This window comes from Salmo salar, chromosome 07 (genome assembly GCF_965601325.2).
Source record: "Salmo salar chromosome 07, fSalSal1, whole genome shotgun sequence".
NCBI classification, from domain to species: domain Eukaryota; kingdom Metazoa; phylum Chordata; class Actinopteri; order Salmoniformes; family Salmonidae; genus Salmo; species Salmo salar.
Window position 1 is genome coordinate 22981091 of NC_138297.1, and position 72089 is coordinate 23053179.

The 72089-nt window shown below is 43.4% G+C and overlaps 2 protein-coding genes across 4 annotated transcripts; one reads left to right on the top strand and one right to left on the bottom strand.

Annotated features, from left to right (window-relative positions):
• The first annotated feature begins 12448 nt into the window (after window positions 1-12448).
• Window positions 12449-29556, top strand: si:dkey-33c9.6 (active breakpoint cluster region-related protein). The gene is made up of 22 exons (XM_045721708.2): window positions 12449-12738; window positions 12833-12942; window positions 13078-13182; window positions 14211-14459; window positions 14553-14660; window positions 16237-16291; window positions 16383-16435; window positions 16594-16731; window positions 16979-17100; window positions 17295-17451; window positions 17637-17768; window positions 18139-18214; window positions 19194-19289; window positions 21519-21593; window positions 23359-23456; window positions 25052-25162; window positions 25531-25697; window positions 26715-26854; window positions 27142-27276; window positions 27372-27477; window positions 27736-27877; window positions 28684-29556. Exons 1-22 carry the CDS (start codon window positions 12477-12479, stop codon window positions 28774-28776), a joined length of 2730 nt encoding a protein of 909 aa, XP_045577664.2. The 5' UTR covers window positions 12449-12476; the 3' UTR covers window positions 28777-29556.
• A 4825-nt stretch (window positions 29557-34381) lies between these two features.
• LOC106608769 (netrin-1-like) lies at window positions 34382-52714 on the bottom strand. Of its 3 annotated transcripts, none has more exons than XM_014206893.3 (8): window positions 52502-52714; window positions 52311-52409; window positions 42125-43593; window positions 41657-41845; window positions 39013-39162; window positions 36662-36718; window positions 35987-36067; window positions 34382-35896 (listed from the first exon to the last, which is right to left on the bottom strand). In XM_014206893.3, exons 2-8 carry the CDS (start codon window positions 52316-52318, stop codon window positions 35238-35240), a joined length of 2613 nt encoding a protein of 870 aa, XP_014062368.3. In that variant the 5' UTR covers window positions 52319-52409; window positions 52502-52714; the 3' UTR covers window positions 34382-35237. The 3 variants fall into 3 exon arrangements, with proteins under 3 accessions (XP_014062368.3, XP_014062369.3, XP_014062370.3); XM_014206894.3 differs by having other exon boundaries at window positions 52315-52409; window positions 52502-52712; XM_014206895.3 differs by lacking the exon at window positions 52311-52409.
• Window positions 52715-72089: the final 19375 nt, after the last annotated feature.

A 72089-nucleotide genomic window follows, 5' to 3' on the forward strand; every position in this document is an offset into this window, starting at 1 on the left:
ACCGTCATAGGATGCCACCATTCCAACAAGTCAGTTTGTAAAATTTCTGCCCTCATAGAGGTCAACTGTAAGTGCTGTTATTGTGAAGTGGAAACGTCTAACTGCGAAGTGATAGGCCACACAGAAGGGGACTGCTGAGTGCTCAAGCTCGTAGAGCATAAAAATAACTATTCATCAGGAGCTTAATGAAAAGGGTTTCCGTAGCCAAGCAGCCACACACAAGCCTAAGATCACCATGTGCAATGCCAAGCGTCAGCTAGAGTGGTGTAAAGCTCACCTCCATTGGAGTATGGAACAATGGAAACGCGTTCTCTGGAGTGATGAATCATCATCTGTCAGTCCGACGGACAAATGTAGGTTTGGCGGATGCCAGGAGAACGCTACTGTACCTGCCCCAATAAAGTTAGGTGGAGGAAGAATAATCATGGTTCGGGCTAGGCCCCTTAGTTCCAGTGAAGGGAAATCTTAAAGCTACAACATACAATGATATTCTAGACAATTCTGTGCTTCAAACTTTGTGGCAACAGTTTGGGGACGGCCCTTTCCGGTTTCAGCATGACAATGCTCCTGTGCACAAAGCGAGGTCCATACAGAAATGGTTTGTTGAGAGATTGGTGTGGAAGAACTTGACTGGCCTGCACAGAGCCCTGACATCAACCCCATCAAACACCTTTGGGATGGATTGGAACACCAACTGTGAGCCAGGCCTAATCGGCCAACATCAGTGCCCGGCTTCACTAATGCTCTTGTGGCTGAATGGAAGCAAGTCCCGCAGCAATGTTCCAACATCTAGTGGAAAGCCTTCGCAGAAGAGTGGAGGCTGTTATCGGTGGGACCAACTCCATATTAATGCCCATGATTTTGGCATGAGATATTTTACAAGCTGCTGTCCACCTACTTTTGGCCATGTAATGTACATAGTCATTGAGCACTGGTCACATTAATAATGTTTACATACTGTTTAACCCACTTCATATATACAGTTGAAGTCGAAAGTTTACATACACTTATGTTGGAGTCTTAAAACTCGTTTTTCAACCACTCCACAAATTTCTTGTTAACAAACTATAGTTTTGGCAAGTCGGTTAGGACATCTACTTTGTGCATGACACAAGTCATTTTTCCAACAATTGTTTACAGACAGATTATTTCACTTATACACTATCACAATCCCAGTGGGTCAGAAGTTTACATACACTAAGTTGACTGTGCCTTTAAACAGCTTGGAAAATTCCAGAAAATTCTGTCATGCTTTAGAAGCTTCCGTTAGGCTAATTGACATAATTTGAGTCAATTGGAGGTGTACCTGTGGATGTATTTCAAGGCCTACCTTCAAACTCAGCACCTCTTTGCTTGACATCATGGGAAAATCAAAAGAAATCAGTCAAGACCTTTGAAAAAATTGTAGACCTCCACAAGTCTGGTTCATCCTTGGGAGCGCCTGAAGGTACCACGTTCATCTGTACAAACAATAGTACGCAAGTATAAACACCATGGGACCACGCAGCCGTAATACCGCTCAGGAAGGAGACGCATTCTGTCTCCTAGAGATGAACGTACTTTGGTGTGAAAAGTGCAAATCAATCCCAGAACAACAGCAAAGGACCTTGTGAAGATGCTGGTGAAAACAGGTACAAAAGTATCTATATCCACAGTAAAATGAGTCCTATATCGACCTATACATAACCTGAAAGGCCGCTCAGCAAGGAAGAAGCCACTGCTCCAAAAGCCATACTACGATTTACAACTGCATATGGGGACAAAGATCATACTTTTTGGAGAAATGTCCTCTGGTCTGATGAAACAATAATTAAACTGTTTGGCCATAATGACCATCGTTATGTTTGGAGGAAAAAGGGGGAGGCTTGCAAGCCGAAAGAACACCATCCCAACCGTGAAGCACGAGGTGGCCGCGTCATGTTGTGAGGGTGCTTTGCTGCAGGAGGGACTGGTGCACTTCACAAAATAGATGGCATCATGAGGCTGGAAAATTATGTGGATATATTGAAGCAACAGCTTAAGACATCAGTCAGGAAGTTAAAGTTTGGTCTCAAATGGGTCTTCCAAATGGACAATGACCACAAGCATACTTCCAAAGTTGTGGCAAAATGGCATAAGGACAACAGTCAAGGTATTTGTGGCCATCACAAAGCCCTGAACTCAACCCTATAGAAAATATTTGGGCAGAACTGAAAAAGCGTGTACGAGAAAGGAGGCCTACAAACCTGACTCAGTTACACCAGCTCTGTCAGGAGGAATGGGCAAAAATTCACCCAATTTATTGTGGGAAGCTTGTGGAAGGCTACCCAAAACGTTTGACCCAAGTCAAACAATTTAAAGGCAGTGCTACCAAATACTAATTGAGTATATGTAAACTTCTGACCCACTGGGAATGTGATGAAAGAAATAAAAGCTGAATTTCTTTTTCTCTTTACTATTATTCGGACATTTCACATTCTTAAAATAAAGTGGTGATCCTAACTGACCTAAGACAGGGAATTTTTACTAGGATTAAATGTCAGGAATTGTGAAAAACTGAGTTTAAATGTATTTGGCTAAAGAGTATGTAAACTTCTGACTTCAACTGTATATAGTGTATTATAGTCGAGGTTCATCCTATATAACTACTGCTGAACACACCTTTTCTATTTATATACTGTCTATCTATACACACCATCATATACAGTGCCTTTGGAAAGTATTCAGACCCCTTGATTTTGTTAGGTTACAGCCCTATTCTAAAACTGATTAAATTGTTTATTTTCCTTCATCAATCTACACGCAATAACCCATCATGAAAAAGCAAAACAGGTTTTTAGAAACATTACATTTACATAAGTATTCAGACCCTTTACTCAGTGCATTGTTGAAACACATTTGGCAGCAATTACAGCCTTGAGTCTTCTTGGGTATGACGCTACACGCTTGGCACATCTGTATTTGGGGAATTTCTCCCATTCTTCTCTGCAGATCCTCTCAAGCTCTGTCAGGTTGGATGGGTAGCATTGCTGCACAGCTATTTTCAGCTCTCTCCAGAGATGTTCAATCATGTTCAAATCTGGGCTCTGGCTGGGCCACTCAAGGAAATTCAGAGGCTTGTCCCGAAGCCACTTATGCATTGTCTTGGCTGTGTGCTTAGGGTTGTTGTCCTGTTGGAAGTTGAACCTTGCCCCAGTCTGATGTCCTGAGCGCTCTGGAGTAGGTTTTCATCAAGGATCTCTCTGTACTTTGCTCCGTTCATCTTTGCCTCGACCCTGACTAGTCTCCCAGTCCCTGTCGCTGAAAAACACACCCACAGTATGATGCTGCCACCACCTTCAATGCTGCCGTAACTTTTTGGTACCCTTCCCCAGATCTGTGCCTCGACACAATCCTGTCTCTGAGCTCTATGGACAATTCTTTCGACCTCAAGGCTTGGTTTTGCTATGACATGCACTGTCAACAATGGGACCTTATATAGACAGGTGTGTGCCTTTCCAAATCATGTCCAATCAATTGAATTTACCACAGGTGGACTCCAATCAAGTTGTGGAAACATCTCAAGGATGATCAATGGAAACAGGATGCACCTGAGCTAAAATTTGAGTCTCATAGCATAGAGTCTTAATACTTATTAAAAATAAAAAAATAAAAAACTTTATTTACATATACTAGCAAACATTTCAGAAACACTATTTTCGCTTTCTCGTTAGGGGGTATTGTGTGTAGATTGCTGATTTTTTATTTATTTAATCCATTTTAGAATAAGGCTTTAACGTAACAAAATGTAGAAAAAGGGGTCTGAATGCTTTCCGAAGGCACTGTACATGTATATTTATGGCTCTGACATTCCTCGTTGTAAATTTCTATTATTCTTAAATCCTTTCGTTTTATTTTTTGGATTTTCGTGTATTGTTTTGTATTGTTAAGTATTACAGTTGGAGCTAGGAACATAAGCATTCCGCAACACTCTCGATAACATCTGCAAAATATGTGTACGCGACAAATAACATTTGATTTTGATTTGATATCTACCTCAATTACCTTGTACCCATGCACATCGACTCGGTACTGGTGCCCCGTGTATATTGCTAAGTTATCATATCATTCTAGTCCTCATTATACTATTATTACTTTTATTATTACGTGTTTTACTTTTCCATTATTTCTCCATTTTCTTTCTCTCTGCATTGTTGGGAAGGGCCAGTAAGCATTTCACTGTTAGCCTACACGTGTTGTTTACAAAGCATGTGACAAATACAATTTGATTTGATTTGAACTTTTCATGTGAGCAGATATGGGAGATTTTATTTAACAGCCATCTCCTGTTTACTTCATTAGTGCTCTGTACACACCCTAACATCATTATGGGGACATTAGACTATTTGTCACACACACACACATATGCACACAAGCACTTAGGCAGACACACACACACACACACACACACACACACACACACACACACACACACACACACACACACACACACACACACACACACACACACACACACACACACACACACACACACACACACACACACACACACACACGCACACACGCACACACACATGCACACACACACAAAGTCTCAAGGGGTTTGAATTTGAGAGCACTTGTAAAAGTACTTAACCCCTTCCTCTCCCATTTCCTGTGTAGTTTGTGTAAAATGGGTGTGTTGTATCGTTGACTTTCCTTTCTCTTGAAATTAGTATGTGCTTAGAGAAAGTGGGGGAAGGGAAAGCCGGAAAGAGGGGGAGGGAGAGAGCGAGAGAGAGAGAGAGAAATGACTCTGAGGAGACAGGAAGGGAGTGTCCCATAACATTATGCAGGGTTAAGGTGAAAGGATTGGTGAGTGTAAGAAACTGGTCATCCCTCCACAGAAAGCAGTAAAGAAGATGATGAAAGCCACTCAAGGACATTCACATGAGAGAGAGAGACCCCAGGATGAGTAGCTGCTGCATTAGCAACAGCTAATGGGGACCCTAATAAAATACACCCCAGAAATAATGAGAGTGGGAGAGAGAGAGAGACAGAGGGAGAGACAGAGACAGAGAGAATAGAAATCCATGGCTAGGTGCTTGGTGAGTGTAGCAATAGCACCCCCTCCAGGCTGTCTAGGGAAAGTGCACCGTGTGCGGACTGCGGCTGAGAATTGCTGAGAAGGTCCGTGGAGGCGAAGGAGCGGCAGATTCCCAAACTCCAATGGTGAGAGTGTATTTGACCAATTCTGAAATATACACACAGCAGACAGCCCAAAGAGAAAGGAGAGAGATTGAAGGAATCATCAAATTAATAATCTTGGTAAATGTTTAGCTATCAGTCATCTTCCTATCAATAGGCTAGGTTACAAGTAGGACTAATAAGGCCTGGATGCCAAGGTATGCACTTGATGGAGATTAAATATTATCACAGATTATCAGAATATTATTGGACCTATAAAATACAAATTCGTAGCAAAGAGATGATAGTGATTTATGGTCTTGAAAGCGTGTATCTTGAGCACCTGTCGAGCCTTCCCAGCTAGCAATGAGGAATCGGCCCAGAAGCGGCCCCCTCTTCCGGGGTGCCAGAACTGATTGAATCGGCCCAGAATTGGGTGTCGGACTCGGCCCGGAATCAAAATGAATGACTGCCCAGAATTTGCCCAAGTACGTTGGGCCATTTCCATCTACCAGATTACCAGAATCCCCCCAGAAGCGGCCCGATGAAAATGTAAATAAATGTATACAAAATTACCCAACTTAGTAATTTTAAATATTAATATTATACATTTTATACATACAAATTAATACCCATCCACAAAAAAACATTTTGTGTCGGAGGAAACGACCGTGTCGGCGTGCATGCGCCAGGCCCGCCACTACTGCACGATGGGACAAGGACATCCCAGCCGGCCAAACCCTCCCCTAACTCAAGAACGCTGGGCCAATTGTGCGTCGCCATGGGTCTCGAACCAGCATCTGTAGCAACACGATGCAGTGGCTTAGACTTCCACCCTGCTACCATACAGCGGGTAAACGCAAGTATTTCCATGACTGGTCACAACTCCTGCAGCTCTGTTGCTCGGGAGCCTCCTATCACAAAGTTGTAATGCTTATCAATTGCCTGTGTTGTATCAAAATACAACACAGGAAAGGAATTTCATTTAAATGTGAATTGTATTTTTTTGATCACAGAAACAATGAGAAAATATGGAAAAATAAATAATGCAATGTTAATTATATAAAGCAGCCCGTGTAATCACCTGCCAGAGAGTAGCCCCAAAGGCCCGAGGGCTAAGTAATAACTCACACCGGAATCGGCCCGAGCTCAATCCCCGCATCCTAGCCATAAGTAATACTGCTGAAGGCGTCCCAGGGCCACACGACGTCGGCCGAGTCTGACTCTCAGCCGAGTGCCCCGACTCTCAGCCAGCCCAGATCCACTGTGCTAGCTGGGTTGTCCCTGGCCTGTCGCAACTCCCGAGATAGAGGAGGGTACTGAGAGAGAGAGGAGAGGTCATGAGCAGATGAGCTCCTGCATTTTTGAGCATGTTCTTAAAAAAAGATAGATTTAGAGTTAGATAAACGTAGATTTTTTTTGGCATGGACATATACAGGATGCTACCATCTACAACATAACCACTCCAAATCAAAACCTACAACCTGATTTTGAATGGAATTACGGAATCACCTGGAAGGCTTACAACTACCAAAGATTATTACTCGAAAGCTATACAGCAAATGCTCTGGAAAACAACAGAAACCTGAAAACACAATCCAACCTGGAACTGAGTGACTCATGATTAGTCTGAAGCTATATTTTATTTCCAAAAGCCAAGAACAAAAATACATTACATTACTTTATAAGGACTGAATGCTAAATTAAGGCTGCCAAGCTTGATACAACTTCAATTAGCACTGACGTTTCAAGTGAGAGGTGTCACAGCCCTTTAGCCCAACAATGGCAGGAGAGTCGCACAGTCTACCCCAACCAAATAGAGAGGCCTTAAAAGCTGCCTCTGGCTGTTCAAAAGTAATTTAAATACAGTACCTTGTGTATGTAAAGAATGATATGACACGAAAAGATCACAAAATGAAGCTCCTTATGGAAAACCAAGAGACACTTTTTGCTGACTATTATAAAAATGGGATGGGGGGGGGGGGGGCGTTACCGAGGGGTGGAAATTCAGGATACTAGACAACAAGGACTCTGAGTCAGCTAATATGAATTGCTATATGTCTGGAACAGTATTGGTACAGGGCAACCCCAAACAGTTTCAGCTGGACGTTCACCTAATCAAAGAATTAGCCCAGCAGGAGAAGCTCTCCCTTGAGAAAGATACCCCCACCCCGAGTGGGTCAGACCAGACCTCTTCATTATATAACCCCACAGACGAGCAACCCCAAGAGGAAAGTCAACCTCCCAGCACAGAGTACTACTCCCTCATTGAAAGAAGGGATACGTTCACCCAGCTGGAGGTAAGACAGGTGGAGCTGGAACAGCAGGAGATTACACTCCAGTCAGCACAGACCCAGACAACAGTCCAGTACAACAACACCCCCTTAACCAGACCTGGAGAGCTGGAGGTAGAGAGAGACATATCTGCACTCTGGACTGTGGTGAGACAACTTCAACAGGAGAAAGAGCAGGAGCAGGAGAAGAACAGAGCGCTAGAGGAGAGGATCAGACTGCTGGAGGAGAGGGTGAGAGGGATGGCATGTGACAGAACAACCCACTAGAGAGGTGGCCACCCCCGTATAGAAGCCAGCAGAACAGCCCGCCTCAGCTCCTGACAAAAGTCTCGACACCACAGCAGAACAGTCCACCCCAGACCACGTCGACAGACAAATCATGAACCCCAAGCCCAGGGGATCTCACCCCTCTGAGCACCCCCCCTGTCAGCCACCCTGATAGCCCTCCTGACAACCCCCCCCACACCCACTGAGGACATACACAAGACACAGACCATACTCCTTATGGACTCAAACGGGAGTCCACTTTTTCCCAAACACAGTGTGTCTAAACCCAGCGCGCCCTAGACCTTCTGTCTGAGGACCAACTAGGTTCACCTAGCCACATAATAATACACACAGGCACAAACGATCTGAGAGCACAGCAGGAAAGGGTGGCCACAGCACTCAAGGTAGTGATTGAAAAAGCTTCTTCTACTTTCCCCAATGCACAAGTGGTTATATCCACCCTGCTACCACGAAAAGATTTCTACCCTGCTACCATACAGTGGGTAAACGCAAGTATTTCCCGTGACTGGTCATAACTCCTGCAGCTCTGTCACACGCTGGGTATATACATAGTATGCTTCGAGGGGACTCCTACGGTAGGTACACCTATAGTTCATCTCTTGGCAGTAGTACTGTAGAACCCAGAGTGTTCACAGTCAGCCCACTGACACCCCTATCAGGGACTGACACCCCTATTGAACAGAGCAATACTCAATCATGAGGCGTCAAAGCCAAAGGAACTGAGTAATATTAAGAAATGCTATAGATGGAAGGAATGTAGTGTGGAAACCTACCAAAAAACAATTAGGCAACAACAAATTCAATCCCGTTTAGACATCTTCCCGGACAAAACGTTCCACTGTAATAGTGAAGGTGTAAACTTGGCAGTAGAACATCTTAACAGTATATTTGACCTCTCGGCTTCCATATCAAATCTAAAAATTTCAAACAGAAAACTGAAGAAAATGAACAACAATGACAAATGGTTTGATGTAGAATGCAAAAACCTAAGAAATAAATTGAGAAACCTGTCCAACCAAAAACATAGAGACCCAGAAAACCTGAGTCTACACCTTCATTATGGTGAATCACTAAAACAATTCAGAAATACATTACGGAAAAAGAAGGAACAGCACGTCAGAAATCAGCTCAATGTAATTGAAGAATCCATAGACTCTAACCACTTCTGGGAAAATTGGAAAACACTAAAACAAAGAATTATCTATCCAAAATTGAGATGTATGGATAACCACTTCTCCAATCTTGTTGGCTCTATAACAAAGACCAAACAGCAAAAACATATACATGATCAAATGCAAATCTTAGAATCAACAATTGAAGACTACCAGAACTCACTGGATTCTCCAATCACCTTGAATGAACTACAGGACAAAATAAAAACCCTCCAACCCAAAAAGGCCTGTGGTGTTGATGGTATCCTCAATGAAATGATAAACATTGTCACGAGCGTCATAAGGAGTGGACCAAAATGCAGCGGGTATATTGATCATCTTCTTTATTTTATTAAAGAAAACCCACTTAAGCAAAACAACCGACGAAAACAGTCCAGTAAGGTGCACATACTATACTGGAAACAACCACCCACAAAACACAAGTGAAACAAACCCCAACTAAATATGGCCTCCAATTAGAGACAACGACAACCAGCCTCCTCAAATTGGAGGTCCTACCAAAACCCCAACATAGAAATAGAAAAACTAGATAAACACATAGAAATAGAAAATGTAGAACATAAACCAAAAAACCCGAACCACACAAAACAAACACCCCCTGCCACACCCTGACCAAACTACAATAACAAATAACCCATTTTACTGGTTAGAACGTGACAAACATACAGACAACAAATTCCAATTGGCTATACTAAAACACTTTAACATCATCCTTAGATCTGGGTTCTACCTCAATATTTGGAACCAAGGACTGATCACCCCAATCCACAAAAGTGGAGACAAATTTGATCGCATTAACTACCGTGGGATATGCGTCAACAGCAACCTTGGAAAAATCCTCTGCATTATCATTAACATCAGACTCATACATTTCCTCAGTGAAAACAATGTACCGAGCAAATGTCAAATTGCTTTTTACCAAATTATCATATGACAGGCAAAGTATTCACCCTGCACACCCTAATTGACAAACAAACAAACCAAAACAAAGGCAAAGTCTTCTCATGCTTTGTTGATTTCAAAAAAGCCTTCGACTCAATTTGGCACGAGGGTCTGCTATACAAATTGATGGAAAGTGGTGTTGGGGAAAAACATATGACATTATAAAGTCCATGTACACAAACAACAAGTGTGCGGTTAAAATAGGTAAGAAACATACACATTTCTTCCCACAAGGCCATGGGGTGAGACAGGGATGCAGCTTAAGCCCCACCCTCTTCAACATATATATCAACGAATTGGCGAGGGCACTAGAAAAGTCTGCAGCACCCGGCCTCACCCTACTAGAATCTGAAGTCAAATGTCTACTGTTTGCTGATGATCTAGTCTTCTGTCACCAACCAAGGAGGGCCTACAGCAGCACCAAGATCTTCTGCACAGATTCTGCCGGACCTGGGCCCTGACAGTAAATCTCAGTAAGACCAAAATAATGGTGTTCCATAAAAGGTCCAGTCGCCAGGACCACAAATACAAATTCCGTCTAGGCACCGTTGCCCTAGTCCACACAAAAAACTATACATACCTTGGCCTAAACATTAGCGCCAAAGGTAACTTCCACAAAGCTCTGAACGATCTGAGAGACAAGGCAAGAAGGGTATTCTATGCCATCAAAAGGAACATAAATTTCGACATACAAATTAGGATCTGGCTAAAAATACTTGAATCAGTTATAGAACCCATTGCCCTTTATGGTTGTGAGGTCTGGGGTCCGCTCACCAACCAAGAATTCACAAAATAGGACAAACACCAAATTGAGACTGCATGCAGAATTCTGCAAAAATATCCTCAGTGTACAACTTAAAACACCAAAGAATGCATGCAGAGCAGAATTAGGCCGATACCCGCTAATGATCAAAATCCAGAAAAGAGCTGTTAAATTCTACAACCACCTAAAAGGAAGCGATTCCCTAACCTTCCATAACAAAGCCATCACCTACAGAGAGATGAACCTGGAGAAAAGTCCCCTAAGCAAGCTGGTCCTGGGGCTCTGTTCACAAACACAAACACACCCCACAGAGCCCCAGGACAGGAACACAATTAGACCCAACCAAATCATGAGAAAACAAAAAGATAATTACTTGACACATTGGAAAGAATTTTTAAAAAACTGAGCAAACCAGAACGCTATTTGGCTCTAAACAGTGAGTACACAGTGGCACCTGACCACTGTGACTGACCCAAACTTAAGGAAAGCTTTGACTATGTATAGACTCAGTGAGCATAGCCTTGCAATTGAGAAAGGCCGCCATAGGCAGACCTGGCTCTCAAGAGAAGACAGGCTATGTGCACACTGCCCACAAAATGAGGTGGAAACTGAGCTGCACTTCCTAACCTCTTGCCAAATGTATGACCATATTAGAGACACATATTTCCCTCAGATTACACAGATCCACAAAGAATTCGAAAACAAAGGCGATTTTGATAAACTCCCATATCTACTGGGTGAAATACCAGTGTGCCATCACAGCAGCTAAATTTGTGACCTGTTGCCACAGAAAAGGGCAACCGGTGAAGAACAAACACCACTGTAAATACAACCCATATTTATGTTTATTTATTTTCCCTTTTGTAGTTTAACCATTTGCACATCGTTACAACACTGTATGACATAATGACATTTGTATGGTCTTTATTCCTTTGGAACTTCTGTGAGTGTGATGTTTACTGTTCATTTTTATTGTTTATTTCACTTTTGTTTACTATCTATTTCACTTGCTTTGGCAATGTTAACATATGTTTCCCATGACAATAAAGCCCCTTGAATTGAATTGAATTATATAGATGGTAGTGCATTTTGAATGATCCGATATTCTCTTCCCCTTATCTCTCAGAAGATACTCTGAGGATAGAGAAGAAAAGGAAACCGGAACTAAAAATCTATAAAATAGACTTCTGAATGTATCTGTTCGCATGACAGTAACCAGCCATTCTAGAACTGTTATCAAAAGACAGAGAACTTAACTTCACGATGCTATGTGATGTCATAATGTAACTTCGAGGCAACGGTGAATAGAATCACAAAACAAGGCATGACGTAGCCTAGATCAACTTTTATCAGATAAAATTAACAATTTATCACAGGGTTGACCACAAGATGGCCCTGTTGCATAAGTAAAGAACCCCTTTACCGTCCCTATAACAAGCAATTGGTTCACAGTGACGTTCATCTTTTATATCTAAACCATAGGTTATCATTGTGTATAAAAAAACATTCTACAACAGCATGTCAGTAGTTTTACCGTAATTTTACAATTGCAGCGAGTTACTGCTGAAATTATTAATTTGCTTGTCATCAGTATCACAAGTGTTTCTGGGTCACAGTCTTGCTGCTGCATGTGTACGTGTCATCCGTTTCCTGCCTGCGCTGTCCAAGGTGCTGCATTCGAGATTATGGTTAAAATCAACATTATGGTTAACCAACATGGTGAGCCGAGATGTCAAACTGAGCTGTGCTCACTGCTCTCATCCTGTGTAAAGTTTTAGTAGGTTATTTGTGAATAGGCTACAGAACCCATAGTCTTTTCTTCTTTTTTTTACTAGGCAAATTAGGCTACTGGATATTGGGCCAGACAGTTCAATGTCGGACAATACTGCTTCACAAATGTTTCACTCCTGTCCTGATAGGCTATCACCACCCCCCACCCCCCACTCTTTTTTTTGGTCCACTGAAACAGGAAGTTTAACGGCTGCTGCTTACCCGTGTTCTCTTTATTTCACCTCTATAGATACACACTCTCAGTCGCCTCACCCAGACACCCACGGATATTGTTACAGATATATCAGCGCAATGGAGGTATTCAAGGAGGCAGTGGATTACCTGGAGACACAGCATATCCCAGGCAAGTACATTAGTGTGTGTCTTGCCATAAGTGTGTGTTTGTATGCATGTTTTCTTTCTGTGTAAATGATGTGTGTGTTTCTACTCTACCTCAGTGGAGGCTGTCGGTGGTACAGGGCCTGATCCACTGGAGGATGATGTGTTCCCAGAGGAGGATGTGTTCTCCCCCCTCCAGACAGGCAGCATGGACCTGCCCGACACCCCCGTGAGTTATTGCACTATGGCGCCTTCCATGGCGCCTACCTCTCCTATTGGTCACACGAAACACACACACGCTCACACACACACACACATACATACACACACACATTTACAGCAGAGTGTTTTCTCTGTCTTTAAGGTCCTGCGTACCCCGGAAGATATGCTGGTCAGGAGGCTCATGGTCCTGAGAACGGTGCTGGACAGTGAGAAGATCTACCTCAATGAACTAGAGACACTGTTAATGGTCCCCCCCCACACACACACACACACACACACACACACACACACACACACACCACACACACACACACACACACACACACACACGAACACACTGCTCAGGGGCTTTGGTGTGTTTATTTGTTTCTAAGGGTCCTTAAGCACGCGGTTATGTATTGTGGCATACAGCATCACTTGCAATAACAATTACAACACACGTTTTATATCGGCTCTGTTGTCGGGTGGCACATTGCTTCCTCCTGTAGCCACAACACTTCTGTAATTCTTTGTTGAGAGAATGACTTCTGTCTTTTGTCCAGGGCTTGATTTCATTATGAAAACCATGCTCCCTTCCCTCTCTACCTGCTGACTTCACCTCACAGTCGTGAAAGGGATAAGGTGTAATATTTATGGTAGCTCATGGTGTAATATGGTAATATCTCCACCTAAGCTTCTGGAAAGGATTGTTTTCTCCATATTGCTTACACCTAGTGAACTAGGGCTGAGGGAAGTGGGTGAGGTTTTGTATTGGAATTCAACCAGAGTATATTACAAGTAGGCAGCATTAGGAGTGAGTGAGTGTGATAGGAAGTGGTTTTGCAATAACGAGTGACCAAGTCCTTTTTTTATCTCTTAATTTCTCTTCTCCTTTATCTCCATGTCATTATAATAGTCATGCTTCTGCTTTTGTGTCAACAAGCAACACAAATAGAGAAACAACCCCCATTTGGGTTGGTATCGTAAGGTTGGTCAGACCCACCCATGTTGAAAAGTTTGGGCTGTTCTTCCAGACGCTTGTGTTTAGTGTGAGTGCTGTATGACAGTGTGTAAAGCTTAGTGTGTAAGAGAGAATTTGTAGTGTGCGTTTGTGTGCGCTGTGAGAGTAGGTGTCAAAAAGGCTTTTGACAGATACATGTGTACTGTGTGTCTATATTTACCAACGTGTGAACATTTAAGCTGTGTTCGTCACTGTCTTCTCACCTCCCTCTTTCTCAACTTTTTTTCTCACACCCACTTTTTGTCTCTCTCTCTCTCACCTCCTTCCTTCCCCAGCCTATGAAGGCCTTGAAGGCCACAGCAGGGACGTCTCAGCCAGTTCTATCCAGCCAGCAGGTCCGATCTGTGTTCTATCAGGTGCCAGAGCTCAGAGACCTGCACAGAGACTTCTACACTTGCCTGAGGGACCGCCTGGGGCCGCTGGGGCCACAAATACACCCAGAGACAGACTCGGGGCAGGGGCCGGGGAAAGAGCAGGGGCAAATGGGCTTCCACCTAACTGTTGGAGACCTCTTCCTTAAGATTGTGAGCTACTCCTTCTGCTCCATCCATCCATCCTTTTATTGACCCACTATCAGCTACAGGTGTCTTATTTCACACCTATTCTCACACACACAGGTGAGCCAGCTAGGTGTGTATCGTGGTTTCATAGATAACTATGAGAGTGCTGTGGAGATCGTGAGGAGGTGTACTCAGACTGACCAGCGCTTCAGAATACTGGCTGAGGTAAGATTCAGAATACTGTCTGGGGTAAGCTTCAGAATACTGGCTGATGTAAGCTTTCAGAATACTGGCTGATGTAAGCTTCAGAATACTGGCTGATGTAAGCTTTCAGAATACTGGCTGATGTAAGCTTCAGAATACTGGCTGATGTAAGCTTCAGAATACTGGCCGAGGTAAACTTCAGAATACTGGCCGATGTAAACTTCAGCATACTGGCCGGGGTAAGCTTCAGAATACTGGCCGGGGTAAGCTTCAGAATACTGGCCGGGTGTCACGTCTGTGTGTAGATTCGGACCAAGGCGCAGCGTGAGTATCGTTCCATATCTTTATTATTATGTGAAACTTAGCCAAACAAACAAACAATAAACTATAAACAAACAACAAACCGTGACGACAGAGGTGCAACATGCACTAACTCAAAATAATCTCCCACAAACACAGGTGGGAAAAACAACTACTTAAATATGATCCCCAATTAGAGACAACGATGACCAGCTGCCTCTAATTGGGAATCATACAAAAACCCCAACATAGAAAAAAGAAACTAGAACACAACATAGAAATAAACAAACTAGATAAATCCCCCAGTCACGCCCTGACCTACTCTACCATAGAAAATAAGAGCTCTCTATGGTCAGGACGTGACACCAGGGTAAGTTTCAGAATACTGACCGGGGTAGTTTCAGAATACTAGCTGGGGTAAGTTTCAGAATACTTGCCGGGGTAAGCTTCAGAATACTGGCCGGCGTAGTTTCAGAATACTAGCCGGGGTAAGTTTCAGAATACTTGCCGGGGTAAGCTTCAGAATACTGGCCGGGGTAGTTTTAAAATACTAGCCGGGGTAAGCTTCAGAATACTAGCCAGGGTAAGTTTCAGAATACTAGCCGGGGTAAGTTTCAGAATACTAGCCGGGGTAAGCTTCAGAATACTGTCCGGGGTAGTTTCAAAATACTAGCCGGGGTAAGTTTCAGAATACTAGCCGGGGTAAGCTTCAGAATACTAGCCGGGGTAGTTTCAGAATACTAGCCGGGGTAAGCTTCAAAATACTAGCCGGGGTAAGTTTTAGAATACTAGCCGGGGTAAGCTTCAGAATACTACCCGGGGTAGTTTCAGAATACTAGCCAGGGTAAGCTTCAGAATACTAGCTGGGGTAAGCTTCAGAATACTGGCCGGGGTAAGCTTCAAAATACTAGCCGGGGTAAGCTTCAGAATACTGGCTGGGGTAAGCTTCAGAATACTGGCTGGGGTAAGCTTCAAAATACTGGCTGGGGTAAGTTTCAGAATACTAGCCGGGGTAAGCTTCAGAATACTGGCTGGGGTAAGCTTCAGAATACTGGCCGGGGTAAGAGAGACAGACATTACTGATTTGGAAATGTGTGCATTGCAACATCTCTCTCTCTCTCTCTCTCTCTCTCTCTCTCTCTCTCTCTCTCTCTCTCTCTCTCTCTCTCTCTCTCTCTCTCTCTCTCTGTCTCTATGCACTTGATATCTCGAACGAAACACATTAATTATTCGAAAATTCATTGTTGAAGTTGTGCGATATTACAACCTTCTCACACTCCCTCTCTCCTGTTTTCAGAGTATGATGTTTTATAATGGATCAGACAAATCTAAGACTGAATACACCTTTGAGGGTAAGATGAAGGTTTTACCTCTTGTTAAAGAGTCACTGCATGTCCCTCCACCCGCCACTGCATGAATCACATGTTGTTTGAATCCCTCCAGCTCTCCTGTACAAGCCTCTGGACAGAATCACCAAGACAACCTTAGTGCTGCATGTAAGAGTGTCCCCCCCCATTCCGTCCATCCATTCATTTTTCTGTAACCACCGACACTCATCTCTACACTTACCACTCTATCTCCTGTCTTCCTCCCCTTCCCATTTTCTTTCATCCTTCCTCTTTTCTCCCTCCTCTCTCTCCCGTCTCCTGTATAGGACCTGTTGAAGCACACTCCACAGACGCATGGTGACCACCCCGTGCTGCTGGAGGCTCTGAGACTGTCCCAGAGCTTCCTGTCTGGGGTCAACGAGGGGTCACAGTGCAAACAAGAGGTCACCCTCAGCAGGGGCATGGTGAGATGGACAGAGAAGGGACACACACACAGACACACACACACAGACAGACAGACAGACAGACAGACAGACAGACAGACAGACAGACGTAGATCCACGCACTTGCACACACACTGACGATGCACAGTGCAAACACACCCTTATGATGCACACACATGGACACACACACCTACTTTAACGACACACCCTCAAATAGTTTCACACACCATATCATAACCATCGCTGTATGTGTGTGTGTGTGTTGCAGCGGCGTCAGCTGATGCGTGATGGCTTCGTGGTGGATATGTGTGAGGGGGGGCGTAACCTTTGCCATCTCTTCCTGTACACTGACCTGCTGCTGTGCACCAAACTCAAGGGCGGGGCCCAAGGGTGAGTGACAGGTCCAGAATGTGTGTGTTGAAGTTTATTAAGAGACTTTCTTTTTTTTAAATCACACAGAATGTGTGTGCATGCATTTGTCCATTTGTTTGTTCATTTGTGTGTGTGCGTGTGTGTGCGTGCGTGCGTATGCGTGCGTGCATGCGTGTGTGTGTGTGCGTGTGCGTGTGTGTCCTATCTCCCAGTAAGCAGGCCCACTACAGGTTCTGTTGGTACCTGCCTCTAGCTGGACTGAAACTCCACTGGGGACCAGAGATGGAGCGCACCACAGACACACACCAGCGCATACACACCATGAGAGCTAAGATGTACGTCCTCAGACACGAACTGCGACAGATCATGGTGAGTCTTTATGTGTGTGTGTGGAGTGTGTGGAGTGTGTGGAGTGTGTGTGTGTGTGTGTGTGTGTGTGTGGTGAGTGAGGTGAGTGAGTGAGTGTATTACCCAATAGAACCATTACTCTGTAAAGTAGTCAGATTTAAAATATTAACTTTGTGTGTGCGTGTGTGTGTGTGTGTGTCCTACAGAAGAATGTCCCACTGAAGTCCTTGGCCAGTCGAACTACAGAGCGAGGCAGGAAGAAGATGGAGCAGCTTGAACTGATGTTTCTCACACACTCTCCCTTCCTCCCCCTGGAACTACACAGCCCCAGCGGCAAGGTGCACGCACGCACGCACACACACACACACACTCATTTGTTTTACGATCCTTGTGGGACCAAACAATTGATTCCCATTCAAAATACTATTTTCTCTAACCCTTAACCCTAACCATAACCCTACATTTAACCCCTAACCCTAATTCTAACCCTAATTCTAACCCTAACCCCTAAGCCTAAAATAGCCTTTTTGGTTGTGGGGGACCAGCGAAATGTCTCCACTTGTTTGAATTTTCCATGTTTTACTATCCTTGTGAGGACTTCTGGTCCCCACAAGGATAGTAAAACCAAAAAGACACACACACACACACACACACCCACACCTAAACCCTCATACACATACATCCCCCTCTGTGTGCGTTATTTTTCAGAGCCACACTCTGGTGATGTCATCTCTGTATGAACTAGAGGAGTGGAGAGAGGCCATCCACAAACTCACCGGAGATAGTGAGTGAGAGGGTAGTGGGAGTGAGTGAGTGAGTGAGTGAGTGAGTGAGTGAGTGAGTGAGTGAGTGAGTGAGTGAGTGAGTGAATTAGTTAATGAGTGAGTGAGTGAGTGAGTGAGTGAGTGAGTGAGTGAGTGAGTGAGTGAGTGAGTGAGTGAGTGAGTGAGTGAATGGTGTATGAGTGATTAAGTGGGTACTGTATGTGAGTGAGTGAGTGAATTAGTTAATGAGGGAGTGAGTGAGTGAATGGTGTATGAGTGATTAAGTCGGTACTGTAGTGGTGAGTGAGTGAGTGAGTGAGTGAGTGAGTGAGTGAGTGAGTGAGCGAGCAGTTGTGTGAGTGAATTAGTTAATTAAGTGGGTACTGTATGTGAGTGAGTGAGTGAGAAATTGTGTAAGTATGTGAGTGTGTGTGTGTGTGAGTGATTGAGTGTGAGAGAGTGAGTGATTGAGTGTCTGAGTGAGTTTGTGAGTGTGTGAGTGAGTGATTGAGTGAGTGAATGAATGAGCAGGTGTGTGAGTGAATTAGTTAATGAGTGAGTGAGGGAGTGAGTGAGTGAATGGTGTATGAGTGATTAAGTGGGTACTGTATGTGAGTGAGTTAATGAGTGAATGAGTGAGTGACTGAGTGAGTGACTGAGGGAGTGAGTGAATGGTGTGTGAGTGATTAAGTGTGTACTGTATGTGAGTGAGTTAATGAGTGAATGAGTGAGTGACTGAGTGAGTGACTGAGGGAGTGAGTGAATGGTGTGTGAGTGATTAAGTGTGTACTGTATGTGAATAAGTGAGTTAATGAGGGAATGAGTAAGTGAGTGAGTGAGACATGACATCAATGGTTGTAGTTTGTTGCACAGTATGTCATTCAAGTGGTCTATGATGTGTGTGTGTGTGTGTGTGTGTGTGTGTGTGTGTGTGTGTGTGTGTGTGTGTGTGTGTGTGTGTGTGAGTGTGTGTGTGTGTGTGTGTGTGTTATTTCTCAGACATAGAAACGATTCCTCCAGATCTGCTCACCTTGACCAGCTCCTGTGTCAAACTGAGAATGACCCAACAGCCTCCCCTACACAGCATACTGCCTCGTGAGACATAATTCAGACACACCTTTCTCATGATCACTTCCGTTCACTTTCTCTCTCTTTATCTACCATACTCTACATTTCACCGTCTCACTCGCTCTCTGCCGCTCTCTCTCATGAAGTGCAATTGGTTTGATGACACATTCAATTCGTTTTAGCCCAATTTTTATAAGTATTTCAATTTGAATTTGTTTTTTAATGGCGTAGAATGCCCTGCGTGCTTTCTCTTTCAGTTAATTCACTGCCTCATTTAGGTGTCCAGTTGAGCTTATTTTTAAACCTAATTAAATGTGCTGTGTGCAGTACTCTATATATTTTGTACCAATTGAGATCTTTGGTCTAATTCCCTGAGATTTGTATCTTCTCTGGAAAATCGTTATTTTTGAATTTTTGGGGTTTACTGCCAGGGCCCAGGTCTGGCCGTACTGTTCTAGCAGGTCCAGGCTCTGCTGTAAGCCATGTGCTGTGGGTGACAGCAGGCACAGGTCATCTGCGAAGAGCTGGCATTTAACCTATGAATAGTGGAAACTAAAACCAGGGGCTGAGGATTTTTCTAGAATAGTGAATATGTAAATATTGAAGTGCAGGGCTCAGATGGCAACCCTGGCGAAGGCCCTGCCCATGGTTAAAGAATTCTGTTATTTTCTTGACAATTTTGATGCTGCAAAGGTCATATGTTTTACCCCCTACACCACTTTCAATAACTTTGTATAACAGTCCTGTATGCCAAATAGAATCAAATGCTTTTTGGAAGTTGATAAAGCAAGCAAATGTTTTGGTATTATTTTGGTGGACATGTTTATCTATCAGGGTGTGTAGGGTGTAAATATGATCGGTCGTGCGATGTTTTGGTATAAATCCAATTAGGCTTTTACTCAAGACATTGTGCTTATTATGGAAGTTTAGAACTCTTACATTTATAATACTACAGAAAACCTTCCCCAGGTTACTGTAAAAAAAAAATCCCTCTGTAATTGTTAGGGTCAGTTTTGTCTCCGTTCTTAAAGATTGGAGTTATGAGTCCCTGATTCCAGATGTCAGGGATATAACCTACACTCAGGATCAAATTAAACCGTTTTAATATAGCCAATTGAAATTTTGCACTAGTGAATTTGAGCATCTCATTTAGGACGCCGTCAGGTCCCCATGCTTTTTTAAATCTGAGGGCCTGAAGTTTCTTATAGAGCTCCTGGTCAGTAATTGGAGAGTCCAATGGATTTTGATTGGCCTTTATAGCTTTTTGTAATCCATTCAACTTCTCATGAATTTGGCATTGTTCTGCGTTTGCAACAATTTGAACGGTGTTGCAGAGTGTTTTAAATGGGTTTTCCATATGTGACCATTTTGTATCGCTAATTCTTCTAGTTTCGATTTATTTCGTTTTTTCCAATTTTGCCAGAAGTTGTTTGTGTTTATGGATTCCTCAATTAGTGTCAGCTGCATGCTGTTGTCCGGTGCTTTTTTGGTTCTGAGTGTACGTTTATAGAGTTTTAAAGTCTCACAGTATTGAAGGCGTAATTCACCATTATTTGGGTCTCTGTGCTTTTGATTGGATAGTAAACAAAAAAAAATTCTTAGCATTTTACAATCTGCATCAAAACAGTTTTTTGGGTTTGTTTTTTATCCATTTCAGTTGTGCTTATTTTGCCGTTTGCCTGAATATATTGTTGATGTTTTTTTAGTGCTAGATTGATGCCTTCTTTACAGTGAGTGGATGTGGTATCCAGAAAGTTATCGAAGAGTGTTTAGATATTTCGGTTACTTGTTGCTTTCTGGTATTCTTATGTGCTCTTTTGAGCCCATCTGCATGAACTTCTGATTTTGTACAGCTTACTGGGCTGTGAATGTGTGGCTGGTTGATCTGGTCCTGTAGAAGCTTTGTGTTTAAAAAAAAAAAGAAGGTGGGGGGGTCTCTCAGTCTCTGCTGCTGCTGGTTCTACTAGCACTGCCTCAGTGGCCATGTTGCTATGGTTACCGCCAGTAAACAGTTGGAGCTAGCCAGTAAAATTTGAATTGAGCCATTCTGCACGATTAACATTGCTTTTTCAACTCACACTATGTCAATCTTTTCCTCCTGTGTTGATCTTCAGTTGTACAATTTCATTACCAAGATATATTTAGCTAATTTAATTTTGTTAATCTCACTCTTAACAACCAGAAAATTATAACCAGTCAGGAGCTGTTCTTCTGCATGACTGCCTCTCTCTCTGTCTCTCTCTCTCTCCCTCTCAGAAAGTGAGGAGGAGTCTCTATGTGGGACTCTCAGTGTAGCCATTCACTCTGCCTGTGGATTACAACAGCCAGCCAGTGAGTATCCGCACACTGTATCTACTATATATCTAACACTATCCAAATGCATACCACAGTGTCTATATCTTACCCAGACACAGTACATACAGTGGGGGAAAAAAGTATTTAGTCAGCCACCAATTGTGCAAGTTCTCCCACTTAAAAAGATGAGAGAGGCCTGTAATTTTCATCATAGGTACACTTCAACGAGAAAAAAAATCCAGAAAATCACATTGTAGGATTTTTAATGAATTTATTTGCAAATTATGGTGGAAAATAAGTATTTGGTCACCTACAAACAAGCAAGATTTCTGGCTCTCACAGACCTGTAACTTCTTCTTTAAGAGGCTCCTCTGTCCTCCACTCGTTACCTGTATTAACGACACCTGTTTGAACTTGTTATCAGTATAAAAGACACCTGTCCACAACCTCAAACAGTCACACTCCAAACTCCACTATGGCCAAGACCAAAGAGCTGTCAAAGCACACCAGAAACAAAATTGTAGCCCTGCACCAGGCTGGGAAGACTGAATCTGCAATAGGTAAGCAGCTTGGTTTGAAGAAATCAACTGTGGGAGCAATTATTAGGAAATGGAAGACATACAAGACCACTGATAATCTCCCTCGATCTGGGGCTCCACGCAAGATCTCACCCCGTGGGGTCAAAATGATCACAAGAACGTTGAGCAAAAATCCCAGAACCACACGGGGGGACCTAGTGAATGACCTCCAGAGAGCTGGGACCAAAGTAACAAAGCCTACCATCAGTAACACACTACGCCGCCAGGGACTCAAATCCTGCAGTGCCAGACGTGTCCCCCTGCTTAAGCCAGTACATGTCAAGGCCCGTCTGAAGTTTGCTAGAGAGCATTTGGATGATCCAGAAGAGGATCGGGAGATTGTCATATGGTCAGATGAAACCAAAATAGAACTTTTTGGTAAAAACTCAACTCGTCGTGTTTGGAGGACAAAGAATGCTGAGTTGCATCCAAAGAACACCATACCTACTGTGAAGCATGGGGGTGGAAACATCATGCTTTGGGGCTGTTTTTCTGCAAAGGGACCAGGACAACTGATCCGTGTAAAGGAAAGAATGAATGGGGCCATGTATCGTGAGATTTTGAGTGAAAACCTCCTTCCATCAGCAAGGGCATTGAAGATGAAACGTGGCTGGGTCTTTCAGCATGACAATGATCCCAAACACACCGCCCGGGCAACGAAGGAGTGGCTTCGTAAGAAGCATTTCAAGGTCCTGGAGTGGCCTAGCCAGTCTCCAGATCTCAACCCCATAGAAAATCTTTGGAGGGAGTTGAAAGTCTGTGTTGCCCAGCGACAGCCCCAAAACATCACTGCTCTAGAGGAGATCTGCATGGAGGAATGGGCCAAAATACCAGCAACAGTGTGTGAAAACCTTGTGAAGACTTACAGAAAACGTTTGACCTGTGTCATTGCCAACAAAGGGTATATAACAAAGTATTGAGATAAACTTTTGTTATTGACCAAATACCTATTTTCCACCATAATTTGCAAATAAATTCATTAAAAATCCTACAATGTGATTTTCTGGATTTTTTTTTCTCATTTTGTCTGTCATTGTTGACGTGTACCTATGATGAAAATTACAGGCCTCTCTCATCTTTTTTAAGTGGGAGAACTTGCACAATTGGTGGCTGACTAAATACTTTTCTCCCCCACTGTACATACAGTATATTCTACCCTCATACTCCACTGTAACACAAACCAGTAAGCTCTTTAAACAGACTGTCTCACTACTCCCTCCTAGGTGTGTATGTGTGTGTGGAGTTGGATGGCTTTGAGTTCTATGAGAGCCAAGCCCAGACCCATTCCTCTGTCAGCAGCCTCAGCCCTCACTGGGACCAGGTAAGATGCTGTACCCAGGCTAGATGTTTTCACGGATCCACCTGTACCTGAATACCCGAGACCCGGTCCGGGACCCAGAATTCGAAAATAATGTCACGGATCTAGGTCGGATCTGATGTGAGAGGCTGCTACTTTATATTGTTGTTTGTAACTGTGTAGGACATGAAATAGCCTCTATCTCAAGGCCATCAGACTGTTTAACAGCCATCACTAACATAGAGAGGCTGCTGCCAACATGCTGACTCAAATCTCTGGTCACTTTAATAAACGGACTTAATAAAGGTATCACTAGTCACTTTAAATAACGGCACTTTAATAATGTTTACATAGAGGTATCACTAGTCACTTTAAATAACGGCACTTTAATAGTGTTTACATATCCTACATTACTCATCTCATATGTATATATACTGTATTCTACACCATCTACTGCATCTTGCCTATGCCGCACGCCACCGCTCATCCATATATTTATATGTACATATTCTTATTCATCCCTTTACATTTGTGTGTATAAGGTAGTTGTTGTGAATTTGTTAGATTACTTGTTCGATTTTACTGCATAGTCGGAACTAGAAGCACAAGCATTTCGCTACACTCACATTAACATCCGCTAACCATGTGTATGTGAACAATAACACTTGATTTGATTTGATTTGAAAGCGCATATGTCAATTAGCCTAGCTAGCTTAACTAGCTTCTCCAGGTTTGATGCAGTCAAGACAGGTACTACGTAATCATATTGGATTATAAATAACCTAGCTATGGCAGTCATTAATCTACTATAGCGTGAGTTGGCTTGGTTGGTTGCTGTCTCTCTCTCATCTCTCCCTCGCGCCTCCCTGTTATCCATGTCACTTGCTACAAATAGCAGGCCCCTCACCTCTCTCTGCCTCCTCTCCCTCGTGCTTTATCAGCTCCGGGAAATAAAGTAGCTTAAAAATGGACTTTTCTGCTGCTTCCATCACTTGGATCGGACCGGGTCTGGATCAGACCAGGTCTATACGAAACAGGTCTAGTTGTCCTTGAGTCTGTTCAGAACGGGTCTCTATATGTAAAAAACATTATTTATGCAGATATTGAGTCCGGGTGGGAAAGCCCCAGGTCCAACTTTTTTGACCCATGAAGGCCTCTAACCCATGCTAGCTCTACCAGCAGCCATTTTGAAAGGTGGAATCATTATCTTACCTATATTTTTGTTACAAATGTAGGATCTTAATTTGGGCCAGTTTGCTACAGCAGGAAAATAATCCTGTAGCAGCAGGAAATGTGAATTATTATGTTGATTATAATTAACAGGAAATGTGAATTATTAAGCTGATTATAATTAATGGACATTGTCTTAGGGGATGATACCATTTTCATACGGGAAAATGTTAAACCTCAAATACACTACAATTTTTAAATATCCTGCATTGCATCAAAGTTCTCCTGCAACAGAGTGATCAAATTAAGATGCTACATCAGTAAATAATGATGATGCTTTTCAGTGATATTTCAGTGATGATGCTTTTTATTCAAATTTTTCTTTTAAAATACCATTTGAACTTAGTCATCAATACTCCTCTTTGACAGTGGTTTGTGTTTGTCCTCAGGAGTTCTCATTCCAGGTGGATGGGGCTCAGAACCTCAGGGTGCTGGTTGTGTTACAGCCAGAGGTAGGAGAGAGCTGTGAGGACCGAGTCCTTGGCAAGACCTCCATACAGGTGTGTGTCTGCATCTGTGCCTAGATGTGTGTATCGTGATCTGTTCTCCCATGTTTAGAAGGGGTGTGTGTGTGTGTACATACATGTGTGTTTCCATCTGTTTAAAGGTGTATACTGCGTGTCACAGGCAGCTGGTGGCACCTTAATTAGGGAGGACAGGCTCATAGTAAAGGCTGGATTGGAATCGAACACATTAAACACATGGTTTCCTTGTGTTTGATACCATTCCATTCACTTCATTCCACATTCCACATTCATTTCACTTCATTCCACATTACTTTGAGCCGTCCTCCCCTCATCAGTGTCCTGTGCTGTGTGTGCATGTGTGCGTGCGCCTGTGTTCACCTGTTCATGTGTATGTGTTCTAGCTGGACCCAGCCCTCCTACAGAAGCGATGGAGGAGACAGACCGTATCTCTAGGCCAGGTGGTTGTGACTCTGTCTCTAAAGTACTACCCTCACCCTCTAGACCGGCCCAGTTTGGCCCCCGCCCAGCAACAGCGTATCTTCTGCATGCCTATTGGAACTGTGGCACAGTGAGTCCTGTCAATCATTACAAATAGTCCAATGAGCTTTAAAGACCTGAGATTTTGGCACACTGGGTGCATCTCAATTCTCTATGGCGGTGTCAGGTAGCCTAGCAGTTAAGAGCGTTAGGCCAGTAACCAAAAGGTGGCTGGTTGTAATCCCTGCGCAGACGGGGTCAAAAATGCCCTTGAGCAAGGCACTTAACCCTAAATGCTCCTGTAAGTTGTTAAAATGTGTCAAACAAATTTTCCACGGTCTTCAATGAGGTCCGGGGGGGCCAAACTGAAAATTGGTTATATTTCCCCCCATTAAAATTTGCTAAATATAGTCCTCTATCCATAGTTTTTTGAGTTTTCGATTACTCCCTGACTGTCTATCTTTCATTTGGGTGATTATTAGCGAGCTGGACAGAGTCAAGAAACTGTTTGAATGTAGGTCCATTATCATTTCTACACAGTTTCCATTTGCCTTTAGTCATTTTAAAGTATATTGAGTTCGTTCCTCCCCCCTCAAAAAAATGTTCTATCTTTTTTTTTTATCATACCACCCGCGGGCCGGATTGGACCCCCCGCTCTAAAGTGACTTCCTCTCCTTATCTCATCTCTTAACTCATTTATTTGTAAGATCATTTTCAATGACAGAGGACTTTTCAACATAGACCTCAACATGCAACACACAACACGTCTCCCTCTCCTTGTCTGTTTAATAGTGGTAGGAAGTGAAATGAAACCACAATGACGGTCGTAACTTCTTGTAATATAAGAATAGCAGATGTGGCAAGACAAGAATGGCATGAAAAGAGAAACCACACTGTGTGCTTTCCATTTCTCTGAATTGAAAGGAGTCATTGCTCTTTGTGTGCATTGCATGTTTCATGTCTCTAGGATAAATTCAAATAATTCAAAACACCATATGAACATCCAAGACAAGTTTTTCTACGATGCCGATAGCATATAATGTGTGTATGTGCTGTATGTAGAAACACAACCCGGAGTGTGTGTCTGTGTGTGTGTGTCCTCTTCCAGACAGGAGGGAGTCCTGGTGCCACATGTGGTGCGTTGCTGTGTAGAGGAGGTGGAGAGGAGAGGGATGGAGGAGGTGGGCATCTACAGGCTATCAGCAGCTACCAGTGACATCAACAACCTCAAGACTGCCTTCAACACCAGTGAGTCTGTGTGTGTTTTTGGTGGGGCTGGAGGTCTGTGGTTCAAGTATGTTGTGGTCTAATGTCAACTTATACTCTATCATCTATCTATCTATCTATCTATCTATCTATCTATCTATCTATCTATCTATCTATCTATCTATCTATCTATCTATCTATCTATCTATCTATCTATCTATCTATCTATCTATCTATCTATCTATCTATCTATCTATCTATCTATCTATCTATCTATCTATCTATCTATCTATCTATCTATCTATCTATCTATCTGTCTATCCTTCTAGATCTGCGTGAGGCAGTGTCCAGGTTGAGGTGTGTAGATGTGAATGCTGTCTCAGGTATACTGAAGCTCTACTTCAGGGAGCTACCGGAACCCCTTATACCTACAGAGCTGTTTCAGAGCTTCACCAAGGCGTTGGGTATGTCACACACACACACACACACACACGGACACACGCGCACACACACGCACACACAATTCTCCACTCATACCTGTGTTGTTTCTCTCTGTTAGACATCCCAGACCTGAGCTCCAGGAGTGTGTCCATGTTGTCTCTGCTCCAGTCCTGTCCCTCCGTCAACCAAAACACGTTCCTGTTCCTACTCCACCACCTCAAACGGTCTCTCTCACCTCTTCTCAATACTTGTTTTGCAGAAAGTATGTTACTAAAAACATGATACTTTTAACATATTACATGTTACTATTTACATTCGGTCATTTAGCAGACACATTTATCACAATCTTAACAAGCATCATATCCATGTAATGCCGACCTGACATTGCGTACCATTGTATTTTCCACATGTATTTTTGCCAAAGACATCATATCCTCACATGTGTCTTTGTAAATGACATCATACTCTCACACGTTCTCCAGAGTGTCAGATAGACAGGAATTGAACAAGATGCCTCTGATGAACCTGGCCACTGTGTTTGGTCCCAGTCTACTGCGCCCCCCTGCGGCTGTTCAGGGGCAGAGCAGCCCGCCAGTGGACATCTCTCAGGAGGTGGTGGTGCAGGTTGGTCATAGCATTTCAACTGGGCCTCTGTGGAGAAATAATAATGATTACCTTTATAATACAATATGGTGAAGATACAGCATTTGTTCTAATACACAGATAGAACACCTGCTCTTTCCATGACATACACTGACCAGGTGAATCCAGGCAAAAGCTATGATCCCTTATTAATGTCACCTGTTAAATCCACTTCAAATCAGTGTAGATGAAGGAGAGGAGATGGACTAAAGAAGCATTTTTAAGCTCTGAGACAATGGAGACATGAATTGTGTATGTGTGCCATTCAGAGGGTGAATGGGGAAGACAAAAGATGTAAGTGCCTTTGAAAGGTGTATGGTAGTAGGAGCCAGGCGCACTGGTTTGTGTCAAGAACTGCAACTCTACTGGGTTTTTCACGCTCAACAGTTTCCCGTGTGTATCAAGAATGGTCCACCACCCAAAGGACATCCAGCCAACTTGACACAACTGTGTGAAGCATTGGAGTCAACATGGGCCAGTATCCCTGTGGAACACTTTGACACCTTGTAGAGTCCATGCCCCGATGAATTGAGGCTGTTCTGAGGGCAAAAGGGGGTGCAACTCAATATTAGGAAGGTGTCCTTAATGTCTTGTACACTCATTGTACTTTGGCAATGCATCCTATCTCCCTTCTTATCTCTATGGCTTTAACTAACCAAGTAATGTCAAAACAGTGATTACCTGATATTAAGGAAACGAGGATGCATCATTTTTTTGGGGTTGAAAGAGTACATTGATTTCAAACAGTCGTCGAACAATTATGTTTCTCTGTCCCTCTATGTGTACAGGTCCAGGTTGTGTATTCCTACCTGCAGTGTGACAACCTGCCAGCAGCCCAGACCTGCATACCACATGACACAGCGACCACTGAGGAGGATTAGACAACAAGTGAACCAACTCCTGGAAACATCACGGTTGGCCAACAGAAATTCAGGAGAGAAAGAAAGAAGACTTGTAAACTACAGACACTGTAAAGATTAAATATATTTATTTGGGTTGACAGACCTGTCCTTTACTTTATATGACGTACTAGGTCCTAGGAGGTAGAGAAATGGACAGCGGATGCACATGGGAGGGTGTAAGGAGGTTGTTGAGATTGGGGTGAGTCTGTGTGTCACACAGTGTAGATGTTGTAAAAAGGTTGGGGGTCACCTCCCTAGCTTGAAATCCCATCAGTTATGGTTCAAATCCAACTAGACGGAGTTCACACACACACACACACACACACACACACACACACACACACACACACACACACACACACACACACACATACGCACACACACTCCCAAGCCACTAGACTGCTAATAATTCATAAAAATTGCCACAAGACAATTTTTATTGACACTCCCTCTCTCTTGTACACTGCTGCTACTCGCTATTTGTTTGTTACCTATGCATAGTCACTTCACCCCCACCTACAGGTACACAACTAGCCTGTACCCCTGCACATTGACTCGGTACCGGTGCCCCCTGAAAATAACCTCGTTATTCTTATTGTGTTTCTTTTTATTATTACTTTTTATTTTAGCTTACTTGGTAAATATTTTCTTCTTCTTGAACTGCACTGTTGGTTAAGGGCTTGTAAGTAAGCATTTCACGGTAAAGTCTTCACTTGTTGTATTCACCGCATGTGGCAAATAAAGTTTGATTTGATTTGACATCATCACTACCACATCCACCCCAATTGGGGAGGGGGAGTCCTTTTCAGGCCCCACTCCCACACCACCTGGACAGGGTAGGCTAATGTTACCTCTCCCCCTCAGCCTTTTGATCCCTAATCCCACCTATCCTTACCCCGGGCCCCCCAACCCTTTCTCCTTCTTCTCCCTCTCTCTCCCACCACACATTCCCACAGACTCTGAGCGTTTCGGGAAGCCCATTGCGTGGTGTCAGATGTGTGTGTGTGCCCGCCTGCCATAACAACGTCCAGACCGCGCCTGGAAACAAAGAAACGTGGAACCCTCGCTATGGCCCCTGGTGTCATAAATCACCTGTCCCCACTAACCCTGCGACTGCCAAAATAAGGTTCCCATTGCAAACTACAAACACATCATAGCACAATGGAGCTGGAGCCTGGAGAAGCTGTTTCTGAATAGTAGAGGGGAACAGACATCCATGACCAAAGGCTTCAGAGGACAGACAGGACTATATAGTATATTTAGGGTGGAAGGGTGGGAGGTCAAATGTACCATAAGCAAGGCTAAGGATAGGTAGAGGTGGTTAGACAGAGCAAAGGCGAAAGTATGTCATGCATTAACCCAGAATGAATGAACAACACCCGTGTGTGTCACTTTGTTATAGTCAAAGGATATAACTGGGTTGTAACAGTAACAGTATAAAAATATATTGGCACTGAAAGTGAGCTGTGCTGTATTTGTAACCTCCTGTAGCTAGCTGTAGAGAGAGAGAGGGCCTGGTGGACAGAGGGGTGGGTTGGGGGGCAGAGAGAGGGGAGGTCTGGTGGACAGAGGGGTGGGTTGGGGGGCAGAGAGAGGGGAGGTCTGGTGGACAGAGGGGTGGGTTGGGGGGCAGAGAGAGAGAGAGGAAGCCTGGTGGACAGAGGGGTGGGTTGGGGGGCAGAGAAAGGGGGCCTGGTGGACAGAAGGGAAGGGTTGGGGGGCAGAGAGAGGGTAGTGAGGAGGGGTGGGAGAGGGAGGCGGAGGGGTGCGAGGGGCAGGAGTTGGCCAAAGTCGAGGCACGCTTGATTAGTCCTAATCTGGGGGGACTCGGGTTGCCGTGGCCGCAGCATGTCCGTATGGAAAGCATGCGGGCAGCGGATCAGAAGGATTGACCTCTCCCTTTCAGGTTAACAGAAGCTGTGTGTGTGTGTGTGTGTGTGTGTGTGTGTGTGTGTGTGTGTGTGTGTGTGTGTGTGTGTGTGTGTGTGTGTGTGTGTGTGTGTGTGTGTGTGTGTGTGTGTGTGTGTGTGTGTGTGAGGGGAAGCGCAAGAGCCACACAGCTCGTTGAACTTCGACTTGGGTGTTTGATTCTGGGAATGTGTGTGTTTGTGTGTGAGAGAGACTGAGGGACGAAAGAGGGAGAGAAAGGACATTTGAAGAGAGAAAGAAATAGAGGAGAGAGGGGGATAGAGAGAGAGGAAATAAGAAGGGAAGATAGGAGAGAGTTTGCAGGAGGTCTAATTGAACTTTGGCTCTGGCTGCGGTGCAGACCTCATGCCTCGTAAAAGCCTCTATCACAGGCAGTAAACATGGCACCTCTCGACAACACACAGAGGCAGTTACAAACACCATGTAGCATCTAATCCCTCACACACACACAGCCTCCTAGTGTGTGTGTGTGTGTGTGTGTATGTGCATGTGTGCATTTGTGTGTGTGCATGTGTGCATTTGTGTGTGTGTATATATACGTGTCCATATAGTACCAGTCAAAAGTTTGGATACACATATTCATTCAAGGGTTTTTTCTTTATTTTTACTGTTTTCTATATTGTAGAATAATAGTGAAGAGATCAAAACTATGAAGTAACACATATGGAATCATGTAGTAACCAAAGAAGTGTTAAACAAATATTTTTTTGGGGGGGGGAGATTCTTCAAAGTAGCCACCCTTTGCCTTGATGACAGCTTTGCACACGCTTGGTAATCTCTCAACCAGCTTCACCTGGAATGCTTTTCCAACGGTCTTGAAGGAGTTCCCACATATGCTGAGCACTTGTTGGCTGCTTTTCCTTCACTCTGCGGTCCAACTCATCCCAAACCATCTCAATTAGGTTGAGGTCGGGTGATGGTGGAGGCCAGGTCATCTGATGCAGCACTCCATCACTCTCCTTCTTGGTCAAATAGCCCTTACACAGCCTGAAGGTGTGCTGGGTCATTGTCTTGTTGAAAAACAGATGATAGTCCCACTAAGCGCAAAATAGATGGGATGGCGGATCGCTGCAGAATGCTGTGGTAGCCATGCTGGTTAAGTGTGTCTTGAATTCAAAATAAATCACAGACAGTGTCACCAGTAATGCACCCCCACACCATCACCCCTCCTCCTCCATGCTTCACGGTGGGAACCAAAAATCTAAATTTTAGAGTCATAAGACCAAAGAACAGATTTCCACCAGTCTAATGTCCATTGCTTGTGTTTCTTGGCCCAAGTCTCTTCCTCTTATTGGTGTCCTTTAGTAGTGGTTTCTTTGCAGCAATTTGACCATGAAGGCCTGATTCAAGCAGTATCCTCTGAACAGTTAATGTTAAGATGTGACATTTTCAGGATTGGCTGAACTTCATTGACTGACCTTTGCTTATTTGAGCTGTTCTTGCCCTAATACGGACTTGGTCTTTTACCAAATAGTGCTGCCTTCTGTATACCACCCCTACCTTGTTAAAACACAACTGATTGGCTAAAACACATTAAGAAGGAAAGAAATTCCACAAATGTACTTTTAACAAGGCACACCTGCTAATTGTAATGCATTCCAGGTGACTACCTCATGAAACTGGTTGAGAGAATGCCAAGAGTGTCCAAAGCTGTCATCAAGGCAAAGGGTGGCTACTTTGAAGAAACTGAAATATAAAACATATTTTGATTTGTTGAAAACTTTTTTGGTTACTACATATGTATTATTTCATATTTGTATTGTCTTCACTATTATTCTACAATGTAGAAAATAGTTTTAAAAAAATGGTAGGTGTGTCCAAACTTTTGACTGGTATTGTATGTGTGGAGGCAAAACTTACACTTGCTACCGTCCCTCATGCATGTGTGCTTTTTATTTTTTGTCAGTATTTGCATTACATATGTAAATAGCAAATTGCATAAGGTTTACAAACTGTACTGCAAAGCTTGTCTGAATAAACCATAAGACAACTTGTATGCTGTAGGCTTACAGTAGTTGTATTCTCAGTGCTTGCAGGTCACTAGCGTGTGTGTGTGTGTGTGTGTGTGTGTGTGTGTGTGTGTGTGTGTGTGTGTGTGTGTGTGTGTGTAAGCATTCAAGTGTGTGTGTGTGTGTGTGTGTGTGTGTGTGTGTGTGTGTGTGTGTGTGTGTGTGTGTGTGTGTGTGTGTGTGTGTGTGTGTGTGTGTGTGTAAGCGTTCAAGTCTGTGTGTGTGTGTGCTGGGGGAGTTTTCTGATCAAACTCACTGTCGTCAGGGGGTCAACTGTGAAGACGGCTGCTGACAGGTGTTCCTGGAAAAACAGAGCAGGTGCATCTCTCTTTCTCTCTCGCTCTCTCTCCCAACCCTCTCTCTCGCTCTCTCTCTCTCGCTCTCTCTCCCAACCCTCTCTCTCTCCCAACCCTCTCTCTCGCTCTCTCTCTGTCTCGCTCTCTCTCCCAACCCTCTCTCTCTCCCAACCCTCTCTCTCTCCCAACCCTCTCTCTCTCTCTTTTTCTTTCTCTCTGTCTTGCATTCACACACTCATCTTCTCCACGCACGCACACACAGCCACACACACGCAGACACTCTCCCTCCCTCTGTGTGTGGGGTACCCTAGAGAGGTCATCAGTCAGCGAGGCTATTTTTCTTCTCATTTTATTTTCAATCACAGGAAACATCACAACATGGGCCAACCAATCACAGGCTACATCACAACATGGGCCAACCAATCACAGCTACATCACAACATGGGCCAACCAATCACAGGCTACATCACAACATGGGCCAACCAATTACAGGCTAACTCCCAACATGTGTCAACCAATCACAGGCTACAACGCAACATAGGCCAACCAATCACAGGCTGGCTACATCATAATATGGGCCAACCAATCACAGGCTACATCACAACATGGGCCAACCAATCACAGGCTACATCACAACATGGGCCAACCAATCACAGGCTACATCACAACATAGGCCAACCAATCACAGGCTACATCACAACATAGATCAACCAATCAACCATACAAAGCTATAAGAACAACATGACACCTGACAATTTGGAGCTCCCTCATCAGTCTCCCTCCTCACACCCCTCACTCTTACTCCCTCCCCTCCGCACTCATACCCCTCACCCCTTCCCCTCCTCACCCCTTCAACCACTTTCCCCTCCTCCCTTCCCCTCCTCACCCTCCTCACTTCCCCTCCTCACCCTCCTCACCCTCCTCACTTCCCCTCCTCACCCCTCCTCACCCTCCTCACTTCCCGTCCTCACCCCTCCTCACCCTTTCCCCAGGGCTGGGGTGCTATACGTATTTTCCAGACCAAAACAGAATGCATGACATCACATTTGACCAATGCTTTTTAGATGTATATCTCTAGTTGTAAATGTCTGTGGTAGGATTCATGCTCTATCTGAGAGTCATATTCTATCTTAGAGTGACTCAACCTTCCTCTAAATGGCAGTTCGTTGGTGTCAGTTTCTTAGACTATGGTTGCATCGCTCAACCCATGGGAAATGTGCCTCAGTGAACATAAGTTTGTGTCACTTGACCCGATGTTGTGTATCTGCCACTGAAAGGAACTCTCAACTGAAGTGGTGTTACAAGCACAAAGTAGGGTAGTCAGTTGTAGACAGTAATTGTACAGTACTCTTTTACATGAAAAACACCTTTATTTTCATCTGTAAGGTCATTTTGTGAGGTAGAGTGTTATAGAGTCCACGGCTATGGAGGAGTCATAGTCCGACAGGTGGGGTGGCGAGGCGTTGGTGAGACGCCTTCAGACCTACTCAATCATATGTCCCTATTATTTAATTCTTGTTTGTTTTGCTTTTTCAAGCGCTTTGAGATTATTTTAGTAATGAAAAGTTGAATCAATTATTATTAGTAGTAGTGTATACTTCGGGACACATATTGCCCATACTGTATTGACATAAATAAATATATGTATGTCACTTTACTATACATTTATTGTAATCGTGATCCATCCCAAAGCACCCTTGATCTATTCTTGCCTAAAATTTACCTAAACGTTTCTAAGCATAAATACGATTCAGATACTTTTTCAAGAAAACATTTGACTTTATGTAATTCAATAAAAACACCTATTGCCACTTTTACAGTGTTCATTCACTCTCAACAGTACTAAGCCGATTCAGTAGAAAAACATTGTAATGGCAACGTTTGAGTCCTTTTCTCCATGATTCCATTTTTAGCTCAAGCACCTGGAGGTTTGATTTCTGAACCGATGACCAACCTGCTCCCTCTCTCATCTCCTCACTGGAAGTTGAAGGGAAAGATGGCGGGAACAACTGATCATCCCTCCATTTCTCTGGACATTGAACACTCAGTCTGACAGAGACCACTTGCTCCCTCTCTCCCTTCTCCATTCATCACTCACCCCCCTCTCCTTATGAGAAGAACTGCAAAGGGGTATAGCCCATCTATTTGACAATATTTCTTCATTTCTTCATCCCTTGTTCTTTCTCTCTCTTCTTCCTCCTACATTTCAGACAGGGGTCTGGGTTGAACATACGAGACTGGGTGTGGAGGTGGATGGAGGCTGTTCCTGTTGCTGTTCCTGGGATTGTGATGGTCCAGGTCTGTGGTGTGAGGAGGACTGTGTATGAGTGTTTGTGTCCAACACCACAGAGTTCTCTGCCTCCTCTTTCATGTCTTTCACAGAGTCTGAGGGTGTGTGTGAATGTGAATGTTTGTGTGGGTGCACCTTGACCTCTGTCTCTTTCTCTGTCACAAGGTGAGGTGGGGTGTACTCTGAGTGATGGTGCTTCGAGTGGCCCCCATGGGGGTCCCCACCACCGGGCAATTTTGGGGGGCAGCGGCCCCTCTTGTCCTGCCCCCTGAACCCTCTCAGTTTGGGATTCCAGTGCTCCCTCCACTGGAGAGCCAGTGTGGATCTATCGGCGACCAGCCGTCGCTCCTCGGGGCCCCAGTTCCGCCTCCCCCCCTCGGCCCCGATTAGCAGGAAGGTGCGGCCCACCTGGAGGGCGGGGCAGCCGCAGCCCAGGTCGCGGACGGGAACCCACAGTGCCTGAGGGCCCTTGCGAACGCGGGAGGAAGAACCCGTACGGAACACGGTCTGGATCCAGACGGAGAACTGCCACCAGGGGCCTGAACGCTCCATCCCTCTGACCTGTAGCTTCAGGACTAGGGGAGAGAGAGAGAATTGCTTGAATTTTGTATTTTTGCATTGTATTCTGCAGCCATGCCAAAGTCATTGTACCTTACAGTTCTTACCAAAGTCCTTTAGACAGTACGTCTCCAGGTTCATCCTCACTTTAACCAGCGATGGCTGGCAATACGATACACACTCCTCATCTGAGAGAGAGAGAGAGAGAACGAGAGAGAGAGAGAGAAAGAGAGAGAGGGGGAGGGGGAGGTTGAGGAGGAACAAGAGAACGAGGAGGAGAGACAGTGAGCGGGAGAGAGAGGGAATGTATTGAATGAGAGAGAGCATCTCACTGCGACACATGTCTGTACCACTAATTACAATATGCCCTGCTTCTATTTGTCATCACAGTATCTTATGTCTAACAGATGCCTCTCTGGAGTCCAGCAACAGGTGAAACATCTCCCTACCACCACTAGAGGGAGCTAGACAGCTACCAATCCAGTAGATCGTTACAGCTGAGACTCACACAAGGTACAGTATGTATCTAATTGGAAAGCTATCAGTCACCAACTCTAGTCCAGAAGAGTTACAGTTATTTTGTTCTAAAACTCTTGAATCAGTTAATGCGTCGCTGATCAGGATTTTTGATCAGGTGTGAAAGTGCTGGGCTGAAACAAAAGCCTGTAACTCCCCAGGTCCAGCGTTGGGGGACCACTGAAATTGTGGGCCAATATTACAGTTCAAAATAGTAGATTGTGTTGAGACTTGCAATAGGGTTTTCATTCTCAACCCAAACTCACCTACACTGTACTGGGGTTGGTACACAGGTGTGGTGGGGGTTGCTACCTCCTGGATTCCTACGGATAAAAACAAACACATAGACAGGTTGTATGTCATATAGAGGTGAAAGTTGAGAATAGACAGGGACATGGTGTGAATACAATGCCTTTTAGCTTGACCCTACTTATACAGACATGTCTTGTGTACTATAAGTGACAGGTTGTGTGTGTGCGTGCGTGTGTGTGTCGAATGTGAGAGAATGTGAATATGTGTGCTATGCGTGAGTGCCTGTCGGTGTGTGTGGAATTCCCATGTGGAAGATGAGTGTGTTTCTGGATGAGTTGGTGTGTGTGTGTGTGTGTGTGGTCCTCAAAGAGTCAGAAATCCACCCCTGTGACTAGCCACACACACACACACACACACACACACACAGACACACTCACTCTGGTGCAAAATGTTTTTTTCAGAGTGTCTGTCTCCTGCTAACATTACCCATAAAGACACATCAGAGTATAGTCATACCCCAGTTCTGTCTCTCTGGTTGTCTGTCTATCTAATGTCACCTTCAGGACCCTAGAAGTGTCAGCCTACCTCATGTACACCTGGGCTATCCATATATTATCCTGGCTTTAAGTACGTGTGTGTGGCTTTGGGGCCCACCATATACTACCCTCGCCCTCACTGTGTCATGTGTCCCTGTCCTCTCTGACACAACTGGGACAGTCAATGACACCCTACACCCCATCCCAGCTGACTGGGGTAGGAGGGCCCAGAGTTAGAGTTAGTTCTGAACTGGAGTTGGGATTAATCCTATTGGGGGTTGGAGCATGCACATGCACATGCGTGCGTATGCTCACATACTCAAGACATGCAATGGTCCGAGTTGCGTGACCTAGGGATGAATCTTCCTCCAGTGTGTGTGCATGCCTGCATGTGTGAGAGTGCATTTGTGTGTGTGTGTGTGTGTGTGGTGTGTGTGTGTGTGTGTGTGTGTGTGTGTGTGTGTGTGTGTGTGTGTGTGTGTGTGTGTGTGTGTGTGTTGTGTGTGTGTGTGTGTGTGTGTGTGTGTGACCTCAATACATGTCCTAGCCTATCTGTTCAGACAACTGGTGTGGCCACCACAAAACCCAGATCAGCAACCTACTAATTATACAGCCCTGGCTCCTTTTCCGACGATGACTTTGGCTTTAAGGGCGAGTTAGCTTCCTGTGGCTGAGGTCTCAACTCATCGCCGCTAACTTTGTTTTTAGCCAGCGAGCTAAAAGGCTTTTGGTGGACGAGGGGAGAGAGGAGGAGAGTGAAAGAAAGAGAGAGAGAGAGAGAGAGAGAGAGAGAGAGAGAGAGAGAGAGAGAGAGAGAGAGAGAGAGAGAGAGAGAGAGAGAGAGAGAGAGAGAGAGAGAGAGAGAGAGAGAGAAAGAGGAAGAGAGAGAGAGGGGGAAGAGAGAAGAGAGAAGAGAGAGAGGCTATAGATAGCTATAAGATGGGTTCAGTAGTAAAAACAAACAAGGTTTTCTTTCACTCACTCCTTTCACCGGAAGAGTTATGAGTCTGGAGGGGGGAGCGTTTTGAGGGATGCGCGACAGGTGCGAAACCCAGACCCATGTCACCTGATTAGGGCTTAGAAAGTGTCGCCGCCCGGGCCAATCCATGTGTGGTTGTCGGCACTCCCGCGATTAGACGCAGAAACACACATGGATTAACGCTAGCGGTTTCGAAAAAGCAAAGCCACGACTGCAGGAGTGTAGAGGATAAAGTGTTTAAAATCTCAGTCGAGCTGATCTAGGATCAGTGAGAGACAAGGTCTGCTCATTGAGGCCTTAAGGGCTCCCTACATTAGCACTGTTGTGGAAACAGTAAAACAAGCATTGTTGGAAATCAGAGGAGGGAAGATCCAGGGAGATTTGGACAAATTAATATAGATATTTGTTAGCCGAGGGTGGCTCCTTTTATACAGGTTTGATAAAGGCTTAAATTAGGTAAAAAACTAATTAGGGAGAGAGAGAGAGAGAGAGAGAGAGAGAGAGAGAGAGAGAGAGAGAGAGAGAGAGAGAGAGAGAGAGAGAGAGAGAGAGAGAGAGAGAGAGAGAGATAAAGGGTCATTGAGTTTCACATCACGAGTTACAATGAGATTAATTTCCTATTGGAAACCAAAACCCCAAGGGACTAAGACTCAAGTGACTATGAAAGTCTGTAGTTGGGCTTAGTTGGCCAGTCCACATAAACCAAAAACTATGCCGTAAAATGTGTGCCATTTTGGTTCCAAAGCTCCAGGATAATCACATTCTTTCATGAATCCCCATTAGAATCGTATTGTCTGGCCTTACATGGAGGCCAGTTTCCAGACAGAGTAGGTAGGTACAGTTGACTTACGGATGCAGGGCCGGAGGGGGGAGCGCCCCTGTTTGTAGCCAAGGGCGCAGCGGTTGCACTTCAAACCCGTTACCCCATCCCGACACAAACACTGTCCTGATGTCTGGTTACACCAGCGACCCACAGCACCCATAGGGTGACACTGACACGCTGAGAGAGACAGAGAGGATTGAAGGATGGGAGGAGAGAAAGAAATAGATGAATGCTAATGCATCAAAAAAAATTGACAGCATTGCATAATTGGTAACATTGGCTCCTTTCATGCTAATCAAGCTTTGAATTTGAGAGAGAGAGAGAGAGAGAGAGAGAGAGAGAGAGAGAGAGAGAGAGAGAGAGAGAGAGAGAAAGAGAGAGAGAGAGATGGGGTTATCCAAAGGGCACAGACAAAGAGGAAGCCGTTCTTTAGCAGGTCTGTTTTTCCTCCAGTAAAGTAGTTTAAACAAACCCTTACAGCTACTCCAAACACCTTTAAATAATTAGCTTTACAGGCAAGTCACTAAGGTTTAAATCACTAGATTTGGAAAAAGGCTGACTTGACCTGAACATTGATCAAATAAACACGGTTGATTTATCTATCATTGATTATTAAATCAAATAATATTATGACACATAAATACCACTAAGGTAACTGACATAAGTTACCTAGCTATACTGTAGCCTATAAATGTCTATAGCTTGGGTGCCAGTCTGTTTCTACTCCCTTCTCAACTCCTTGTAACGCCAGACTTGGCATGACAATACCATAGAGCGATTCCTTGCTGTTTGGGGTTTTAGGCTGGGTTTCTGTACAGCACTTTGAGATATCAGCTGATGTACGAAGGGCTATATAAATACATTTGATTTGATTTGATTTAACGAATGGACAATGAAGTTGTATTGTATTGTATATTTATGGCATTTTGGCCTCACCCAGGCCTCCTTTAAGACTCCATAATGTTTTATCTGTAGGTGCTACAAAGCAAAACATTGGGTTCATACGAAGCTTTACCACTTGTTCTGTAATATGAGTAGTATTTTGATTTCAAGGAAAAAAGTCTTAATTTCAATATTGAAAAAAATAAACATGAATATTGAAAAAAACAAATGTTTTGACTTGACACATTTTTCAATCTACAGTGGTTCTTCCTTTAAAAGTTGCGTCGTACTGTAGCACAGTTTGCAGGCTTCCGCAGAATTCTATGGCATGTCATTTAAGTGTCAGCCATTGTTGCATTAATGCTAGTTAGTGCTAGTTTGACCATCAGATGGGATCTTATTTGACTGTTTTTAATATTGGCCTTTTTTTTAAGAACATAGTATATGGGATTGATTTTAAGAAATGTAGCTTAGTTAATTTGATTCATATTATGGTGTATTGTTGAACATAATATACTCTACGGGCTTATCAAAGTTCCAGACTGAGATCTCTGCTAGTGTTAAAGTTATGGCCCATTTTATTCAGAGAAATTGGCATAGTAGGCAATGTAACCAATCACAGCCCTCTTTTTACTTGTATCATTGCACATCCCCACCATTTTGAATCCATTTTCACATTCACTCTGTTGGTAATGCTTGCAAATTGGATCGTACCTCTAAAAGTAGCAGAGATCCCACCCACTCTGGAACTTTGATATGCCTGTATATAATATTATGTTCAATCATATATTGAGCAATTTGTCAAATCTAAAATGATACATTTTCAATATTCATGTTTATATTTTTCAATATTCCTAAATTAATGTATTTTTTTTTTTATTGAAATCAAAATACTACTTATATTACAGAGCAAGCTGTAAAGCCTATTTGACATTTTGTTGTTGTTGCTTTGTAGCATCTAAGAATGAAACATTCTGTAGTCTTAAAGCAGGCCTGGGTATGGCCAGAATGTCATAAATATGCCAATTTTGAATAATTCTTTCTCAATCGTGCTTTTAGATACAAATGTCAAATACACGTCAACAAGCCTTTCCCCAAAGGACCATTCTATGGATAACATTTTGAGAAATCTTTCGTGTCCTGGTTTCGTGAGGAATCACTCCATAAGGAGTTGGCAAGACCTGAAACAGACTAGCATCCAGGCTAAAATATCCAGTTCACGTTTGCTTCAACACGCACACTCAATCACACACACAGACACACACCTGCATGTGTCGTGTGCATGACCTAACCACACACCATTAACAGTGGTTATATTAGGACTTAGGTCAACCGCCCAATGAGCATGCCAGAGTGTCACAGTCACTTGGGACATGTGACCAGTCAAAGGTCAAATGGCAGAGTGGATTCCAGCCAGTGGTAACAACATGGACACTAGATCCAGTCAAGCACAAAGGGAATGTTTGTAACCCTAACAGGAATAACTGTCCTCTGTCACAATGTAACCACCTCATAAACACTGTGTAGGCAGGAACACAGACACATGCAGACAAACCCCGTAGACTGGCAGATACACAAAGAGAAACAGGTATGTTAACAGACGCATATGCACACGCACTTGGACACACACATACATCTCTGCGTGGATAAGATACACAGCTGGTCAGTACGACCTAATACAGATACAACTTTAATGCTCGCGCACACACACACACACACACACAGACGCACACACACACACACACACACACACACACACTCTCTCTCTCGCTCCCTCTCTCTGACTGACATTGGCAAGCCTTGTGGTGGCTGGGTAGCTTGCTGTGGTCACGGGTGTGTCCGTTCTGGCAGTACTGGCAGTGGCGTCCCGCTGTGTGATGCCGACACTTCAGACATACCCCCCCGCTGCGCCGGCCCGACTGTTGGAACACCTCCATGCTGAACCGACACTTAGAGGAGTGGCCGTTACACTCACAAGCTGGGGGTAGGAGAGAGGAGGGGAAGGGGAGGTGGGAGGGAGGGAGGGAGGGAGGGAGGGAGGGAGGGAGGGAGGGAGGGAGGGAGGGAGGGAGGGAGGGAGGGAGGGAGGGAGGGAGGGAGGGAGGGCATGAATTTCAGTGAAAGGTAGTAAAGTTTACATTCATGATCCAATATGCACTCACTCACACACACAGACATGCACGCACACACACAGACATGCACGCACACACACAGACGCACAAACACACACACAGTAATGGGGGGGAGTGTGACTCACGGACACACGGGTGTGGCTGACTGGGCGTGGCTCGTTGCCAGGGCCTGTCGTAGTAGAAGTCCTCACATACGTCGCAGTCTGCCCCCGCTGTGTGGTGCTCACACACACACACCGCCCGGTCCGCGTCGTCATGACGACACCGTGAGGCATGCCCGTTACACTTACACCTGCCCCCCACCTGCAGGTCCGAGAGGGCCAGGGGGGGCCGGACAGGAGGGGCGGAGATCAATGGGGAGGGAGGAACTAGCTGGAGATTCCGATTGTTGTTTCTCCTCCTCCTCAATTCCCGCCCCTTGTTGTCCTTCCCCTGCCCCTCGATTGTCCAATCACAGATGCCGCCTTCCAGGCACGGACTCCAATGGTGGCTCCCCTCCCTTTTGCGGCCACGCCCTTTTCCTTTACCGTTCCCTCTCTTGGAGGTGTCCATTGCCTGAGTGTCTCGTTCTAAATCCTTCCGGGTCACATTGTGTCCGTCCTCTCCCTGACCCCCCGACCCTTTGTTGTGACCCCTCCGCCAGGATTTGTCCATTTTCTCTCCTCTGCTCCTGCCTCGTTTTTCTGTCTTTTTCATCTCCTTCTCCACAAACCCCCAAGCATTGTTGTCCCCATTCACCTGACCCACCCCAGCTTTATTCTTCGACCCCACCCTCCACCTCAGAACCCCAGCACCTGCTCCCAATCCCACACCCACCCCCCTATCCTCCGAACTTCCCAACTTGGTCTGCTGGGACTGGGTCACCTGGTGGAAGACCACCCGTATGTCAGTGGCCGTCACCCAGTCCTGCAGGGTGGGGCTGTAGTCAAAGTCTGGAGAGGAGGGCCTTCCATCCAGGGTGGAGAAGGCCAGCACCATGCCTCCCCGGTGCCTCTGCAGGGGCCGGGGATCCGAGCACAGAGGCTCTGTCTCCTGGTGCCTGGTCTGGGCCACCGTCTGGGCCTGGAGCCCAAACTTCCCAGGGCAGTCGCTGGAGTAATGCTGCATGGGCCTCCAGGTGCGCCCGTGGTCCATGGACTTGAGCAAAGAGACGGAGACCGGATCCGACGGCTCCCCCTGCTGGCAGAACTGCAGGCTGATGTAAGTGACCTCAAAGCGCCGGCCCAGGGGGAGGGTGAGTACCCAGTCCCCGCCGTCGGAGTCTCCCACCTGGGCTGTCCAGCAGGTCAGGTTGTAGGGGTTGTGGAGGTCCGTGACGGAGCTGACATTAACAGCATTTTGGTCAGGAGGTCCTCGGAGGGAGTTGGCGGCACTGACTGGGACACCGTAGGCGGCATTGATGAATTCCGACAGGCAGTGTCGCGGACGCCCATCCAGGTGGTAGCAGGGGTCATGGGGAGAAGTCCAGCTCAGAGGGGAGTGAGAGAGAGAACGGGAAGGGAGGGAAGGAGGGAGAAAAGGGAGGACTAGTAGGAGAAAAGAGAGGGAGAAGGAGGGGGGAGGGGAGACGGGCAGGAACATCATGTCATCGAGCCTGCGGGAGAAAATGATCAAGTAAAAGATTTTAGGGGATAAAGCGACAGTGAAATCATAAAAGGAAAAGCTACTGATGGATTTATATGACTTGTGGTTGGAGCCAAAGGGAGAGGCCTTCTGAGGTAGAGAGACCACCTGTGCCTTTATAGAAAAAACACCAGTTCGCACTACCACCGTGAACATTTAATGTTTAACCCTCATATAATCCAGCCAAATCTATCTTCTCCCTTAACCAGGCCTCTTTCTGTGATTTGTACCAGTGAGTTTTAGATGACTGTGTGGATGAAAGCTTATAAAGAGTGGATGAATGTATGGATGAGAGCGTATAGAAAACTAGCGGGTCTGTCCAGGATGACAAAAAACAGCTGGGTCTGAAAGCACAAGCTGGGCAGCATCCATCATCTTTATGGTCCTCCTTTCAAATTCTTCTACCGCTGCTCTGCTCCACTCCGCTCTACTCAACGCACATGGGCAACAACCCGAGTTTTGGAGAACCCAATGTGTGGAGAGAAATGGAAGGAGAGAGAGAGGATGTGAGAAAGAAAGACAGGAGTGGAAGATGGAGGGAAAGATTTATAGAAGAGAACGCGAGAAATGTGTGTTCGGCTTAAAGCCCCTGTACAGCCACTTCCTGGGAGAAGACAAACACACTTATGTACGTCCACGGTGTGAACAGATTTTTTACCCCTCGTAAGACGGCTGGTGATGTGCTAAATGTATTCGTCTGTCAAGAATTGATAGTGATAGCAGAGAAGGTTACTTAATTTACGCCTGCAGACATTTGCGAACAATGCGTCTACTTTTCCTGACAACATGATCTACGACAACAAACTTTGCAGTTTTATATGAGCTCACACGGATGAGTTGAGGGAAAGCGAGCAAGGATCCCACCCAACACTTCGCTTCACACCAAGCAACTTACAAAGACGCACATTGTTAGGATCCATCTCTTCTCCAGGCCCTCTTTCTTTCTTTCTTTCTTTCTTTCTTCCTCCTCTTTTCTTTCTCTGTCTACTGTGCAGTGCTCTCTCTCCTATCCTCCCCTTTCTCTCATTCTCTCTCTTTCTTTAGAGTATCTTTCTCCTCTCTCTTATTCCCTCTCCCCTTCCCTCCTTCTCTACCCTTTCTGTCCTCTCTCCTTCTCTCTCTCTCTCTATCACCTGCCCCCTTCGTTCTGTTCTGGGAATATCTCTAACTGTGTCTAGATTGATGATGTCCTAACAAGCGTTTGACACTGACAGCACAGCCAGCAGGCGTGTATAAACCAACCCCATAGGAGAGGAGGGAGGAGAGGAGAAGAGTTGGGAGCCTCCCAGGGCTAGTCATCCCACTCAATTAGACCACAGCCGGAAACTTGAGGCTTCCCTTAGGACCACAGCACTATAAGTGGGTCTAGGGGGGTTACAATGAGAGTCGGCAACTAAAACAACCTATATTACTCAACTGATCCCCCAAAATGAGTTATGATTCCTCCGTGCTCAAAAAGTGGTCCGTCCCAACCTAGCTCTGTGAAATCGGGCAGATGAGGCGTATCAGGCGTATGTTTCGGGTGTCGTTATTGGAAACGCCACGGCCCGGCGGCTGAGGTGATGAGCGGTCCGACTGCGGCCCCTGTCCCGCTGCACCGCATTCCGGGGGTCCGGTGTGCGCCCCCTGAGCATTCCACACGTGTTGCGACATATCCAGCTGGGAACCCAGACGTCCCTCTAAAAACTGAGCCTCATTAATTGATCGACTGATTAATTGAGTCTCAGGTTTCATAACGGCGTCAGAGTTTCACTGGAGGGGGAGGGGGTGTCTGGTAGGTGATGTATAGTCAGGGCTGGGGGGGGGGGGGGGTGATGGTATATAACAGGGGTTCCCAAACGTTTTTGGTTCGTGACCCACCAATTGAGGTGCCTTTTGAGTCGCGACCCACCATAAGGGTTGAGTGTTGAAGAAGCATACACAGACCAAAGAATTATTAAAAAATATCATCTTGGCAGTGGAAAGAAAATGCTGTAGTTTTAAAGCTAATTTACTGCAATTCTAGGTATTTTGACATGGCTAGTACTGTGTTATTATGCTCAAACATTATAACAAAATCAATGGGTACCTGACTGTATAGCTTTTATTTTGCTGATTGTAAATTCTCAAAGATTATAGGAGTTTATTTTTATATAGGTCCATTATTGCTTCTACATACTTTCTATTTGGTTTTAGTTGTTTAAGTTTACACTGAATAAGTATTTCCCAAAAAATAAATGCACAAAAAATGTAATCCCACCGCGGGTTCCGACCCACAGTTTGGGAACCACATGTATATAATGAGAGTAAAGTGAGGGTTAGGGGAATTTGTGGAAGGGGGGTTGTGTGGTGATGAGGGATGTCTGAAATTCAGACTAGATGTGGTTGGTGGGTAAGGGGGGAAAGAGGGATAAAAGGGGTAAGAGGGGTAAGGATACAGGCCATAGCGGCGAGGGGGTTGTTTGCCATTCCCCATGGCGTGATTTGCACTTGTCTCGGTCACATTACCTCGTCGCTAATGAAACATACTGTAGCCCTCATTACAAACTACATGATAAATGGAAGCTCTTCAGAGAAGATCACAGTGCTCTTTAAAGTGCTACTCACCCCCAACCGTCCCCCCAGGCCAAATGCAGACCCCCTCACCCCCCTCTGCTCCGAAACCAGATCGCCAGTCTCGCACCAGGGATGTAACCCAACCACCGGATACCGTTTCAACGGTTTTCCTCCGTCGCTTTCCATAAATTCACACGCCTGGCATGCCAGAAGAACATGGTGGATGAGTGGCATTTCTATTTAATTGACCCCCTTCAGTTTTTAAGACAAATAGAAGAGAGGAAGAACACTCATATCCCACATGCTGGACAACATACATATCCATCCACTACAATAACCTTTAACGGAGAATCACAGGAATAACGGTGTTCCAGAGTGAATATGAACCAATCATGGACAGAATTCAAAACCTGAATTCAAAACGGATCAAATATATATTTTTTCTGTCATGGATCTACAAACAATACCCATAATGACAAAGTGAAAACATGTATTTAGAAATGTAAGCAAATGTATTGACAATTAAATACAGAAATATCTTATTACAGCTGGGAGTCTTTCTTGGTAAGTCTCTAAGAGCTTTGCAGACCTGGATTGTACAATATTTGCACATTATTCTTTTAAACATTCTTCAAGCTCTGTCAAGTTGGTTGTTGATCATTGCTAGACAGCCATTTTCAAGTCTTGCCATAGAGTGTCATGCTGATTTAAGTCCAAACTGTTATTAGGCCACTCAGGAACATTCAATGTCGTCTTGGTAAGCAACTATATTTGGCCTTGTGTTTTAGGTTATTGTCTTGCTGAAAGGTGAATTTGTCTCCCCTGTCTGTTGGAAAGCAGACTTAATCATGCTTTCCTCTAGGATTGTTCCTGTACTTTGCTCTATAAAAAAAACTCCCTAGTCCTTTCCGATAACAAGCATAGCCATAACATGATGCAGCCACCACCATGCTTGAAACTATGAAGATTGGTAGTCAGTGATGTGTTGCGTTGGATTTGCCCCAAACATAACGCTTTGTATTCAGGACATAAAGTATATTTCTTTCCCACATTTTTTTGCAGTTTTACTTTAGTGCCTTATTGCAAACATGCATGATTTGGAATATTTGTATTTTGTTCGGGCTTCTGTCTATTCACTCTGTCATTTAGGTTAGTATTGTGTAGAACTACACCGTCGTCGATCCATCCTCAGTTATCTCCTATCACAGCCATTAAACTCTTTAACTGTTTTAAAGTCACCATTGGCCCCATAGTGAAATTCCTGTTTCCTCCCTCTCTGGTAACTGAGTTAGGAAGGACGCCTGTTTCTTTGTAGTGATACACCATCCATTGTGTAACTATTAACTTCACCATGCTTAAAGGGATTACTCAATGTCTACTATTTTTTACCCATCTACCAATAGGTGCCCTTCTTTGCGAGGCGTTGGAAAACCTTCCTGGTCTTTGTGGTTGAATCTGGGTTTGAAATTCCCTGCTCGACTGAAGGACCTTGCAGATAATTGTATGCTTGGGGTACAGAGATGACCTAGTCATTCACAAATCATGTTAAACACTATTATCGCACACAGAGTTCATGCAACTTATTATGTGACTTGTTAAGCACATTTTTACTCCTGAACTTATCTAGGCTTGCCATAACAAAGGGGTTAAATACTTATTGATTCAAGACATTTCAGCTTTTCACTTTGTTTTTGATTTGTAGAAATGTCTAAAAACATAATTCCACTTTGACATTATGGGGTATTGTGTGCAGGCCAGTGACACAAAATTGAAATGTAGTCGATTTTAAGTTCAGGCTGTAACACAACAAAATGTGGAAAAGGTCAAGGGGTGTACTTTGTAAAGGCACTTTTCATACTTAAGTATCAAAACCATTTGTCAAAAAGGTTTTGATACCTATGATCTAACTTTTCAAAAAGCTTACATAAGCAAATAGCGTTTAAGTGAGGTCAATGATATCTCTAGAGGGAAGCAGTAGGCTATGCATGGTCTTTAAAAGCAGCAGCAGTCAGTGGGCCCAGCTATGTTTGGCTTGAGAAGGTCTGGAAAAATACTTGATGACAACCTGGGCCATGTTTACAGCATAGTCTAACACGGTGGGAGCTAGCTAACAGGAGAGTCTTCTGCTCATGTTCTCACAATAAGCCTCCCGTAGCAATCTACTCTAAGACGCTTTGTATAATCGTTCATTCCTTCGGATTTAGGTGTGAGGAGTTTAAAAAGTAGCGCTTTGGGGTCGAACAGTCTGCTCTGTAAAATCCCACTGCTGCCGCCAATAGTTCAAATGCTTTCCTACTGTGTATTCTCTCAACATGTAGGAAGGGGGTGTTTTGGGGTTCGGAAGATAAGAAGATGCTAGGGGTGTTAAGAGAGAGATAAGACTGGATACCCGGGTGTTGTAAGAGGGGCCTATGAGGATGGCAATGGGGGTAAAAGAAGTGGAGTAAGACACAGCGTGTATGCGGGCGCTCAGACGGAGATAACATTCATTTTATAGGGTGGTAAGAGGGGAGTAAGACACAGCGTGTATGCGGGCGCTCAGACGGAGATAACATTCATTTTATAGGGTGGTAAGAGGGGAGTAAGACACAGCGTGTATGCGGGCGCTCAGACGGAGATAACATTAATTTTATAGGGTGGTAAGAGGATAGTAAAACACAGCGTGTATGCGGGCGCTCAGACGGAGATAACATTCATTTTATAGGGTGGTAAGAGGGGAGTAAGACACAGCGTGTATGCGGGCGCTCAGACGGAGATAACATTAATTTTATAGGGTGGTAAGAGGATAGTAAAACACAGCGTGTATGCGGGCGCTCAGACGGAGATAACATTCATTTTATAGGGTGGTAAGTGGGGAGAAAGAAACGGGTAAGAAGGCGATGAAAGTAGGGGAAAATAGGACGATACAAGTGTAAGATTGTGACATGTATTTTATTTGTTTATTTTATTTAACCTTTATTTAACTAGCAAGTCAGTTAAGAACAAATTCTTATTTACAATGACGGACTACACCGGCCAAACCCGGACGACGCTGGGCCAACTGTGCGCTGCCCTATGGAACTCCCAATCACGGCCGGTAGTGATACAGCCTGGATATATTCATGAGAATAAGATAAGAGACAGGAGGTGGATAGGATGGCGCGTTGGAGAGGGTCAAAGTAGTACTAGAAAGGGTGAAGGGAGAATGGCTAATAACGGGAGAATATGACGTTATTAAGAGGGGTCATGGGTTGAAGTGTGAAAAGAGGATGATGCCTTCTGTTACCTGTCAGCTCCCCTTGCCACCGTTCCACTCTGCGGTCTAAATCTGTGTCTTTTGGGGCTGTGTATCGGGAGCAGATGAGCTGGATTTGGCCTTTCTCACACGTTTTAAAATTCCTCGTCATGGTTAGCAGTGTAGAGCACTGTTCAGCCACAGCCGAACAGCACAGATCTCAACAATACCACGGAATTCAACATGCAATACGAAGGCAGAGGAGATGGCGTGCTTTGTAAACAGTATGTTATGAAATACTGTAGTTATTGTGCAGTATTTGATATTGTTGTCTGATACACGTACATTAGACTGGCTAAGTAGCTATAGTAAAGGAGGAAAGAAAGTGACGTAGTAAAATAGCACGAGGACGTGCAAAGAACAGAGTTGGCCTAGGCTAAGAAGTATAGGCCTGCTATGTTCAGCTCAAACAACACTGGTCCACAGTGGATTACTTCTTTCAAGAGCCCATAACAATATGCATCCTGTGTTTTAAGCCTCCGCCATGCATTAATGACCTCTAAATGCAGTCTATCTGATGAATTACACGTCCTACCACTCTCCCACTGTGAAACTGAACCGGACACCTGTTTGGGCATGTTATCACAGCTGACAAGTAACGCATTTGTTAATTTCCAATTGTCCTTAGCCCGTCCGAAACATAACACTGGGCATAGAGACCGGGGAAGAGGAGAAGAGAGCGAAACGCTATGTACACCGCCCTGTATTCCCCAACGGCATTCCTGCCTGCTCCCGCTGCAACCCAGCGTGATATTCCACACGGAGCGGATTCCAAGAGCTCTGTTTTAGGTGTAATAATCTAATTTTAGTGGGACGGTGAGGGAGGTGCAACTGACAGACTGCACAGAATGGATTATCCCCGCTGCCGCTCGTATCATTAGCTAAAGGCCCCTGTCCTGTACCTCTGGTCCGCACCTCCAACGCGCAGCTAAGGCCTGCTATGTGACCCCCTCTGTCTAAAGTCAGGAAGAGAAATGGAGCGACACACAGAGATGACTTACATCGAAAAGCCTTTTCATACAGGCCAGACACCTCAGCTTGGACATATGTAGGGGTTGAATAAGAAAACACATGCCCTAAAGGAAGCAAGGCTATTTCTCCAAATGTCTCTGTTTTCTTTTCCCACGCTATTTCATAAGCTTTCACACAAGTTGGCAATGGAGGCTAACCCATGGAGGTTTCGCTTCAATGTCGATATTCAAAAACAGATGGACATGACATTCTTGTCCGTGGTTTCGTCTTCAAGTAACGCCAAAAACAACCCTGGGTGAAATGAAAGTGAAGCCCATTTTACTAAGTGGAAGACATCATTTTGGAATTCATGGTAATTAATTGCAAGTCACAGAGAAACGAGAAACAGAATCCTAGAAAAGTAGATTTTGACCACCCATTGACTTAGAATCAGAACATACCTAAATAAATCAAGTCAAAGCACGCAGAAGAAGAATTGGACGTACGCAATTTAGTTTGATTTAAATTCACCTGACCGAATATTATGACAAGATAATATGAACATGTTAATTAAATCCCACTCGAAGCATTTGTTCATGGAGTCAGGAACTGAGATCAAATCTCTTCAGATATGGGCAGCCTGTGTTGGCCTTGAACTCGCTGAACGAAAATTATTGGAGACAATTCGAGAGCGTTTGGAATGACCGTTTTTCTCATTAGAAAACAATAACATAGAAACCTAATGGAGTATTTTCTTGTTGCAAAAATGTATTATTATTATTATTATTAATAATTACTATGAATAAACGATTTGTTATGAATATTCTGATTTTTATATTAATACATTGCATGCTCATTTAATTGCCAACCTAGGCAATTGAGATAAGTTTAGGAAAATAGTATTTTGGCTATATCCTTAAATGTTCCCCTATCTTAATTCAATAATTTGAAACAAGAGTTTTATCCTGGGGTGCACACTGGCTTAGACAAAATGGTGTATAAATGACACGCCCTTCAAAGAACATTTGTTGGATTGGTTCATTTAAAAAAAAATGTTTTGGCAAGAGTCCCTTTATGTGCGGGGCCAAATTGTCTATAATTGCCCCCTCCATAAATTTACTCAATTAGCCGCATCTTGCAGAGACGAACCCTGCAACACCCGGATGTATTCTATACTCTAAACATTCTGGGTTGTTTGGATGATCATATACGCATTTAAGTGTTATCATGTTTCTGGTCATTTTCGTTTCATTTTCTAGAAATAAGTATATTTATCATTGCTGTTGTCTCTCATCCTGAAATTGGCTGTAAGAAATACACAGGCCCATAGGCCTATGCGATATTCCCTATACCTACAGGCATATTAATAATAATAATAACAATAATAAAAATAATTGGATTGAATTATGTTCAATGTAATAGTAACATAAATAAATGAGAGCCCAATTGCATGTACCAATGATGGCTTGTGTTTGTCTTAAAAAGTGGCGCTGGACGGCTTAATACAATTCCAATCATCCACTTGATTACATAGATATCAGATAGTCCTAAAGATATTATTGTCAAATCTCTTTAAATGATTCTCTATCTAATACTTCCAAAATATTTGTTTTCATAAATAAACTCTCTCTACTAACTGAACAGTGTTTTTAAAGAATTGTAACATTTACTAAACGCAAAATATGTATTACCTTAGGTTAGGATATTCCGATTTTAAATAAACAAAATAGACTTCAATCATAAAATAATATTCTAAGAAAAATGGTCACAGGCTAATTTAATTCACAATTTTGAGCAATACCACTATCCTATTCAGATATAAACCTAGGCTATATTCCCATGAAGAGAACAGGTGTATATCAAATCAATCTTCAATAACAAATGTGTAAATAATCAGTTTGATACAAAACGCTGACTGTAAAGCTTACCTACCCATGGAGAGTGAATATTGAGCACTTGAAGCGCGAACTTTGGCACGCTCACCGGGTCCAACTAATCAACTTGTCAATGCCTGTAGTCCTTCCATTCTAAATTTAAAACAGGTCCACCAACATCGTGAGAAAGAAGCCACAGCAAGAAAGAAATATACACATAAAAATATAAATATGACAACACTCACTATGTGCGTCTCAATTCTTGATCTCCCTTCGCTCGCCGTGGCTCATGCGGTATTTAGTAATATAGGGGATGCGGTCTTTATTAATATAGGGGCGCAACAAGTTGACAGTTATCCGGCGGTGCTGTGCTGTGCCCATGGTGTGGAGATCAAACTCGCTGCAGTCCGCCTCGGTAGGGGGCGTCCCGTCCAGTCCTGACGTCAAGACGCTGCCGCCTCTCAGCTTCAACTCACATCTGCACAGCGCTACAGTGCAGGGGGAGTCCGTTTGGCGTTTCAAGTTCATTACTGGCAGGCAATTTGAAGACACAGACAATTGAGACAAAGTGGCCTCAATTACCGAGAAGTTCATCTTGCTTTCGAAGACTTCAATCCACTGTAACAATGTTTGTTCTCGTTTTCCAAACGTGCAATGGAAAAACATTTGAACCACATAGGCTAGAAGGGGAAAGCTCTTACATGCGGTAGTTAGTAGTAACTTAGCAGATGAACTAAAGCAGATACAGATGGGAAGCATGAAATACAAGAAAATGGATGGATGGTGTCGGGATGGAGGGAGAGTGCCTGAGGGAGGAGAGGAACTTTCCCAGAGAAGCCCATAAAACAGATTGATGACTTCCCTCAAGGAATGTTTCCCCAGGTCTGTGTATGTGTGTTCAAGTAGTTACTCGGAGTAGTTTAGAAATGCTATCCTTGGAAGGGTGACAAGATCAATAAAATAAATTGAGGGGAGAAATCACTATTACATTTTGGCAGACTTTATGTAGCCTAATACACTGCCAAGCTCTCGGTTAGCTGGAGGAACATTGTTTTCCTTTGAAAGCTTAGTCGATTAAGCAAAGCAAGTCTATGAGACCAGAAGCTGTTAAGACAGTTAAAGGCGACAAGTACTAGGGCCATAAAACACAACAGTGTGTGTGTGTGTCCGACATACTGTGAGAGGGTAGTAGCAGGTGCATGTGTCCTGCCAAAAATCTGTACCCTGCAGCAAGATGTAACTAATAAAGTGGGCCTAAACAAGGCATTGATATTTGTCAGACTTCCCCCTTTGTCATAACAGTAAGCATGAGGTTTGTTCTTCACAGAATCAGAACAGACTTCACAAGTTCTTGACTTCCATTATGAGGGGTTTGGCTGCACTGTGAAATCTTGACATCCAAAGTGTTATAATAAGCATACACAAACCCAGCTGTGGACAGAATTGTTTTTAATTCAAGTTTTGCCTACAGGTGATTCTCCTCGTGTTTCCTGAACCTTCATGTTGTTGCCAGCTTGCCAATCGATGACACCAGTACACCTGCAGACGCTGCCAGTCCCATTGTCACAGCTGAAAGAACCAGGAAGTGGGAGGAAGAGTACGACCCTGGCTACCTCATGTCACCTTCTTCCCCAGGCTGCTCCCATATGGACACAGGACCCATGACCCCATAGGACAGGCCACCAGTGCTCCCCCTAGTGTCTGGGGGCGGTTATGACCACCTCCCCACTGGAGACCACCGTCGTCTCCCCAAAGTAGGACACACACAAGGTACTGTAATAAACCTAGGCAATTTGGTTACAATTTCTTGCAAGCAGCTTCACCACAGTACGGTAAGGCAGTATTCACCAAACCTAGTATTGGAGGGCAGGCTACTGTTCACTGTATGCAGGCTTTTGATCCAGTCCGGCAGTATTAAAACAATTGTATTGAATCATCAAGTCTCGTCATTTTAAACATGTATTTTAGATCGAGAACAAAAGCCTGCAGGTCTTGAAAAGCCTGCAGGGTTGGCAACCAATGTTCTGAAGACAAATCCCAAAGCCCCATATGTTATTTTCTATTGAAGTAGTGCTAGAGTACTGCAATATCAACACTCAGTAGTGCTAGAGTACTGCAATATCAACACTCAGTAGTGCTAGAGTATTGCAATATCAACACTCAGCCACCCACTCTGACAGTGACAGTTCCATTCACTTGTTGGAAGCAGTCGGGTAGCAGACCGAACATGCTGCAATGGAAGACCTGGAAAAACATAAGCACAACAATACCAAATTCATATTCACGTAGGCGTAACCATAGAACCGGAACACTGGAATGGACATGAATCTTCTTATGATGGTGCAAAGGTCAGTCATGTCGATGTTGGTCAGGGAGTTGATCATCCATGGTTAGCCAGTGCTGTGATAACGTATTTTGTGAAACAATGCAAGTGAAGAATTTATCTGCACTGTATGCGTGTTAACTAGCTAGCCAGTTTTAGAGGATTTGATTCAATACATTTTTCTAATTAACTGCCAATATGGCAACATTCCATTCAAACAATGCAGTCTATCCACAGCCAGACACTGGCTCAAAATCAGATGATGATAGGACTTAGACAAGTTGTAAATGCAACAAGTACTGATATTGTATCATATAATAGCACTCAGAGCTTTCTAAGAAAACAAAATCAGAAATGTATGGTTTGTTTACATATATTTTAGAGGCTATTTATCCAGAACATTTGTGTAAAACCCAAGTTGTATTATTTTTTACCTTTATTTAACTCGGCAAGTCAATTAAGAACAACTTCTTATTTACAATGACGGCCTATCCCGGCCAATTGTGCGACACCCTATGGGACTCCCAATCACAGCCAGATGTGATGCAGCCTGGATTCAAACCAGAGACTACAGGGACGCCTTTGCACTGAGATGCAGTGCCTTAGACCGCTACGCCACTCGGGAGCCCTTAAATTGTATTTATATTTATATGGTAGTATAATGCCATTACACAATTTCTGATACATCACACCTTAACTTTTGTTTTCCTGCATAAGTAAAAGCAGGAAATGCATCAGCTATGTTTCTACTGCCATTAATTAGACTGGTTTCCCTGACAGATGGTTGCCATTTTCACCCCATTATGGAAGTTTGAGGGTTCATGACATAGCCCCTCTAGTAATCTTTATTGACGTAACATTAAATCAGATCAGATAGAAATGAAGGACATACCGTCTATACGTTATATTTCCATCTTCAGCATTCTAAATATTGAGGCACATTGAATTGACTCAGGCTCAACGGTCAAGGTGGGAGGTCAAAGGTTAAAGTTCAGAGTAAATATCGTCAGAGGGGAAGAGGTGAAGCGAGAAGTTTCACTTACTCATTTTTGTATGGAGGTCAATGAGAGTGTCAAACTTGGTCAATAAAAATGGAATTGCTAATTTGCAATGTGAGGCTTATTTGATCGAACAGAAGTTTCGTAATGGTTAGGTTGTAACACATTCACTGATATAAGTAGATGCACATGGCATTTCGGCAACTTTTTAAAAAATTACTATGTTTTAATAGGGGATGGGGATCAGCTTTAATGTTGCAGATAGATTTTGGGTTCTATCAACGTAATTATCTGCATAATTTCCAATCCAGGAATGTCCAACCGAAGCTGTTGCCAGATAATTAAATAGTAATTTCTCGACATAATTACTATACCATACAGAATTTGGCAGTACGTCCAACTGGGCTCACAACCACAGAAAACGTGTGACCACGTGTAACCACGCCAGCCCAAGTCCTCCACATTCGGCTTCTTCACCTGCGGGATCGTCTGAGACCAGCCACTTAGACAGCTGATAAAACTGGGTTTGCACAACCAAAAAATTTCTCCTGTCAGAAACAGCCTCAGGGAAGCTCATCTGCGTGCTTGTTGTCCTCACCAGGGTATTAACCTGACTGCAGTTCCCGCGTCGTAACTAACTTAAGTGGGCAAATGCTGACCTTCAATGGCCACTGGGTCCCTGGAGAAGTGTTCTCTTCACGGATGAATTCCGGTTTCAACGGTATAGGGCAGATGGCAGACAGCGTGTTTGGCGTTGTGAGGGCGAGTGGTTTGCGTTGTGAACAGAGTGCCCTATGGAGGCGGTGGGGTTTATGGGCAGGCATAAACTATAGACAATGAACACAATTGCATTTTTTTTATGGCAATTTGAATACAGAGATAACTTGACGAGATCCTGTGGCCCATTGTCGTGCCATTCATCCGCTGCAATCACCTCATGTTTCAGCCAGATAATGCACAGCCCCATGTCACAAGGATCCATACACAATTCCTGGATGATGAAAATGTCCCAGTTCTTCCATGGCCTGCATACTCACCAGACATGTCCTCCATTGAGCATGGTTGGGATGCTCTGGATCAATGTGTACGACAGCATTCCAGTTCCTGCCAATGTCCAGCAACTTGGCACAGGCCACAATCAACAGCCTGGTCACACCAGATACTAACTGGTTTTCTGATCCACGCCCCTACTTTTTTTTTAAGGTATCTGTGACCAACTGATGCATATCTGTATTTCCAGTCATGTAAAATCCATAGATTAGTGCCTAATTAATTTATTTAAATTGACTGATTTCCATATATGGAAACAGTTGGATATTCACACAGCAGGAATATATACATAGCCGGAGAGAGAAATAGAAGGGTTAGGCACTTAAACTGTATGGCTCTCTCTCAGGCCTGGTTACAGATCTTGTCTGATCTAAGAAGGCACCGTTACAAGGCTGTAAATCAAAGTGCACAAGCACAAACCTCTAGAAACTTGTCAATTGTGCCCTGTAATTCAGCAGTACAATTTAAGGCTATACATTGCAGCGGTAATAAACAAACAATATAAACCTTGCTGATACACATACGGAGTATACAGCAACGATAATTACCTTAATTCTTATTACAAATATGCTAATGATAACCACACTAAACCCGAGGTAGCATGCACTGCATACACACAAACAATGCAAGCATTAGCTGGAAGCTAGCAAAACATGACTTATCTACAAAGACATAGCGCAGGTATATAAAAAAAACAATCACACCAAATATCTCACAGAGAAAATCCCCAAAACGTACATGCTAAGAGGCGCACACAACACTTTAATAAGGAAACCGCATGTTAAATATGGTGTCAGTTCCAGTTTCAAAAGTCTAACCGGCGCGAGATGGCGCGCACCTGTGATCCAGCGAGCAGAAGCTCTCAAGTTTAAATTGCGCTCAACTGACCTGTGCACACGCTGGAACCGTCCTCTGCTCACTCGACCACATTTTTTCTCTCATATCTCAGCATTTGTTCTCACAATTATGTTTCATCTTGCTCGTGCACATTTTACTTTTGAGTTGGATTTGACACCATAGGGAAATTATCAATGAACCTACCAGGTACAACCCCAAATCCGTAAACACGGGCACCCTCATAGATATCATCCTAACCAACCCGCCCTTCAAATACACCTCTGCTGTCTTCAACCAGTTTCTCAGCGATCACTGCCTCATTGCCTGCGTCCATAATGGGTCTGCGGTCAAACAACCACCCCTCATCACTGTCAAACGCTCCCTAAAACACTTCAGCGAGCAGGCCTTTCTAAATCGACCTGGCCCGGGTATCCTGGAAGGATATTGACCTCATTCCGTCAGTAGAAGATGCCTGATTATTCTTTAAAAGTGCTTTCCTCACCATCTTAAATAAGCATGCACCATTCCCAAAAATATAGAATCAGGAACAGATATAGCCCTTGGTTCACTCCAGACCTGACTGCTCTTGACCAGCACAAAAACATCCTGTGGCGTACTGCATTAGCATCGAATAGTCCCCGCGATATGCAACTTTTCAGGGAAGTTAGGAACCAATATACACAGGCAAATGGGAAAGCAAAGGCTAGCTTTTTCAAACAGAAATTTGCATCCTGTAGCACAAACTCCAAAAAGTTCTGAGACACTGTAAAGTCCATGGAGAATAAGAGCACTTGCTCCCAGCTGCCCACTGCACTGAGGCTAGGAAACACTGTAACCACCGATAATTGAGAATTTCAATAAGCACTTGTCTACGGCTGGCCATGCTTTCCACCTGCCTACCACTTCCCCGGTCAACTGCCCTGCACCCCCCACAGCAACTTGCCCAAGCCTCCCCCATTTCTCCTTTACCCAAATCCAGATAGCTGATGTTCTGAAAGAGCTGCAAAATCTGGACCCCTACAAATCAGCCGGGCTAGAGAATCTGGACCCTCTCTTTCTAAAATTATCTGCCAAAATTGTTGCAACCCCTATTACTAGCCTGTTCAAACTCTCTTTTGTATCATCTGAGATCCCCAAAGATTGAAAAGCTGCCGCGGTCATCCCCCTCTTCAAAGGGGGAGACACTTTAACAAACAGATCACCGACCATTTTGAATCCCACTGTACCTTCTCCACTATGCAATCTGGCTTCCGAGCTGGTCATGGGTGCACCTCAGCCACGCTCAAGGTCCTAAATGATATAATAACCGCCATCGATGAGAGACAATACTGTGCAGCTGTATTCATCAACCTGGCCAAGGATTTCGACTCTGTCAATCACCACATTCTTATCGGCAGACTTAACAGCCTTAGTTTCTCAAATTACTGCCTCGCCTGGTTCACCAACTACTTCTCAGACAGAGTTCAGTGTGTCAAATCGGAGGGCCTGTTGTCCGGACCTCTGGCAGTCTCTATGGGGGTGCCACAGGGTTCAATCCTCGGGCCGACTCTTTTCTCTGTATACATCAATGATGTCGCTCTCTTGCTGCTGGTGATTCTCTGATCCAGTTCTCTGCTGCCAATGACTGGAACGAACTGCAAAAATCACTGAAGCTGGAGACTCATATCTCCCTCACTAGCTTTAAGCACCAGCTGTCAGAGCAGCTCACAGATCACTGCACCTGTACATAGCCCATCTGTAAATAGCCCATCCAACTACCTCATCCCCATACTGTTATTTATTTTGCTCCTTTGCACCCCAGTTTCTCTACTTGCACACCCATCTTCTGCACATCTATCACGCCAGTGTTTAATTGCTATATTGTAATTATTTCGTCACTATGGCCTATTTATTGCCTTACCTCCCTTATCCTACCTAATTTGCACACACTGTATATAGACTTTTTCTATTGTATTATTGACTGTATGTTTGTTTATTCCATGTGTAACTCTGTGTTGTTGTTTGTGTCGCACTGCTTTGCTTTATCTTGGCCAGGTCGCACTTGTAAATGAGAACTTGTTCTCAACTAGCCTACCTGGTTAAATAAAGGTGAAATAAAAAAAAGAAAAAGAAAGAAAGAAAGAAATTGGAGGAGAAGAAAAAGTTAAGAGAGTAAGAAGAGTGACAAGGAGAGTGAAGAAGAGCAGACAGAGGAGGTACAATGGCTCTTTCCAAGAAATGGAAATGCACTTTACAATGGCTCTTTCCAAGAAATGGAAATGCACTTTTTATGACAACATGATGAGAGAATTTCCATTTATACGCTCAGGTCAAGACGATGTCGTGTCTTTGGCTATGCCGGATTAAGTGATATGACATGCTAATTTATAAAATGATTTCTCTGTAATTAATATTACCTGATTAAGCTAATCATGTAAATGTAATTAACTAGAAAGTCGGGGCACCACGGAAGAACGTTTATAGAGCTGTTATCTTCCGAATAAACTCTTAAAATACTTTGTAATATTTTACATCGATAGCAGTCAATATTAACCCTTGTCTTATTTTCAGTCTCATAATGAAAGTTGTAAATTCTTGGCTATCTTCACGAACCCTGGCTAACAAGTTGAATCAGCAATACAAAATTGGGTTTAATTATTTATTTACTAAATACCTAACTAATCACACAGAATTACAAATACACAGAATACAATGATGTCATACAGAAAACGTCCCGGTGGACGGAACCTGTATGAAAGCTGGTTACACAAAGGAAAGGGGGTTGGGCTTGAATGAAAGAGCGGGAAGATTTAGGAACACAGAAACAGCAGCTATGCTATCGTAAATACATTATCTTATGCATTCTAAATTACCGCCCATTTGGAAAAGGAAAATGCAATAAATATTTACTCTGAGCTGCGCTTCGGTAGATTGGTCATAGATGCTGGCCGGGTTGGCCAACAGATCTCCCTGTTTTCGGAAGAATGTCAATGGTGGTCAATTGGATACGTGGTGGTATCTTCGTCTGGTTGTTAGACTGGATCCGTCGTCCGTCCTTTCCTAGCCCACGTAAGCAGCGGCCGCTGCTAACTCAACGGCTAGGAAATAGCACTTCTGTAGTGAATAAGCTCAAAGTTCATACCAGTTCATACCATAGCTCACGCCGAGGTTGGCTTAGTTCTGTCCTTGACATGTGTGTCCTTCTAACGTAGAGGCTGCAGACCTCCCGTACTGGAACAACGTGGTTATCTTTTCGTCAAAGGCTTATATAGTGGAGAGGGGGAGGGAGGTGTTTCATCGTTTATAACCCCTGTCTCTTCACAGGGTTGGGCCACTGATCGAGCAGGGCACTTTCCTTATGAAAACCCAATTCTCTCATTTGGAAGCTAAAATTATATTTAATCTCCTAACAAACAATTTCCATATCAAACATTTCAATTGCATAACAATTCCATGTGACTCTGATAACTAGAGGGTGGATACTTTCCCAGGTACAGTTTATGTCGTCCTGTCATCAATCATAATGTCTCAGATGACAACTGAAATGAAATCCATACTCATTACGTTATCAAGCATATTTCCAACTGGTTTTATTAACCTCTATGGGCTAGGTGGGACGCTAGCGTCCCACCCGTGGTGCACTCCATCAACAGCAGGTGCATTTCAAGAGCGGCAAATTTGAATCCAAATAAATGTCAAAATTCAAATTTTTCAAACATACAACTATTTTACACCCTTTGAAAGATAAACATCTCCTTAATCTAACCACGTTTTACGATTTCAAAAAGGTTTTACGGCGAAAGCATAAATTTAGAGTATGTTAGGACAGTACATTTACAAGAGTTGTGTGTAATGTTTTGTCAATTCAAAGACAGGGTCACCAAAACCATAAAACCAGCTAAAATGATGCACTAACCTTTTACAATCTCCATCAGATGACACTCCTAGGACATTATGTTAGACAATGCATGCATTTTTAGTTCTATCAAGTTCATATTTATATCCAAAAACAGCGTTTTACTATGGCATTGATGTTGAGGAAATCGTTTCCCTCCAATAACCGGCAGTCAAGTCAACAACACAAATTAAATAATTAAAATTAGAAAACATTGGTAAAATATTATATTGTCATTTAAAGAATTATAGATTTACATCTCTTGAACGCAATCAACTTGCCAGATTTAAAAATAACCTTACTGGGAAATCACACTTTGCAATAATCTGAGCACTGCGCCCAGAAAAATACGCGTTGCGATACAGACTAGACGTCATGTTGGGGAGATCTAAAATCGAAAATACTATGTAAATAATCTATTACCTTTGATTCTCTTCATCAGATGTCACTTCCAGGTATCACAGGTCCATAACGAATGTAGTTTTGTTCAAAAAAGCTCATCATTTATGTCCAAAAATCTCCGTCTTGTTAGCACATGATCTAAGCCAGCCGGACTTCTCGTCATGAACGAGGGGAAAAAATATATTTACGTTCGTTCAAACATGTCAAACGTTGTATAGCATAAATCATTAGGGCCTTTTTTAACCAGAACATGAATAATATTCAAGGTGGACGAATGCATACTCTTTTATAACGTATTGGAACGAGGGTACCCAACATGAACTCGCGCGCCAGGTGTCTAATGGGCCATCATCGTTCCATGGCTCTTGTTCGGTCAGATCTCCCTCCAGAAGACTCAAAACACTTTGTAAAGGCTGGTGACATCTAGTGGAAGCAATAGGAAGTGCCAAAATATTCCTCAGCCCCTGTGATTTTCAATGGGATAGGTTTAAAGGTAATACAACACATCAGGTATCCACTTCCTGTCAGAAAATGTCTCAGGGTTTTGCCTGCCAAATGAGTTCTGTTATACTCACAGACACCATTCAAACAGTTTTAGAAAATTTAGGGTGTTTTCTATCCATATGTAATAAGTATATGCATATTCTAGTTACTGGGTAGGAGTGGTAACCAGATTAAATCGGGTATGTTTTTTATCCAGCCGTGTCAATACTGCCCCCTAGCCCTAACAGGTTAACAAAATATGGTTCCTTTCCCCATTTGTTTGATGTTCCCAGACTCTCTATATTTAACACAGGCTATTCAAGTCCTTCAGTAGATTCAGAGAGGGGAAGGGAGAAAGGTATTTATGGGGGGGGGTCATAAACCTTACCCACAGGCCAACGTCATGACAACGATAGAATGGTTAACTTTGGGGCAGCAGGTAGCCTAGTGGTTAAAGCTTTGGACTAGTAACCGAATGGTTGCAAGAATGAATCCCTGAGCTGACAAGGTAAAAATCTGTCATTCTGCCCCTGAACAAGGCAGTTAACCCACTGTTCCTAGGCCATCATTGAAAATAAGAATCTGTTCTTAACTGACTTGCCTAGTTAAATAAAGGTAAAATAAATACAATTAAACAATTCCTCTCTTTCAATTGGCAGCCAGGGAAGAACAGCAGTGGTAGACCATCAACAGATGAAAAAGCATAAAGCCTCTGATTGCCTGTGTTGATATGCCCTCTGTCACCACATTCTTCAAGAAGGTAGAGCCTTCCTGAGAAGAATATGATTTAGCTGTGCAGGAGGGTGTCTTTGCATACCACACTATGCGACACAATCATAGTTACAGATCTATGGACTGCCCAGCACAACTGACACGGAAGCTTTATGAGCCAGTTTACATGTGCTAGGACAAAATGTGAAGCCATAGTGAGTAACGTGTTAGCAACATGGGTAACTACTTTGGTAACACAGGACCTAGACCAGATTGAATTTGTGTCCCTGTCCATTGATGCGTCCAATCATGGACATGCAAAGCTGCTGCCAATAGTAGTCAGATATTGTAAGATGTATGAGGGCAGCACATCTGGAAACAAAACTGCTTGATTTTGTTGAATTGAAAGGAGAAACAGCATAGGAAATTACAGTTGAGGTCCTGGTGGTCATCCAAAAATGTAACCTGGAAAACAAAGTCGTGGCATTCTCTGCCCGAAAACACAAATACCAACTTTGGAGGACTGAATAGGCTGGGGAGGGTCATTGTCCATACCAAAGTTTAAAATGCTCTGCAGCGGGAGGTGATTCGCTTAGGTTGTCCTGCCCACATCATTCATAACACGGCCAGAACAGCTTTGGATATGATTCCCCTTGATGTTGAGTACCTGGTCACAAAGATATTTTCATATTTTCACAGTCAGAGTAGACAGACTGAAGGGCTTTTGTGAGTTTGTTGGCCAGGAGTACCATAACATTTTAGGACACAGCAATGTTCGCTGGCTGTCCATGCTCCCTGCTCTAGAAAGATTGCTGAAAAGGTATGTGCCATTGAAATCCTTTTTTCTTTCTGAAGACAAATGCCCTGTTGTCCTGCGAACAATGTTCGAAGGTCCACTGACTGAACTTTGGCTGGCCTTTGTCCATGGAAACTTGACCGTATTCAATGACACGATCAAGATGCTTGAAGGCCAGGACCGCTGTGCTGTGGAGTCCGCTGCAATTCTGAGAAACGTTGAGGCAAAATTGACTGCAAGACGTGATGACAACATCATTCCAGTTTTGGTCAGAGGACTTCTGAGAGAGTTAGAGGAAAATGGAGCAATGTCTACAGAGAGCTTTCCCCAAACATCCCAATCATTCTTCACTATGGCTCTGAACTAAATAAAATAAAATCTAATTTATTTTTATATAGCCCTTCGTACATCAGCTGATATCTCAAAGTGTTGTACAGAAACCCAGCCTAAAACCCCAAACAGCAAGCAAAGCATGTGAAAGAAGCACGGTGGCTAGGAAAAACTCCCTAGGAAAAACTCCCTAGAAAGGCCAAAAACCTAGGAAGAAACCTAGAGAGGAACCAGGCTATGAGGGGTGGCCAGTCCTCTTCTGGCTGTGCAGGGTGGATATTATAACAGAACATGGTCAAGATGTTAAAATGTTAAAATGTTCATAAATGACCAGCATGGTCAAATAATAGTAATCATAGTAGTTGTCGAGGGTGCAACAAGCACGTCCGGTGAACAGGTCAGGGTTCCATAGCCGCAGGCAGAACAGTTGAAACTGGAGCAGCAGCACGGCCAGGTGGACTGGGGACAGCAAGGAGTCATCATACCAGGTAGTCCTGAGGCATGGTCCTAGGGCTCAGGTCCTCCGAGAGAAAGACAGAAAGAGAGAAAGAGAGAATTAGAGAGAGCATATTTAAATTCACACAGGACACCGGATAAGACAAGAGAAATACTCCAGATGTAACAGACTGACCCTAGCCCCCCGACACATAAACTACTGCAGCATAAATACTGGAGGCTGAGACAGGAGGGATCAGAAGACACTGTGGCCCCATCCGATGATACCCCCGGACAGGGCCAAACAGGCAGGATATAACCCCACCCACTTTGCCAAAGCACAGCCCCCACACCACTAGAGGGATGTCTCCAACCACCAACTTACCGTCCTAAGACAAGGCCGAAACTACTTGCAAGCATGGGGAAAGCACACAGATAATCTAAAAGATTGACATTGTCTCCTTTTAAAAAGGCAACCTCAACCTCTCTCCCCTACCTACACTACTATTTATTGTTTTGCAATTACTATCACATACATTCAGAATAGAACCGTCTTTCTAACCAATAGGCAGCAGCTTTGGCTGCTATTTAGCTAGTTAGCTTCCTAGCTAGCTGACAATCACCTAGTTTGCCTTGTCAATAGCCTGCTTTAATAACAGAATACCAAATAACTACCTACTTCAATTTCAATATGGAAATCATAGTTGATTAGCCAGTTTCTCTACAGAAAAACGTACCTCTATTTTTGTCAGCCATCATTCACCATCCCTTTTCATCTCTTTTGCGTCCCCTTTCATATCTATGGTCAACAATCCAGTTAGAAGAGCAGTCAAGCTGTGATTGGTCAAAAACCTGACCAATTGTGTTTCAGCAGAATGCTACAGGCTATGTTCACTGGCTGTAATTTCTCCATTAAATTATAGTAAGCAGTTGCGAGAGCAAAATAGATTTTTATGGACAAACTGGAAAATTGGTGTGAGGGAGAAAAGACATCCGTGTGAGGACGCAGCGTATTTGTGAGTGCAGTAATTTCTGAGTCTTGACATGTAATAAGTATATCTTAAGGCGAACAAAAATAACTGTTCCCAAATTAATTTATTGTGTGTGGAAATGCAGTTATGCTTGCTCAAAGCCACACTTGCAAGCTCAAGTTTAATTTGCACACACCACATTGGCCTGCGCTTGCAGGTCCAGTCTTCTGCTCGCTCAACCACAGTTCTTATTTCTCAACTGAAGTGTTTGCTCGTGCACTGATGTTTCATCTTGCCATCTCATGCCCTTTCGACTATGGAATCAGAATTGACACCATTGTTAAAACCTCAAAGTCTAAGCCGTGATAAAATATTGAATTTGGGTTTACAGCCCATACAAACGCCCATAGAAACACATTGAATAACATTCATAAATGATAACAACAACAAAATAGCATGATAATTACACAGGTGCACCTTGTGCTGGGGACAATAAAAGGTCACTCTAAAATGTGCAGTTTTGTCACAACACAAGTTGAGTTGAGGGAGCATGTAATTGGCATGCTGACTGCCGGAATGTCCACCAGAGCTGTTGCCAGAGATCAGAATGTTAATTTCTCTACCATAAGCATCGTTTTAGAGAATTTGGCAGTATGTCCAACCGGCCTCACAACTGCAGCCCAGGACCTCCACATCATTCTGATTAGCTGGGCCTGGATCCCCAGTGGGTGGGCCTAGCTCCCAAGTGTGTGGGCCTATACCCTCCCAGGCCCACCTATGGCTGCGCAATCATGCGAAATCCATAGATTATGGCCTAAATAATTTCAATTTAAAATCGTTGAAATTGTTGTGTTGATATTTTTGTTCAGTATAACTACATTTTGCATTATCTCTCTGTGTTTTCATAATTTTCCTGTCAATTCACAAGCAGTGGTGGAAAAAGTACTAAATTGTCATACTTGATACTTTAATAGAAAATGTCTCAAGTAAAAGTCACCCAGTAAAATACTACTCGAGTAAAAGTCTAAAAGTATTTTGTTTTAAATATACTTAAGTTTCAAAAGTCAATGGAATTGCTAAAATGTACTTAAGTATCAAAAGTAAAAGTATAAACCATTTCAAATTCCTTATATTAAGCAAACCAGACAGATAGCCAGGGGCGGATAGCCAGGGGCACACTCCTACACTTAGACATAATTTACAAACTATGCATTTGTGTTTAGTGAGTCCGCCAGATCAGAGGCAGTAGGGATGACCAGGGATGTTCTCTTGATAAGTGTGTGAATTGGATCATTTTCCTGTCAAAATGTAAGAAGTACTTTTGGGTGTCAGGGAAAATGTATAGAGTAAAAAGTACATCATGTTCTATAGGAATGTAATGAAGTACAAATTGGCAAAAACAGAAGTAGTATTTTTACTTATTAAGTACTTTACACCACTGTTTTAACAGGTGTTCCTTGTTAAAAGTTAATTTGTGGAATTTCTTTCCTTTCTAATGCGTTTGAGTCAATCAGTGCTGTTATGACAAGGTAGGATTGGTATACAGAAGATAGCCCTATTTGGTAAAAGACCAAGTCCATATTATGGCAAGAACAGCACAAATAAGCAAAGAGAAACAACAGTCCATCATTACTTTAAGACATGAAGGTCAGTCAATCCGTAACATTTCAAGAACTTTGAAAGTTTCTTCAAGTGCAGTCGCAAAAACCATCAAGCGCTATGATGAAACTGGCTCTCATGAGGACCGCCACAGGAATGGAAGACCCAGAGTTACCTCTGCTGCAGAGGATACGTTCATTAGTTCAAGTAACAAACACATCTCAACATCAACTGTTCAGATGAGACTGTGTGAATAAGGCCTTCACGGTCAAATTGCTGCAAAGATACAAAAACATTTTTTATGTTCAAGCAGCTCTCCTGTGAAGTCGTGACTTGCGACATACGCCTAGTTTCCTGAATCAGGTCACATTTGGAGTGACTATCAACCATTACCAACATATATTTTTTCATTTTACAGGCCCTCTGTCACCACATTAATTCAAGAAGGTAGAGCCTTCCTGAGAAGAATATGATTTAGCTGTGCAGGAGGGTGTTTTTGCATACCACACTATGCGACACAATCATAGTTACAGATCTATGGACTGCACAGGACAACTGACACGGAAGCTTTATGAGCCAGTTTACATGTGCTATGAATCAGTTTGCATATTTACCAAAGGGCCCCAAGGGACCAGTAATTCCCCCTTTGGACACATGACTCACGTCGTGATTCATGCATCCAAAAAACAACAACACTGCCGGTTAAATTTAAAAAAATACGAATTAGAATAACAAATCAAATTTGATTTACAACTCTTGATAACTCCATAAGGAAATAATTGTTTCCCATAAGGTAATAAATAGTAAAATAGACTAGAGACAGGTGTCCCTCATTCAGGGGCAGCGCTCTCGCTCTCTCTTTCTCGTGTTCCGAAGCACACATAGGACTGTTGATCAATTATAAACTTCTTCCTAAAAGTCAGTGTTTACATATTACATTTAAATGTCACCCAATGTCTCTAGCCTTTCTAGTGAGGGTGATCAGGCCTCACCAGAAAGTCATAACAAAGGTCAGAGGTCATTCAACCCCATTAAGTGAGTGTTTCTATCCCTGTACCTCATACTCATTATTTGAAGACATTTCAAACATTCCAAACATTTTGTGTACCAGGTTTACATTGGGTTTTCCAGTACATTTCATATCAAGTGAATTTACATGTGTGCAACCAAAACTCGTACAATAGATACTTCAGAAAATGTCATTTGTGTGCCCTTTAAGGTGTATCCTAACCCACGAAAAACCCACGAAAAAAATAAATAAAAAGACCCCTCACAATAAATCAGTATTAACACCACATACAAATATTCAATAACAGGTGGGTCATGTGTGGGTGCTGGCGTGTGTGTGGTAAAAAGTAGGGTAAAAACAAACAAAATGGTCAGGCCTTACTTAATTTGGGAGCTCCCTTAACAGCAGGATCCAGGTACCTTTATACTGTATAGTACACGGTCTCAATAACTGCTCTCCTAAGGGACCTGCCTCAGGAAGCCTTTCAAAGGGAGAGACACAAACATGTAAAAAACATGTCTTAATCTTAATCGAGTTTACTGCATCTTGGGCAGGAAGTCTTGATAAAACCATGCATATACACCTACTCATTCAAGGGTTTCTCTTTATTTTTACTATTTTCTACATTGTAGAATAATAGTGACGACATCAAAACTATGAAATAACACATTTGGAATCATGCAGTAACCAAGAAAGTGTTAAACAAATCAAAATATATTTTATATATGAGATTCTTCAAAGTAGCCACCCTTTGCCTTGATGACAGCAATATTTGGTACTAAAAACATTTACTTGGATCTACTTCAATTCTCTACACAGTTCCACGTAATGGAAACAGATGATTGTTTTAGATGACATTACTTTCTTACTTAAATCACTGGTGTTACCAAAACTATACAATTGAGTAATAATAATTGGAAATTGTCAAACATTTCTCTTATTCAATTATTCATAGCTCTGTCCCAAATTTTCCCACTGTGTCCCTTACAGCCTGTTTGAGTTCAGTGAGTACTACTTATTTTCCACAGGAAGCTTATCTCTAACCCAAACACCAGATGGCAGCCTCTAATATAATGTCCCAAGGCTCAATCCCTCTGTTCATCATGTGACCTTGTATTGAAACATTTACTTCTTCAAATTACTAAAACATTGCATTATTATTGATAGACAGGGCTCTAATTCCTCTAGCTCCACATTGAGATTGCCAAGCGTAATACCCTAGATGCAGTTGCACCCCTAAAAGCAAAAAACATTTGTCATAAGAAACTAGCTCCTTGGTATACAGAAAATACCCGAGCCCTGAAGCAAGCTTCCAGAAAATTGGAACGTAAATGGCGCTAAACCAAACTGGAAGTCTGTACAATATCGAAGAGCCCTTATTGCTGCTCGATCATCCTATTTTTCCAACTTAATTTAGGAGAATAAGAACAATCCAAAATGTATTTTTGATACTGTTGTAAAGCTATCTGTGACGACCCTCCCACTCTGTCTGCTGTATTCTCTCTCTTTGTTCTTGTTTCCTTATTAGGATGCCGGTGGGCGGAGTTGGAAGGGTCGTCAGCTAAATGGGAAACACCTGGGCTCGGGTGTGTCCCAGGATAAAGGCACCTCTTCCACAGTCATTGTGGAGACTCCATGCAGACACTTTGTTGATTTTGGTTGTGTAGTTTGTGGCTTTTTTGGTTATTTGCTTTGGCACCTTTCAACACCCTGCATTATTACATTCAGGTATGCAAAACACTCACTTACACTACTGATTACACACGCCATTGTTAATTATTTAGTTACTTAGTTAATAAATATATATTTTGATACTCCTTGTCTCCACGTTGTCTCCCTTTTGTTGCGAACTCAGAGCCGGTTCGTAAAAAGCATTCCCCAAGAGAGGATGGCTTTCACTTCAGCAGTGATAAATTAATGAACTTCTTTGAAGAAAAGATCATGATCATTAGACTCCTCTTTAAATCTGCGTATTTCTCCAAAGCTCAGTTGTCCTGAGTCTGCACAACACTGCCAGGACCTAGGATCAAGGGAGACACTCATGTTTTTTTAATCCAATATCTCTTGACACATTCATGAAAATAGTAATGGCCTATAAACCTTAAAGCTGCATACTGGACCCTATTCCAACTGAACTACTGAAAGAGCTGCTTCCTGTGCTTGGCCCTCCTATGTTGAACATAATAAACATCCACCGGATGTGTACCAAACTCACTAAGTGGCAGCAATAAAGCCTCTCTTGAAAAAGCCAAACCTTGACCCAGAAAATATAAAAAAAACTATTGGCTTATATCGTATCTCCCATTCCTTTCCAAAAAAATTGAAAATGCTGTTGTGCAGAAACTCACTGCTTTCCTGAAGACAATGTATACGAAACACTTCAGTCTGGTTTTAGACCCGATCATAGCACTGAGACTGCACACTTGAAGGTAGTAAATTACCTTTTAATGGCATCAGACCAAGGTTCTGCATCTGTCCTAGTGCTCCTAGGCCTTAGTGCTGCTTTTGACACCATTGACCATGACATTCTTTTGGAGAGATTGGAAATCAAAATTGGCCTACACGGACAAGTTCTGGCCTGATTACATCTTATCTGTTGGAAAGATATGTTTGTGTCTGTGGATGGTTTGTCCTCTGACAAATCAACTGTAAGTTTCGGTGTTCCTCAAGGTTCCGTTTTAGGACCACTATTGTTTTCCACTATATTATTTTACCTCTTGATGTCATTCTGAAACAATGTTAACCTCTTGGGGCTAGGTGGGACGCTAGCGTGCCACCCGTGGTGCACTCCATCAACAGCAGGTGCATTTCAAGAGCGGCAAATTTGAATCCAAATAAATGTCAAAATTCAAATTTTTCAAAAATACAACTATTTTACACCATTTGAAAGATAAACATCTCCTTAATCTAACCACGTTTTACGATTTCAAAAAGGTTTTACGGCGAAAGCATAAATTTAGAGTATGTTAGGACAGTACATTTACAAGAGTTGTGTGTAATGTTTTGTCAAGTCAAAGACAGGGTCACCAAAACCATAAAACCAGCTAAAATGATGCACTAACCTTTTACAATCTCCATCAGATGACACTCCTAGGACATTATGTTAGACAATGCATGCATTTTTAGTTCTATCAAGTTCATATTTATATCCAAAAACAGCGTTTTACTATGGCATTGATGTTGAGGAAATCGTTTCCCTCCAATAACCGGCAGTCAAGTCAGCGTCACAAATTAAATAATTAAAATTAGAAAACATTGGTAAAATATTATATTGTCATTTAAAGAATTATAGATTTACATCTCTTGAACGCAATCAACTTGCCAGATTTAAAAATAACCTTACTGGGAAATCACACTTTGCAATAATCTGAGCACTGCGCCCAGAAAAATACGCGTTGCGATACAGACTAGACGTCATGTTGGGGAGATCTAAAATCGAAAATACTATGTAAATAATCCATTACCTTTGATTCTCTTCATCAGATGTCACTTCCAGGTATCACAGGTCCATAACGAATGTAGTTTTGTTCAAAAAAGCTCATCATTTATGTCCAAAAATCTCCGTCTCGTTAGCACATGATGTAAGCCAGCCGGACTTCTCGTCATGAACGAGGGGAAAAAATATATTTCCGTTCGTTCAAACATGTCAAACGTTGTATAGCATAAATCATTAGGGCCTTTTTTAACCAGAACATGAATAATATTCAAGGTGGACGAATGCATACTCTTTTATAACGTATTGGAACGAGGGTACCCAACATGAACTCGCGCGCCAGGTGTCTAATGGGACATCATCGTTCCATGGCTCTTGTTCGGTCAGATCTCCCTCCAGAAGACTCAAAACACTTTGTAAAGGCTGGTGACATCTAGTGGAAGCAATAGGAAGTGCCAAAATATTCCTAAGCCCCTGTGTTTTTCAATGGGATAGGTTTAAAGTCAATACAACACATCAGGTATCCACTTCCTGTCAGAAAATGTCTCAGGGTTTTGCCTGCCAAATGAGTTCTGTTATACT

Coding starts and splice junctions, on each gene's coding strand:
- si:dkey-33c9.6 (XM_045721708.2), top strand. CDS start 12,477: ATGTCGGACAATACTGCTTCACAAATGTTTCACTCCTGTCCTGATAGG. Junction 12,943..13,077: donor TGGACCTGCCCGACACCCCC/GTGAGTTATTGC, acceptor TCTGTCTTTAAG/GTCCTGCGTACCCCGGAAGA. Junction 19,290..21,518: donor CCTACACAGCATACTGCCTC/GTGAGACATAAT, acceptor TCTCCCTCTCAG/AAAGTGAGGAGGAGTCTCTA.
- LOC106608769 (XM_014206893.3), bottom strand. Junction 36,068..36,661: donor CCAACCCCAGTACAGTGTAG/GTGAGTTTGGGT, acceptor TCTCTCTCTCAG/ATGAGGAGTGTGTATCGTAT. Junction 35,897..35,986: donor GTACTGTCTAAAGGACTTTG/GTAAGAACTGTA, acceptor TCTCTCCCCTAG/TCCTGAAGCTACAGGTCAGA.